The sequence below is a fragment of the Dreissena polymorpha genome, chromosome 9 (assembly GCF_020536995.1).
Source record: "Dreissena polymorpha isolate Duluth1 chromosome 9, UMN_Dpol_1.0, whole genome shotgun sequence".
Taxonomy (NCBI): Eukaryota; Metazoa; Mollusca; class Bivalvia; order Myida; family Dreissenidae; genus Dreissena; species Dreissena polymorpha.
In genome coordinates this window covers 80,097,508-80,158,455 of record NC_068363.1, presented here as the reverse complement: position 1 = coordinate 80,158,455, position 60,948 = coordinate 80,097,508, and the positions used below count along the sequence as shown (strand labels likewise).

General features: G+C 33.0%; 2 protein-coding genes across 4 annotated transcripts; both read left to right on the top strand.

Moving 5' to 3' along the window:
• Window positions 1–204: 204 nt before the first annotated feature.
• On the top strand, window positions 205–32,237 carry LOC127844663 (uncharacterized). Of its 3 annotated transcripts, none has more exons than XR_008032862.1 (8): window positions 206–313; window positions 1,211–1,255; window positions 1,576–1,658; window positions 2,228–2,296; window positions 2,894–3,026; window positions 13,684–13,854; window positions 15,878–16,008; window positions 16,897–21,564. XR_008032862.1 is itself a non-coding variant. In XM_052375063.1 (8 exons), exons 1-6 carry the CDS (start codon window positions 304–306, stop codon window positions 13,773–13,775), a joined length of 432 nt encoding a protein of 143 aa, XP_052231023.1. In that variant the 5' UTR covers window positions 206–303; the 3' UTR covers window positions 13,776–13,854; window positions 15,878–16,008; window positions 32,116–32,237. The 3 variants fall into 3 exon arrangements, 2 of the variants coding, with proteins under 2 accessions (XP_052231024.1, XP_052231023.1); XM_052375063.1 differs by lacking the exon at window positions 16,897–21,564 and adding an exon at window positions 32,116–32,237; XM_052375064.1 differs by lacking the exons at window positions 13,684–13,854; window positions 15,878–16,008; window positions 16,897–21,564 and adding an exon at window positions 5,936–6,980 and having other exon boundaries at window positions 205–313.
• On the top strand, window positions 29,863–32,898 carry LOC127846213 (ficolin-1-like). Its single transcript, XM_052377385.1, has 4 exons — window positions 29,863–29,880; window positions 30,435–30,531; window positions 32,074–32,235; window positions 32,563–32,898. Exons 1-4 carry the CDS (start codon window positions 29,863–29,865, stop codon window positions 32,841–32,843), a joined length of 558 nt encoding a protein of 185 aa, XP_052233345.1. The 3' UTR covers window positions 32,844–32,898.
• Window positions 32,899–60,948: the final 28,050 nt, after the last annotated feature.

Sequence of the window (60,948 nt, the reverse complement as noted above, 5' to 3'; positions counted from 1 at the left end):
CGTTTAATAGTATACCCAACAAACTGAAACTTCTCTTTATGTTTTATCTGCTTCAGATGTGGATCATATAACTCAACGAAACTATTTCAAATACGTCTCAACTTCAAGATGTCCTCGTTGCAATCACCATTGTGTCGCATGACTAATAAAAGTAGGTTTGGCACGTTGTCTTAATTAAGAAATAGAAATGACATTTCAAGGACAAATACTTTCGGTACTTTGGCACTTGTTTATGACTTTCTGAATATAAAACCAGCGTTGTTTTCTGCGAGCGTTAATTGTTTCAATTTGAAAAGACGAAGCATGTATCTGCGTAAGTACCAATATATAAATTTAATTCCATCTTAGTATTACTTGAACAATGCAATAGAAATATTTTAAGTTGCATTTTTTCAACTATGGCTCTCTTTGATAACCACAAAGTAAAAATAAGAACAGTTTTATGTTGTTATTGTTAGTGGGCTAGCTAGCTCAGTTGGTAAAGCGCTCGCCAGTGTCCTCTTTTTAAATTATGACACTTGTTTCTGGTGAAAGAATGTTCACATAGTACCGACAAGCTAGCTTGCATCACAGGTGCATAACGAAAAATCAACTTCTCTGAACAAAAATTCATAATCAAATATATATAGATAGTGAAAAAATTGTGTTCAGAGAAGTTTATTTTTCGTTATAATTTTATCACCTTTTTATATAAAATGATGTTTTTACTAATCAATATCATAGCCACACACTAACCACCTATGGCTTGCATATGAACAGTATAAATTAATAAAATGGACCTCGTTCGTTACGAACTTATTGACGAGTCATTCTATAACTAACCTGTAAGTGTGTACGTGTTGAAGGGAAATACATCAAACATAAATGCACATTCGGCTTACCATGTACACCTCAAAAGGGTCAACAAATGTATCAACATATATATTTACACGGATGCCTCGATACCGAAAGAATGACCTAATGAAGTTTGTACACACTAAATATGCAATGACTACCCATGACACATTGATGTGCCTAATTTTGTTGTTGAAGTTGCATACTTTTGCACACACAACACGCATTTTAAAAACCTTCTTTTTCACATTTGTGAGAATCAAACATCCAATAATGTATATTATTAAAAAAAGACCCAAAGTTTTCGCAGTGTTAGAGTTGACCTCTAAGAGACCGAACGGTACTACGTTTATAACCTAACTAACACTATTTTCAGATTGTGTGCTCACACTGCTGGCATTGTTTGATATCCCCGTATCAGGTATGTTAAATAAAAGCTATTTTATTCACACTTGTAGAGGTGGTGTTTGAAACTGCATATACACGACGCCATAAAAGGCGAGCAAACGAGCTAATATGTTGATTTAAATATTTAAGTAGCACTATTAGAAAAAGTAGTTGTTATGTGATGTTGTGCCATGCTTTGTATGCCGTAAGGTGGCGTGCCGCGCCGTGCTCTGCCGTATCATGTCGTGTCGTTCCGTGCCGCGCAATGTAATGCCAATCCATGCCGTGCTATGTAATCGCATGTTGAGTCATGTATTATCAAATTTTTATTTGTAATCACTGAATACGTTTCAGAATGCCTACAGTGTTTCACATGTCAAAATAGCAATGATCCCAAATCATGTACAGGCCAAGTGGAATGTTTATTAAACAACCAGGTAAACAAATTTTCAATAATAAAATTGTTAACAACATATGTGTGTACATCCTGTCCAGAAATAAAACAAGTTATCAACTGGATATCATTTTGTCAGGTTATTGAGATTTACACTATTTGTCATGGATCATTATTCATAATTAAATTTCAATTGATTAATATATGTTATTTTACTTCACTTATTATTTATGTTATTTCACTTCACATTCTGGTTTAACCTTCCGTCCGTTCTTGCCTTCGGTTTCGTTAATCTACATGCTGGAGTAAGGTAATTTTATAGCATGCAAACGGACGAACATTATTTTACTATGTTTAATAATATCACAGTTTTGATATGACAACAAGCCAGTAGTTATATCAAAGTAAATTAAATTGATGTAAATATTATGAAATAAACTTTGTGAATTCTGTCCTGTTTCTAAAAACACGAATGATTCAGAAGACTCAAATTGGCTGAGATACTTCACCTGACCGAGTATTTTATAAAGATTCCATGTGTAAGCATTAAAAGTGATGATAACAGGAATTAGTTGGAAGTGTGATATATATTCATGTCATTCTCTTAACCAGTCCTGCTTTGTGCAAACCGTCCATTCTGGCAATGAAGTACTTTACAACATGGGCTGTCAGAACAATCAGGTACGGTCAAAGTTATATTTATTATCGATAAGATTTAGGTTGTATTCTGTAAACACACAAATTTAGTATAAAAAACACAAGAAACCGAATGTTGAAATATAAAGTTATAATTAGATTTCAAGTTTTTATTTTGACGGTATTAATTTTAGTGCAGGTGTTTGTTGTTGTTGATTTCATTTGAAATATGTAGTCAAGTGATCACAAGTACAAGTTTAAATCAAAATCTTTTCTCCTAACTTAAATATTCGAATTTCAAAAGTGTTGTGCTAGAAAACTCTCTAAGTGTATATACGGCACTTTTCGATGACCTTATAATATATTATATTATCATGTTTTATAAACAGCTATTCTCATTTCTCTGTCCGGTTAGCGCATTAGTTAGTAGACGCGCTTTTCATATGGTTGCTCGATTATCCACTCAGAACAAGACCACACCATATTTAAATATTTCGAGAAAAACTAAAGTACGCCTATACTTTGCATGTGTCCTTACATTATAAATAGTTATGATTATTTAAAATGCCTAATGTGTTTTAGTATATAAATAAGCTATAAATAATTTTCATATCCATATTTATCTTCATGGCAAAACGGCAGTTATGCAGTTCCTTACGTGTTGACCATAGTGGAATCATTGGTCGCTCAGTACAGACAAGGCAACAGAACAGATGTCATGAATGTTGTAGTACAGATTACTGCAACGAGGAGCAACTCTGTGCTCACAGAGAAGGTTAATATATAATATATTAATTATTGTCAATGTTGAATATGTAACAAATAACCAAAACACGCATAATAGGTATTTTCCGAAGACTAAAGAATGGCCAGGATTAAACACGATGACGAAAAACAAGAATTTAGCCGTCGTGCTTCATATGTCGTCAGAAGTTAGTATGTATCAAGTTTGCATTCAATCAGCTACTAAACATCTTGTAATACTTTAATGAACCTTCATAGGAATGATCCTTGGTTAATCCTCTTTCAAAGACGCTCGAATCGTTCAAGTCAACTGAATATGTGGTTCAAACGTGCATTAAAAGCTGTATACATTTAAAAATGAAACCTCAAGAATCAGGGGTGTACTATTAAGTGTTTAACATCATATTGTGATCCTCTACTACGTTTATGCCCATAATTCCCGTTGGAATAAAACTGACCAAGCCCCAGGTCTCACGTGATTTACATACACTTATATAGTAAATAACTTAACAATGGGGTCAGTGGTTTAATATTTACTGTGTTCCATGTTTGTTCTTATCATTTCCTTGAGGTCAAAATTGGTTACTAAATTTCTTTATATGCATATATTTGAAAACGTTTTACAAACGTCTTCTATGAAACTGCATGGCCCAGAGTTTGGGTATTTGTAACACGCTGAGTTTGCCCTCTGAAACAAATATTAATGCCCTTCTGGTCGAAATTGGAAATACCCTGGGACTTCTTGTTTTTAAATTTAAGTTTTTGATGTAAACGTTATTCGATATTGTTCTCTGCAACCGCAAGCTTAAGAAGTTAGTTATTTTTCATGTAGCCTCGTGTATAGTGGTATATAGTAAATAATGCTAAAACTCTTCTCTGAAACGTTAGGGTCACAGGTGGTTAGCGTGTGGCTATGATATTAATAAGTGAAAACATCATTTTGAAAGAAAACTATTCAAATTATCACTCTCTGAAGATTTCATACTTAAATTGAGTATGATCGATGACGAGAAGGTCACGTGAGTTGCGTATCGTGTTATTTCTTAAAATAAGACCCAGTATTTGTTTAAAAAATTGCAATATAGTTGTTATAGTTTATTCAATATATACAATAGGCATACAGGACATGTGATCAGTATTGAAATACATAGGTTGTTAAAATAGTATTAATACATGAAAAGGTCTAGGACCAATTTTGTTGGATTAGAGCATTTAGAATCTATTTAATTCTAACAATTTATGCTATAACGATAACATAAACAACAACAAAGACGAACCAACAAGAGCGAGAGAGAAGTCAAGTTTGAGTAATGAATTATATATAATTAATCATTATAATATTTATACAGGTTTCTTTAATTAAATGCTTAATGTACATACATAGCTAAGTTTCTGTTGGTACTTGTAATATCCGATTGCATTAATTAAATAAATTTCATGTTTGGTCTTTTCCAATAATGTTTATTCATAAACAATTTCCTAATATCATCAAATAAGGAACATTCTAATAAAAATTATATTCATCCTCAAGAACATTGCAATTTTGACATTTTTTATCTTGAAAAGTTATAGCATCAGGTTTGTGCCATCTGCCTGATTCGATTTCTAATCTATGGGATGAAATCCTTAATCTACAAAGATCAAAGCCAAACTTATTTATACTAACATTTTTTTAAGTAAGGTTGCAATTCAAATTTACAAAACTGTCTGTAACTTGCTCTTGATGAATCAATAAGTTCTGACATCCTATTTGGATAAATGTATTATTTAATCTGGACTTTACCAAGGATAAAAAAAACTTTTCATCACATACATCTTGGTTTAGCTAGCGATGTATATTGGAAGCCTAAGGTCTGAAACAGATTACAAACAGATTTTGCACAAAAATGTGCATTTGGTTTATTTATTTAATTCACACACATGTGGTTATAAAAACACTTTACATACTTATGATCTTCTAACTGTATAATTTTCAACCAATACCGTTTTACATTAATTGCTCTTTAAGTTATCAAGGATGTTCTCCCAAGTTCCCCATATACAAAATTATTCTGTGTTTGAATTTTCACGCCTAGTAGTTTTTTGCAAAAATTTAAGTGAACTCTTTCAATTGCCATTGACTCCCCATTAAGCCCTATATTTTTATCCCATAATTTAAAATTGGTAAAACAAGTTGATCAAACAACTCCAATTTGGAACGTATTGAAATTGTTGGATAATTTATTAAATATGAGTTAAGCTTTTGAGGCTTGACCTGCAAGTGTTTCATATCTAAATTGCTAATGATGTTCGTGAATAAGTTCCCGAATATACTTAATAATGTTATCCCTCTGTTATTATTCACATTCTATTTATTCCCTTTTTTATGTAACGGAAAATAAACCCTCACACCACACTTCAGGAAAATGTCCATTTTCAAAGAATGAATCAAATAAATTACACACCACTTTTAAGAAACTTTAACTACTAATTCCAAATAATAAAAAAATCATTTAGCAGATAATCAGGTCCACCTCATTTACCATTATGTATTTGCTTACAAGCACTAATATTTTTTTTATCAGTAAATGCTACATGTAACTCACTAAACATTATATTTAATTCTCCATTTAACTACCGGTCCTGATGAAACAAAACATCTTCATCAGCTTGATAAAATCTAGAGTAAGGATCAAGAATTGATTTCAAACAGTTAAACAAAAGTCCCTGCTACTTATATCTAACTTATTGTCTTTGCGTGTATTATTCTTTAACATTTTCCAGTACATTTTTGCATTTGTAAGTCTGCCATTTTTTAATTTCATTTTTTTAATGCAATGAGGTAGATATGATAGATTTAAAGTCTTATTTAAAACCAGTCAAATTAAATCTTACATTGATATATTATCTGAAACCTTGTGTAACTAAGGCATCTAGTGGTAAAATATGTTATTTTCACAGTGCACGGCAACTGGTCAGATTGGTCCACGTGGTCCAATTGCTCAGTTACTTATTATTATATTGGTATACAGTAGTGAAGTGATACAAATATTAACGTGTGCCAAGAATGCAGGATATTGGTTAGTTTCTCGAAGTTTTGATCACGATTTTAAAAAATTTGGAGAAATTATTCTTACGAATTTATTTAATTGTTTATACGAAGTATACACAACATTTATGTATATATGGGGTGTTGCGGCAGTTTATTTAACCGAGGATATATTTATAGCAAGCCCGATGATTCTATTATCAGAACTCAATATTTGTGAAATGTCATCAGAAATGACCGAGTTGGTTCATAATACAATTGTCAGTGGTTCGATCCCAGGTGGGGTGATTTTTTTTTATTTTCTTTCTTTAATTTAATTCTTGTTTTATACTGGAGCTGTTTTGTCCTGTTGTTTACATTTATTAATTTAAAGAATTACTCACAAACTTCAAAGCATGCTGAAATCTGTGAACATGTAAGTTATTAATGATTAAGGTCGAGTTTGATACTGTATGGTATAATGTTTGTGATTAAATATTGTTTTTTCTTTATGTCTTTTGGTAAGCTGTTGTGATCCCAGATAAGATTGTAAACAATTTCTAATGTTAATGCATATTTCTAACAATCTATGTACCGGTTTTTGGGTTTTGCCTTATTACTGTATGTTATGAAATTTGACGTTTAGACGGTAGGGATAATCAAAATAAAAAATCTCTGTTAAAATTGCGATGACTCCCTTTTTAATTTGTGTTTTATGATGACAATACGTAGATGAACATATTTGAGCAGTTTCTCAGAATTTTTTTTGACAGAATTTTTTTTAATCCATTTATGTGGTTACAATAGTAAAAAATGACGTTTTTTTGGGTGACATAAAACTTAAAAAAATTAATTTATTAAAATTTAACTTGATTACTACATTTTATTTGTAGTGTGTGGTTTAATTTAATGGTATATGATGTTTCTTAGCTTATATAATATCTACATGTTGCCAATTTTATAGGTTATTAATTATTTTTACGCAATAAGAGAGTTTTCAGTTTTATTGAAAAAGTACATGTTATATAATGGTAAATAAAATCAAGACAAGGCCGGTGACTATATGTTTTTATTCCATTTTTCATATAACATTTGTATATATATATATCTTAAATATAAATTTTGGACAAAATCTATTCGATGGAAAAAATCATCTTAACTGCAGCAACACCCCTTATATATATATTAAATGCCGCGTTAATCATATAACTGTACTAAGAGATATATGTACAAGTTATTGATGAATGCTTACACAATTGCTTCTTTATGAACCATGAAGGGAGCTGGTCGCTATGCAATATACTGTTACGCCATTATGCAGATTTTTAACAAACGAAAAACCGGAACATATTAATGTACATCTTATTTAAACTCCTCGATATCACGTACATGTACAACAAACGTTAAAAAAATGTCCTCAAATAAAATCCACCATTTTACAAACTTAATCAACCGTGAATGATATTGATCTAATTTACACATGGGTAATTATTTACTTAAAACAATTACACCTCCTAACTTGTTCTTTAATGTTTGAAACATATTATGTCTTTTTATTCAGTTTTCACTTGCAAGTATCATGTTCCAATATATTTCGTGATAATTTCATTATTAATAGTGACGTTCCGAGCGGGTACTCTGTCATCTATTTGTAAAATGAGGGCTCACACGCCAAACTTAGACGTTTACATAAAAATTGTCTGAACGAAAAAATGAGCTCGAAAAATATGTATGTTAATGCGTTGTGATAAATGAACATAGGGCGCGAAGTTGTACTATTTTGAATACATTTTTATCGGTAAATAATTTGAATTATTAATATCAAATTAATAATATCAATATGTATATACATTTACATAATAATTCAAATTATTTACAGATAAAATCTTGATATCAATTAATTTGATAGCAATTAATAATAAAGAAATATAATTACATTATTTATATGAAATAGGTCGTCTTCGGCCTAAATAAGATCGTCTACAAATACCTACACATTCCTGAATCATGTCGTTTAAGTGCATATCAATAAGATAAATACGTCAATTGTGTAATACATATATATTGTATACTTAAGTCATGTTCATTTTAATGCCAACCGTTCCCATCTCTCACACCAAGTCTCTCGATGTGATAACAGTTATTCAATTTTGCGAGTAGACAACGACAGACGGATTTCTTGACCACAATTCAACCTGATAATCAGAAGGCATTGCTTTGTATTGAAAATCAGAGAAAACAACGTTTCAAGACGTAACCTGTCAACGTCACTTTTAAGGGAAGCTTATTGTTATCCAGACATGGTGTCTGATATCAAAAAATCGTTTGTTTAATATCAAGTAAATATTTTCTGATATCAATGAATTTATTGTTTGATCCAAAATATGGACAGTATTTATTGATATCAAGAATTCGAATTTGTGAAAATTGAACTATTAATATCAAATATTGTTTTATATCAAAAGTTCATTTCGTGACGCCGATAAATGTCTACAAATTAGAAAAACGGCACATAATTCAAAAACAACTCTAGTTAATTTGAAAAACGCATTCATAATTAGTCATTGAAACCGTAAACACACAAAGGAATATAGTCTTTAACATTAGTTTGATACCTAGGAAAAATTAAGAAATTATTGTACATCCTGTGAACAACGATTCCTTATATCTAGAAGATACAAAAACAAATATGCATTTTACCTCTTATAGTTAATGAAATATAATCGTAGACTGAACATTTTCATCCGGTCTACAATCAACGATGTTAAACAGAAAGCAATAGGTGAAAGTTGAAGCTGTAAGTGTAGTTGTTTTGCACACGCACGAGTGTCCTCATTATATATTTCGGCACAATGTAGCAACGTTAAATACATGTCTTACTTGCCATTGTATATCGTAAGATTCTGAATCGAAGTATTCGCAGTGGTTATCTCCCATGGCTGAACGTTAGCCACTGTATTCTGGAAAGATTGTTGTTTTGTTATTGTTTTTTTTTAAATATAAATCCGTATCATATTATGCATTATTAAACTTTGTATAGATGACATACAGTACACATTGTGAAATATTATATAAATATTCATACTTTGAAATATTAATGAAACAAATAATATGATAGTAGACCATTGCGGAAAGGAAATGAAAGAGCTATGCTCGGAATCAGTCAAACCTCTACGTCAATTTTGATTCTTATTTTTTCAAACAACTCAGAACGTCGTAAAACCTCCTGACTTAAAAAAATACTGCCGCTATATGTCGATTGTTGGTTTATGTCCCTCTTCTTCAACGACTCTTTCGTAATAATCGATGAAGGAATTTATTTAAATACGAGTGTTACCTAAAAAATTAGGAAAACTTCAGTTGAATGATTGACAAGCAAAAACAAAATCATAATTAACATTGTTATTAACGAAATACATTTTAAAAAGTAATGTCACGCTGTACTCAAACTCTAAAATTAAATGTGCCTTTAAATTACTGACATTTAGTTTTATCACTTAAAACTGACGTTATGGCACGCGATGGATTAGGCGCTGCACTTCTGAGCAACGTGGATGTTTTCTGCGTATACAATTTAAAACTTCCCGTGGGCATCCCTTTCTTCTTTTCTTCAGACCGATTACAGTTTAAAAATCTGCTACAGGCACAAATAGTATCAATTCGATTAGCTTACTAATCGTTACAACCCAACTTGAAAAAAGCTATACATAAATAGTGTTCTAACATGTTGGTATCATATAGTGGGGGAGTATCATTGAATTTGGCTTTAATGGTTTTATATTTAATAGTATTGATTACGCCTTTCGCCGTAATACAAAGATCTTAAATTAAAATCACAGTATATCATAGACGTAATAATTATAAAAGAGTGCGATCTTAAGCATTGATGTTTCAACAAAAAGAGGCAGTACGTTTTGTTCCGACATTAAGCATTACAGCTTCTACAACAAGCACCAGGAGGTTTTGCGATATTCAAACATCCTAACACACATGCAAAGAAAGTGCTGATCATCCATAATTGTACGATGTAATTACGCCCTTATCAACGTATCAATATTTGTTGAAAGCATCAAATGTATGCATGTCATATTCGATCTTAATTTCTTTAGGTACACCATATTAGGATACACAAAGTGAGGCAACACACCCTTATTTAGCGCAATTTTTCGTAATTGTCACCATATAAAATATACACATACACATTTTTATTTGGTAATTATTTGAAACATCAATTTAACGTAAATGTTATATGACTTCTTTTTTGTTTGAAATCGAAGAAACGGCTGCTCGAAAAAAGATTTGATCTACATCCGTTAATTAATGTCTAGCAACAAATTTTCAACGATGAATAGTTTGTATACATGGCTGGTGCAAATGTTATATGCTTCAAATCAAAGACACTTATATTTGCTATAATATGCAATGCAAAATATAAATCATGACACCTGTATTAAATCTCTCATAATGGTCTATGTCAAATGTTTTAATATATATATATATATATATATATATATATATATATATATATATATATATATATATATATATATATATATATATATATATATATATATTAAAATCACCTGTTTCTGTACACACGTTGTGTTTGTTTCTGGGTTGACCCACCAGGTGCCATTTGTTAAAATCGGTGTCAGAAGCGTATGCGTAAAATAAAATGATTTTATAATTATCTAATTTAGTTGGATTTCTTTAGGAGTGTACATAATTTTATATAAACATTCTAGGAAAACAGCTCTACATAGATTTCCAATCGTTAGATTTCTCGCATGATTTTAATGAATCTGATTCTAGTTTGGTGGTTTAATTTACTGTTTTCAGTTTTATTCTTAGTGTTCGCTGGCTTATTCTTCTGAAATTGAATCTGCAGCATATGTGATTTAAATATTGAGAGACTAAACATTCTCTTAGTTAATGAAGTTTACGCAACATAGAATATGATGACGTCTTTTAAAAAACTGTGAAACAACATGAAGATGACCGATGTATAAACATACGTATATATATCTTTTTTTTAAACACGATATATATATATATATATTGGGCGCTCTTGCATTTTGTGTGTTCCGTCATAACGGTTATCTCATTCTATTTGATCTGTGTTAACCGTCAACCGCATTCGGCAATGCATTGCTTATATTCACAAAATCTGGAAAGCGTGTTTCGAAAAATCCAAACAATTTTCTTCATCGCACCATAGTGTAACATAAATTTTAATACAATATATATAGGCAAACTCATATGATTCGCGTAATGTGAAAATAATTACTATGCTATAATTCGACCACGAAACTTGACGTGACTTTATACCGGACATAGCGAATGCGCATTACGAAATGGAGCTACGCTGGCCGTATATGACATAAGACCCATTTTCGCATATTATATTATCAATGCTTTTATGAATTTATTTTCTAAAATCCAATGCGTATTCGACACGGAATTATTGTCAAGGTTTTTCATTTTGTCAATATTTATCATATCAGGGGACATTGCTGACATCAATATCCATACTGTTTTCATTTTCTGTCGAGAAATGATATGAATTGTTATCAAGACTATTTGTATAGTACGGTAGCGTTCTCTACACAAGTGATATTTATTTGTACTGGTAAATTGCTGTCATACTCACCATTCGGCTCGAATAAAAAATGAATAAAAATGTTAGTCGCTTAAATGAACAAATTAATCAGATTGAGCACGATTATTTATTATTATTATTATTATTATTATGATTATTATTATGATGATTATTATTATTATTATAATTATAATTATTATTATTATTATTATTATTATTATTATTATTATTATATAGCTTTTAGAAACTTATACCTTAAAAAAATCCCATTGGAAAAAATCCCATGGAAAAAAAATCCCATTGGAAAATAATCCCATGGGGAAAAAATCCCATGGGATTTTTTTTAAACACGATTTAACGCGTTAATACCGTGAGAATTGTTCATCATTTGTTCAAATGCAGTGTTTCAGAACGTTAAATGAAAAAATCTTCAAATATCAGAATAAAATTCCATGGGATGTTTTTGTCCCAAAAAAAAAGGGATTTTTTTCTATCAAAGGAAATTTAACGAAAATAAGCACAAATGCTTTAACAAAGCTTAAAATCGATAACTAAGCATAAATGAACGTGTTTTTTTTTAAAATCCCATGGGATTTTTTCTCCCATAAAAAACTGGAGAAAAATCCCATGGGAAAAAACAAAATTCCCATGGGGGAGAGTAAAATCCCATCGGCAAATACAAAAATCCCATGGAGCCCCAAACTTTGCAAATAAAGTTCAAAGTGAAGAAAACGCATTTTTTAGCAAAAAGTAACCAATTATTAATCATAAGTTAGACTCTTATATTATACTTTATCACAAATTAGCAAACCTTCAAGAAAAAGGGTACTTAAGTTTGCGAAATTTCGGTTTCGCAAAGTTTTTCCGGTGGCCGTTTATATATGATATAAATTTTAATCATTATTACCAATTAAATTTCCATCAACTGTCGAACAGATCAGATGGTGATCGTCTTAACGAATTTGCAACTTCAATATTATATTGTTACTCTAAATTGTAAACCATAACCTTAATATAATCAAAACATTATTTAAAAAGGACCAAAAGCTACCGTTTTGTGGATGAATATATGCGCTACGCGTTAATTTATTTTGCAACTACAAACTGCTGGACACAATTATCGAATCATGTTAATCGATATGTTCTTAATACATATATCAAATGGCTCTAAGAAGTTAAATCAAAACAAAAAGTTTTGACATCAACTTAATATAAAAATACCAAACATACCGACCATTAATGAATTAAAATAATATTATCCCGCTTTAATAGTTCACTTATGCTCTGTTCACAACACTAGCCCCAGCACTGAATGCCGCTTACAATGATCATTTCGACTCTGTGTTATATTGCCTGTGCTTTTATGATAAAAACTATTCAATTACAAAATATGGCAACACTCTTGTCTATGGTACAGTTTTGGGATCATGTTCTACCAATAGAAAAACAATTGTTCATATGCTTTCTTTGGAATATGTAACTTTCTATGTTTGTTTGTACAGTTATTATTGTTTGATTTGAATTTCCATCACCATGTCGAAGTATTACCACCAATTGTCGAAATGTCCAGATTGTAATTTTGTTAGAGCATTTACATGTTAAGATAATATCTGTACTCATATATTTAACCTTATCATTTATTTTAATTAAAATACCGACCTTGACAGGAACAAAAGCTACCGTTTTGCGTTATGCTTACATTTATTTTGCAACTAGGAACTGCTGAAGACAAATATCGAATCATGTGAATCCATCTGAACTTAAAATGTATTAAAAAACAGACAAGAAGATTACTTTCAAACAAACTGTTATATCATGTAGATTATATATCAACCTGAAATGCTTACAATACTAGTCTGTATTAATAGTTTAATGATGCTCTGTCTTCAACAAAAGCCCCAGCAGTCGGCTTATATGGTCAGTGTTTCTCTTTGTTAAATTATCCGTGCTGTTCATACAACGTATTCAATGTATGAATATGGCAACATAAGTTTCAATTATAGCACAGTTTTGAGACTATTGCCCTCTTTGAAAACACAAATGTTGTATATATGCTGTCTTTGGAAACTGCTCATTTTGTAGACTGCCCTCCTTTTGAGAACAACAGCAAAGGGAACGTTACAGGAGACTCTCTGTTTGAAGGTGCAACTAGAAATTTGACTTGCGAGCCATGATACAGTCCTCGAGACATCAATGTCGTAGTCAGCCGATGTCAAAATGGTCAATGGACGAACATAACGGAATGTGTTCAAGGTATCATTAATGCATGTTATATATTTGTTCGTAAAGTAGTCAATGTTTGATTTTAATTTTCGTGACCATTGCCAATTATATTTCCACCAATTGTCGAAAAGGTCATATCATAATTTTGTAAAAGCATTTACAACTTAAAAAGTATATCTTTACTAAAAAACTTACAACTACATTCCTGAAATTAAAATACCGACTTTGACAGCAACAAAAGCTACCGTTTTGGGATTGATTAAATGTGCTAGGAGTAAATTTAATTTGCAACTAGAACTTGCTGGAGACAAATATCGCTTTAGTTTTGCTTATTACATATATCAAATAAGGCTAAGAAATTAACTTCACAACAAAAAGTTATACATATACATTATATATAAAGAATGGGAATAAATAACATTAATACTTGCCCGCTTTACTTGCTTACCGATGCTCTGTTCCAATCTCTAGCCCCGGCAGCCAATATATCGTCAATGGTCATTTTTCTCTTTATTAAAGTACCAGTGCTTTTGTGATAAAAAGTATTCCATTTTTAGCTCATCTATTTCTTGAAAAAAGAGCTATTGTCATCACCTTGGCGTCGGCGTCTGCGTCGGCGTCAGCGTCGGCGTCCGGTTAAGTTTTGTGTTTAGGTCCACTTTTCTCATAAAGTATCAAAGCTATTGCATCCAAACTTGGTACACTTACTTACTATCATGAGGGGACTGGGAAAGCAAAGTTAGATAACTCTGGCGTGCATTTTTCCAGAATTATGTGCCCTTTTTATACTTAGAAAATTGAAAATTTGGTTAAGTTTTGTGTTTAGGTCCACTTTTCTCATAAAGCATCAAACCTATTGCATTCAAACTTGGTACACTTACTTACTTTCATTAGGGGACTGTGCAGGCAAAGTTAGATAACTCTGGTGTGCATTTTGACATAATAATGTGCCCTTTTGATACTTATAAAATTGAAAATTTGGTTAAGTTTTGTGGTTAGGTCCACTTTATTCCTAAAGTATCAAAGCTATTGCTTTCATACTAGCGACACTTACTTACTATCATAAGTGGACTGTGCAGGCAAAGTTATGTACCTCTGACTGGCATTTTGACAGAATTATGGCCCCTTTATACTTAGAAAATTGAAAATTTGGTAAGGTTTTGTGTTTTGGGCTGCTTTACTCCTAAAGTACCATAACTATTGCTTTCAGACTTGGAACACTCGCAAAGCTATCATAAGGGGACTGTACAGAACAAGTTGCATAAATCTGGTTGTCATTTTGACGGAATTATGGCCCTTTTTTGACTTAGTAACTTTGAATATATGGTTAATTTTTGTGTTTACATCCACTTTACTTCTAAAGTATCATGGCAATTGCTTTCAAACTTCAAATACTTTCATACTATAATGAGGGTACTGTACCTGGCAAGTTGAATTTTACCTTGACCTTTGAATGACATTGACTCTCAAGGTCAAATAATAAAATTTTGCAAAAAATTGCCATGATTTCGTTATTTATGATCAGATTTGATTGATACTTTGACAAAACAACTCTTAGATAACATACTACAATAGACTCCACCCAAACCATCCCCCCCCCCAAAAAAAATAAATTATATGCATTTTTATTTCATATTTATCGGAAGATAATGTAATAAATGACCACACCTCCTTTTTTATTGAAGTATTGAGATAGTTCCCTTCACCCTTAAAAAGAAAAATAGATAAGCGGTCTGCACCCACAAGGCGGTGCTCTTGTATAAATATTGCAACAAACGTATCATTTATGACATAGATGTTTTATCATGTTTGTATTAATCATTAACTAATCAAAAGGTATTAATCCTACATTACAACAACTTTTATTGCAAATATAAATGCCAATTGTATAAACCATATGCTAGAACAAATTAACTTATGCTATACTTTGGTATTACAATGCAATATGGTCATGTTGATGAAGTGCTAGTAAGCTGTCTTTTAGAGATTTAAGAATAACATTTTGAATACAATGAATACAATATAATGTTATATGTTTGTTGTTGTTGCTCAGTGAAAGACTGCACCGAGCTACTAAACAGAGATTCCACAAAGCTAAGCGGTGTGTACACCATCATCACCCCTGTCACTCACACCAAGGTACAGGTGCTCTGCGACATGGAGATGGATGGGGGAGGCTGAACGGTAGTATCATTCTTATTTAAATACAATATCACCATGCTATTTATTTCACACCAAGATACGGCTGTAATGTGATGTTGAGATTTATGAAGAAAGATCGTCGACTTGTTTCATACATACAATAATTTCGATTCACGAACGATCGTAATAGTGCAGTGGCTAATTTTATGTTATATCTTCATGGCATGTTGTTGCCTTGTTGGGTTCAACATGCACACAATCCATGTTTTTCATATATAGCGCTTTTCATATGTGATGTCAATTGTCAACCCGACCGCACTACTTTAAAATCAAAGCGCCGAAGGCACTGAAGGCCTGGGGCTAAATTTAGGGTGCTTGGAAAGAAGTGTAGTGACTAAACTGAAGTAAATGCAAACGGATCCACGCTATTTTGCTGCCAGATACAGTGTACATGTATACTGATGTTATGAAGTTGAAGATTTAATATGTTACTCGTGCTTAATATGTCTATCTGGTTTTAAACACTTCGACCTTTAAGCTAAGGCAATTCAATGGTCAATTCAATGGTCAAGGTCATCATAAAGTAGGTCAGTGGGAAGGTCTTGTCCAAAAGGGAGTTATGGACAAAAATAAAGTAAATCCAATCATGAACCACAAAGTTATGGTGAATGTTAAGTTATTGGGTGCTTTGACTTTTGAGTTCAAGGGCCAAGGTCATCAAGAAATATGTCCGTGGGAAGGTGTTGATCAAAGAAGAGTTGTGTACAAATATCAAGTGAAAACAATTATTCTGTAGTATGGAAGTTATGGCAAAAGTATAATTTTTCGGACAGACAGTTCAGAAACCATATGCCTGCCTTCGGGGCTTAAAAACAATGTATGTATGAAAAAGTTTAAATTAAATATTAGATTTATGGTTGTATTTTACAGACAAACATGTTCAAGAGATGAAGAGGAAGATTCATAAGTAAGGCTAGGTTTCTTTAACTGAAGTGATGAACGGATGTCAAGCTTCTCATTTGAAAGCTTCGATAGTGTTTGAGAAATTGTAAGTCGGTAAACTAATAACTAGTAAAATATGAAGGATAAAGGTATGTGCTTTTAACAGAAGTTGCATGTCATTATAGTATGTAGACTGTCAAGTTGAAAGGTTGGACAATGTTTGAGAAAATTAAGTTTTTTGTTGAGAATTTGACAATATTTCTATGTACTAAGTCAAAACAAGGGCAGATAATTCCATAAATATAGGTCACATGGTAACCAGCCTTGTCAGTATGGACTTAACAGGCGAAATTGAGCAAGTATTGTAAGTTTGAAGAGGATATCTTTGATAGTCTTTGCGGAAATTGACATTTACAGACAACTAAACAAACGCGAACGTCGACTACCTGGCTATGACAATAGCTCTTGTTTTGTTCTAAAAGTCGAGCTAAAAAGGGAGATATTAATTAAGTTATGTGTGACTGGTAGACTATTTTCAGTCAATATAATGACAATGATGGCATTTTGAAAGGAAAGTGCTAATGATAATGAAATGTTTGAAAATGGTTTTGAGATCAATCTGAAGGCAGGGCAAAGTTACTAATACCATCACAATTGTGCTCAGGTAAGCTAAAAAAAAAAGAAACACACAAACTTGAAAATGAAGCCATAAAAGTCATTGAAGCACTTGAAAAACAGATGCATAAAAGAAACACAAATTATGCCACCTCCATTGAAGAAGGAAATTCTTACAAAACAAGGGCTGTTTGTAAAACATGCATGCCCCCCTATATGGGCTATAAGTTGTAGTAGCAGCCATTGTGTGAATACGTTTTTTGTCACTGTGAACGGTGGTGGTGGTGTAGTGGTGGTGGTGGTGGTGGTGTAGTGGTGGTGTAGTAGAAGTAGTAGTAGTAGAAGTAGTAGTAGAAGAAGTAGTAGTAGTAGTAGTAGTAGTAGTAGTAGTAGTAGTAGTAGTAGTAGTAGTAGTAGTAGTAGTAGAAGTAGTAGTAGTAGTAGTAGTAGTAGTAGTAGTAGTAGTAGTAGTAGTAGTAGTAGAGGCAGTAGTAGTAGCAGCAGCAGCAGTAGCAGCAGCATTACAATCCAATACTTAAGAATGATCAAATGGGAAAAGGTAACCTAGCACTGGCAGTAAATATGGGGCTCATTTACAGGTCAGATTTGGAATCTCTGCTGTAAAATGAGATTTTAAATGAATTAAAGAGAGGCAAATGCTGTAATAAAAAGAACATGCATAAACGGTAGTTGTTTCCCTTGTTTGAACCATGCTAAATCCTTAAAATGCCTATTTCCAGTAACTGTGACCTTCACCTGTGACCTTGACCTTTGACCTAGTGACCTCAAAATCAATAGGGGTCATCTGCGAGTCATGATCAATGTACCTATGAAGTTTCATGATCCTAGCCCCAAGCATTCTTGAGTTATCATCCGGAAACCACCTGGTGGATGGACCGACCGACCGACCGACATGAGCAAAGCAATATACCCCCTCTTCTTCGAAGGGGGGCATAAAAAAAATATAATAGAAGGAATTTATCACACACACCTCAATGGCATAATACTTCGAGCCAGGCACATCATGTTGAACACAATGAAAACAATACAAAATACTGTGCAAACATTTTCAAACGTAGAAGCAAACACAAAACTATACACAGACTAGTAGTTAATGGCAAAGACATATCAAATAAAAGTCAAATAATAGAAGAAGCCTATTTTTCGAAACACTATAAACGAAAGAATGTCGAAAATAACAACCTCTGTAAAATAATAACACATCATGCTTTAAAGGAAGAGGAATAACAAGTATGTGAAGGATTACAAACTGAATATGAATATTGTGCAAATAATAGAACAAGCCTATTTTTTGAAACCCTATAAACGAAAGAATGTTGAAAATAGCACCCTCTGTAAAAAAACACATCATGCTTTAAATGAAGAGGAAAAAGAAGTATGTGACGGATTACTAACTGAATATGAATGTGGACTAGCTCTTAAAGAAATGCAAAATAACAAAAGTTCGGGATCTGATAGCATCACTAACAAGTGTTATAAAATATTTTGGAACGATATTCAAACACATTTAACTAATTCACTAAATTATTCATTCATTTAACAATGGTGGTCTTACCACGCGGAAAGCAAAGTGTTAACAAGGGACAAAATTGTCACAAAACCAGGTTTTCATTGTGAAAAAAAATTCTGATAAAGGGAGAAAACTCAAACTGAACTTTTGAAATGAACAAACAAAATTAACCCCCTTTGTAAGTTTGTTTAAAAAAAAATCTATTTTTAGTCGTGGCGACCTTGACATTGGAGATATTGACGTGATTCTTTCGTGCGACACACCGTCCCATAATGGTGAACAAATGTGCCAAATGATTTTAAAATCTCACAATGAATGACATAGTTATGGCCAGGACAAGCTCATTTATGGCCATTTCTGACCTTTGAACTCAAAGTGTGACCTTGACCTCGGAGATATCGACGTAATTATTTCGCGCGACACACCGTCCAATGATGGTGAACAAATGTGCCAAATGATTTTAAAATCTGACAATGAACGACATAGTTATGGCCCGGACAAGCTTGTTCCGCCCGCCCGCCAGCCAGCCAGCCAGCCCGCGCGCATTCGCCAATCTAATAACCAGTTTTTTCCTTCGGAAAACCTGGTTAATGATAATGAAATGTTCAAAAAAAGGTATCGAGATCAATTTTAATGAAGGCAGGGCATAGTTACCAATACCATTGTAATAAATGAACAAGTACGTAGATCAATTTAAGGAACAGAATGTATCAACAACATGGAAGGTTATTGTTTTTAACGTCAAAGCGTAATATAATTTTGCATTATTTAGTATCAATAAATAATCTAGCTCTACAAAATGATTTTAAAATGTTAGAAACAAGAAAAGTGGCATGTATTTCTCCTCCTTTTGTATGAATATTAACATATGTACTCTAAATGTAAAAGGGCTAAATAACAAAGACAAACACACTTAAATTTTCAAATGGTTAGACGAAAAAAGTCTTTTACAGGAAAATCACATCACACGTACCTGCGCACAAACATTGAAAAGTGCATGGGACGGAGATATTTATCTTACCGGACAACATACAAATAAACAAGGCATCACTTTACTGATCAAAAGTAATACAGGAATAACAGTGGATAACTTGAAAGAAATAATAATTGTCAGACAAGCAAGTATAGATATAACAAGCAAATTTGTTGAATTGATATCCCCCGCCAATATGCTGCTGGACACAAGTGTTATATTTGACACTCAAAAAAGCATTTTTTCAAGATAAAAAGGGCCATAACTCCATTATTAACAGATAATGTACAATGCCATTTGGCGTGAATTATTATCTTATCAATATATATACTCATTCAAAGTTTCAATGAAATCCGCCAAAGCACTCCCAAGATATAGCTGCTGACACGCAAACAAATGCATTTTTTCAAGATACAAAGGGCCATAACTCCATTATTAACAGATGGTGTACAATGCCATTTGGTGTGCATCATCCTCTTATCCATATATATACTCATACCAAGTTTCAATGAAAACCGCCAAAGCACTTCCAAGATATGGCTCCGGACACAAAAGTACCTATAGTAAAAAGCATTTTTTCAAGATACAAAGGGCAATAACTCTGTTTTTAACAGATAGATGGTATACAATGCCATTTGGCCTGCATCATCCTCTTATGCATATATATACTCATACCAAGTTTCAATGAAATCCGCCGAAGCACTTCAAAGATATGGCTCCGGACACAAAAGTGCCTATAGTAAAAAGCATTTTTTCAAGATACAAAGGGCCATAACTCTGTTTTTAACAGATGGTGTACGATTCCATTTGGCGTGCATCATCCTGTTATGCATATGTATATACACACAGTTGTCGAAATTCGCACTAGTCCGACAGCAAAAAACTAGTTTTTTTAAATTCGGGCTTGTAGGAAATCCAATATTACAAACCCGACGTGCTTGTACAATTCATTTAACAAAACAAGTTCGAATTTCATTTTCAATATTTGTAAACGAAGTTTTGAGCCGCTTAAATCAACAGCTGCTTATGTTTTAACACACTGCGCGCATGTGCTTGGCAATCAGCCGATAATTGGATAACTGCGCATAAAGCGCATGGTTTTGTGGTTCCCGGATTATTATTATGTAAAATAAATCTTTTGCGTTTCGTTCGGGACACAGAGAGTAATGGCCGAACAGTTGTCATTGAAGTACGTCGTTGAGGAATGCAAATCTGAGGTAAGTGTGATTGACGCATTTGTCAACTGGCTTTTTGTAGAATAACCTAGCACTAAATTGCTTATATATTTTCTGGTGGTTCAGGTTTGCTCTCTCTTTCACATGGATATATGGGATACATTTCTGCTAATTTTTTACCTAAACTTAATGTATATATTTATAATTGTGATTAAATTGAAATCCGTGTGTGAAATTAATTTCTTCTTATTTCAGGATCCGAAAGAGGCTGGCTCAGATGAAGAGGAAGCTGACTTGGATGAGGATGAAATTAATAAGAGAGTTGTATTGTGTTCTAAAGATTGAATAAATAAATGCTTCTTTGGATGTTTTATGTTATGTTTATCTGCATTTTTAACAAAAATGTTTGGGCTAGTAAAATCTGACTCGGGCTAGTTCAAATTCCCATATTACTAGCCCCACTTGCTTGTAGATTTACATCTAAATTTCAATGACTAAACACATACCAAGTTTCAATGAAATCCGCCAAAGCACTTCAAGATATGGCTCCGGACACAAAAGTGCCTATAGTAAAAAGCATTTTTTCAAGATACAAAGGGCCATAACTCTATTTTTAACAGATGGTGTACAATGCCATTTGGTGTGCATCATCCTCTTATGCATATATATACTCATACCAAGTTTCAATGAAATCCGCCAAAGCACTTCCAAGATATGGCTCCGGACACAAAAGTGCCGGACGGACAGCTGGACGGACGGACAATGCCAAAACAACATCCCTCCGCCTCTGGCGGGGGATAATAATACACAAAACACAATTAACATCAATAAACGTTTACGGCCTGAATATAGATGAATCCAAATTTTATGAAACATTACATTCCGATAAAATAAATAACAAAGATAAAAACATTTTAGTTGGAGGTGATTTCAATTTTGTTCTTAACGCACAATTAGAGATAAAAATAATGGAAATCTTATACTCACTCCAAAAATAGGAACATTTTGAATAACATAGTTGAAAACTACAATTTGATGGCATAATACTTCGTGCACGGGCACAGCATGTTGAACACAATGAAAACAATACAAAATACTTTGCAAACAATGAAAAACTTACAAACGAAAACAAAACTATACAGAAACTTGTAGTTGATGGCAAAGACATTGTTTTATAATAATAAGCTAAAAATGGGGGTCACCAGTGAAAACGAAAAGTTCCGGCTTTACAATCAAGGCTACCCCCCTTTTCCAGAAACGCCATACTGAATTTGAGATTTTTATATGTGAGCATTAAAGGGATCTTTTCACGCTTTGGTAAATTGACAAAATTGAAAAAAGTTGTTTCAGATTCGCAAATTTTCGTTATAGTTATGATATTTGTGAGGAAACAGTATTACTGAACATTTACCATGGTCTAATATAGCCATTATATGCATCTTTTGACGATTTTAAAACCTAAAAATTATAAAGCGTTGCAACGCGAAACGATTGAATAATTTGGAGAGTTCTGTTTTTGTCGTTAAATTTTGTGAAACTACGAAGATTGCTTATATAACGTATAAAATACATCATGTATATGTACACGGCGGAATAGCTCAGTAGGCTAAAGCGTTTTTACTTCAGGACTGTGGCAGGACTGCAGGGGTCACTGGTTCGAAACCTGGTCCGGGCAATGTTCTTTTCCTATTTTAAATTCTATTCTTGATTTTTTACTGGAGCTTTTACGATCCAATGTTTACATTTATCGATATAAAGCATTTAATGAATAAGTTAAAAAATGCCAAAATCTGTGAAAAGGCCCCTTTAAGATGAGCTAAATGTTCAAAAATTATTATAAAAAGATAAAACAAGGGCTGTTTGTAAAACATGCATGCCCCCCATATGGGCTGTCCGTTGTAGTGGCAGCCATTGTGTGAATACGATTTTTGTCACTGTGACCTTGACCTTTGACCTAGTGACCTGAAAATCAATAGGGGTCATCTGCGGGTCACGATCAATGTACCTATGAAGTGTCATGATCCTAGGCAAAAGCGTTATTGAGTTATCATCCGAAAATCATTTTACTATTTCGGGTCACCATGACCTTGACCTTTGACCTTGTGACCTCAAAAGGGGTTATCTGCAAGTCATGATCAATCTACCTATGAAGTTTCATGATCCTAGGCGTATGCGTTCTTGAGTTATCATCCGAAAACCATTTTACTATTTCGGGTCACCGTGACCTTGACCTTTGACCTAGTGACCTCAAAATCAATAGGGGTCATCTGCGAGTCATGATCAATCTACCCATGAAGTTTCATGATCTTAGGCGTATGCGTTCTTGAGTTATCATCCGGAAACCATTTTACTATTTCGGGTCACCGTGACCTTGACCTAGTGACCTCAAAATCAATAGGGGTCATCTGCAAGTCATGATCAATCTACCCATGAAGTTTCATGATCCTAGGTGTATGCGTTCTTGAGTTATCATTCAAAAACCATTTTACTATTTCTGGTCACCGTGACCTTGACCTTTGACCTAGTGACCTCAAAATCAATAGGGGTCATTTGCGAGTCATGATCAATGTACCTATGAAGTTTCATGATCCTAGACCCAAGCGTTCTTGAGTTATCGTCTGACAACCACCTGGGCCCGTATTCACCAACCGATTCTTAGACTTAAGAATAAAGAATAGACTTAGAACCTAGAAAAATGTGTTCAGTGTTTGAATATATACAGGCCTCCACCGGTGATTATGTCATAAACAAAATGTTCTATATGAAGAATAATATAGATAGAGATGTTTAATGCAGAGGTTGACTCAAAATTTAAGAAATTCTTGAATATTCTAATTTAAAGAATTTTCTTTATTCTTAGACTTAAGTCTAAGAATTGTTTGGTGAATACGGGCCCTGGTGGACGGACCGACCGACAGACTGACCGACAGACCGACACGAGCAAAGCAATATACCCCCTCTTCTTCGAAGGGGGGCATAAAAAAGAGGAAAAGCCTATAATAAACCCATAAACATAAAAACATACATACATCTCATATATCATGTGTGAGACGGAACCTACTCAGTGCAGTAAGATTTGCTAACCTTGTTTGAAATTGCATGTGAAATGCGTTCTTCTATGAATAAGACTTGAAAATGTTACAGGGAAATAAGAACATTAATAATTAAGTAACAAGGCACATATAATCATTCAATCAAACACGTTTAAAGGAAAATAGATTTATCAATGTATCAATGACTAGTGATACTAGTGATATTAAACATTAAACTTATTATGACAAACAAAACAAATACACGATTGTCATGGTAGTTCTTTGAAGAACTTTGACAGGTTGGAATAAGTGTCTCCAAAAGACGCTTGGCATTGGTGACCCTGGGCTGACCGTCAAAGTTATTTATTATAAAAATGTTCTTGAGACAATCGCGTTCAAAGATCATTTTAAGATGCATATGGTCGAGTTCAGAGCCAGCTATAATATTTATGTTGTGGCAGCATTAAACACATGACTGTAAACAAGAACACTCAGTGACTGCAAGTTCCTAGCTTTTTTACGGGTTGAATTTGAGTCCATAATCTGTCTGGTTTCATTTTCCTCCTGCACAGGTAATCAGCATACAATGTATCACTGAAATGTTGAAGTTGATATTTGACTAGTACATGTAGTTATATTCAGACAGGTTCATAAGATCATCAATTACCGTAATTACTCTATGTTTTCGGACACTTAAAAATAATTATTTGTATTCGTGTCCGAAAACTTAGATACGAAAATTATTCTCAAAATACAGGTATCCGAAAACTTAGTCAGAAATTGAAGTGTCCGAAAATAGCGTCCATTGTATCAACGACTACCGGTGATAGCACGCGCTTGTAAAATATCATTTAGAATAAATTACAGTTATGTTTGCATTAATGCCTAAATTATTTGACAGAAAGTTACTACTAGGTTGTACTTTGGCCAACGAGTTCACAGAAAAGCATGTGATGTACCGATACTCGCTATTATGAACCTGTAATTAACGCAATAAAAAAGCAAACTATGAATTCTTTGTTTGTTCGTTTCCGAAAGTTGTTGTCTTACACCTTCCATTAATCGTAAAACTTGCAATAGGGTGCATCACACTTTGAAGCTTTTATTATTTGTTACAGCTATTTTACTGAGAATCGGTAATACCATTGCGCTAGATAATTGAACTTGTTAATTGGCACTACCCCTGATAATTGGCATAACGCTTATGCTATCGGGCGAAACCAATGTTTAATACCGGTTTACAGGGTTATTTACCCAATAATGCAAATGTAATGGTCCGTTGCCCTCAGGCATGCACCTGCCACGTTTTATGACGTTAATCCGGTTGTAAAACCCCATAATCGAAGTGTCATTATATATCAAAAACAGGACCAACATTTGGTAAAACAGCGCTGTAATAAATACTGTCCGAAAACTTAGAGATATTAATTATTGACAAAAACTCGAGTGTCCGAAAATTAAGAGTCACGAAAAATAATTATTTTTGCTAAAAAAAGGGGTGTCCGAAAACTTAGAGCAGAGCTCCAGATAAGGGTCGTATTTTCGTAATTACGAATTATTTTCAAGTCCGTTACGTATTTATTTTAAAATCTTGTCATACCATTAAGAATTTCAAAATCCAGTAACGAATATTATTTTTACATCGGATCGTATCGATTTTTATTGAGTTCTTTTTGCGTATTAAAGATCTTTGCGGTGCTTATATAGAATGGATATCAGGTTTGTATAACAAAGCGCATTTTTTCCAATAAAAGCGGCGTATACAGTCTATCTGGCAAAAAAATGGCGGCGCCCAGAGAACGTCCTAAAAAAATGCAAAGCGTCCAAAAACACGCTTTTAACATATTGTACGCAAAGTAAGCCGAAGTTAAATGTTAAGAAAGACATTATAGAAAAGATCTTATACGATGTTGTTTGTTCAGTTGCCGACACAGTCAGAAAAGCTAAACAAAAACGCAACACGACGGGTCCAAACTTAAACACAAAAAAAACATTGAACGAGTGGAAGGGACAAGTCCCGTGGCTAATCGTTGAAAAGATTGAAGGGGAGATCCGTTCTAATTGTGAAATATGTAAAAATTCATCTAAGGCATACAATCTAAGCACAGTTTGGGCATATGAAGGTATTTGAAAAATAACATTGTATAATACTGAAAAGACACTGTTGAACTTGCATAAATAAAGTTGCTAGTATGTTTATTTTGATTTTTTTTTGCATGAAAATAACCATTATTATTTATTTTTAGGTCTTTTAGAAAAAATAAGAATTATTTTCCAAAACTTAGTAGTAACGTTAAGAATAAAATTTCAGAGTTAAGAATTCTTTTTGAAAATCTGGTAGTAATTTAAAAATTTCACAAAACCTTATCTGGAGCTCTGCTTACAGTGTCCGAAAACATAGAGTAATTACGGTAGTTTCAGTCAACAAAATTATGCACAATTGCAAATTGTGTATGAATAATTTTAACTATTTGTATTTATTAAAATAGAAATATTTGGTCTTTTCTTATTAATTTGGCTTCAATAAGCCTTCTCAAAGTTGTTTCTATAAATTGACAACATTTTCTTCAAGTTCTTTAACAAAATAATTATATACAGATGTCAAATACACAAGCACTTGTATAGGAGTAAGAACTGATATTAGTGTTTCATGAGAAGTGTGAAATGATCCATTATGATATGCGTCATCGTTTTTATTTATTCAGACATTCACGACATAGCATGTCATTACTCAGTATTTTATATGATAAACCCCTTTTAACTGGATTAATAAGTAAGTGTAAACACCACATATCCAGTAGGGATAATACATGTATTTGGTATTAACAGTTGGATGAAGAATGTATATATATAGATGATCACACAAAAAGTATATCATTTTCAGAATAGTAATTTTTGTATTTGGGACATAATATACTTTTTTGTTGTTTGTTTGAGGAAAACATCAATACTCGGTCATAAAATTCAAATATGCTGTCCTTGATTTCCATGCATTTACAACGCAACTTTTTTGGCTAGATTGAACTTTACCGGTACGCAGTTGTTTACCACTATCAACAAAGCGGGGGTTTGGGGGCGGTAGCCCCCGATACTAAGGAAATATATAGGATAAATAGGATTATAAGGTGTTGCGTTAGTTGTTATATGTTAGGTGTTAAGGGTTAGGGTACGCTGTTTGATGTTAAGTGTTGCGTACCGGTAAAGTTCAATCATTCCACTTTTTCCTTACATGGCACGTATTCTTTTTCAAAATAAAAGCAAATATGACCCCGATTATGTGGTAAAAATCACTGACAGGGTGCACTTTTCCTACAAAATTTACTTTACTCCAATTATGAATAATGAAACTGTTATACTATGTACCTTCCTGTTCCGAGCTTTGTGTTGATAGCAAAACAATGCATTCCTTTCTTGAAAAGTTGAAGACTCTTCTTTACGTGATGGGTTTTGCCGTACGATAACCCGTTCACATGGCTACAGTCATCACACAAGCATAAATCCACTTTATCCCCTTTTACTTCTCACCAACAATATAAAATGTTGTAAGTGACACGGGTTCTAAACGTTATTCTTCACAGTGGTCAAAATTTTCAACCGTTTCACATCGTATTTCCAGGAATCGTTTTTTTTTCATAAATATCAAAACTGCCATGCATTAGTTGACGTTTATCATTAACTCCAGTCACAGTAATATGAACAATAATAACACTTTTTTAAATCGTTCTCTTTCAATATAGCAAATTGCTTTTTCTTTAAACGACCAATCTGGTACAATGTCGGCCGCCATATTTGTTGCCTTTGTATTTAGCGGATCCTACATTTAGTATTTCTAGCGTATTTATAGAATATTCGTAGTTTTCTGCACATTCCCGGATAACGTTCGGATTGACGGATATGTACGAAGGAAGGAGCACGAAGTTCATTAGAGATCTAATACCTTTAAAAAATGTATCAGAACAAATTCTTCTTACTGTCTCCGTAGACACTCGTATATTTTCGGCCTAGACCGTCAAGTGAGGAACTTATTCTCGCATGAATATGCACACAATAATAAAAACTATGCCGTACCCAATGCTTAGGAATTTTACTTCAATAAAATATTTTTTACGCGTTTTATGACACTGTCATGTTATATAGTGATGTTCTGTATTCACAATGCGGGTTATTGAGAACTTCTTTGCAGGGACCTATTTGTTTGTATAGGTCCCTCTTCTTTGATAGCGCACGAATGACCGCCAAGTGGTAAATCGGAGTTTTCCAAATTCATTCATTCGTGGTTGTTTTGGCAGCCAGCCAAGTCAGCTCATCTAAAAAAAACGTGTTGAATTCTATGGCCTAGGGGCTTCGCCCCAGGCCAAAAAACAATACCTTACATGTATGAAAAGATAACGTTGTTTGTAAAACATAACATGTTTAGAAATCTTGACTATTCAACTAAACATATTCACCTTTAAAATCACACAAGGAGAGTTTACTGGTAGGGGATGGAGCAGGCATTGATATTATGAAAAATAAGTCAACTCATTCAAAAACATCTATTTTCGTTTTGTCATGTCGGCGTGTTGGCGACCTTCGAAAGCGCAAACGCTCAAAAACGACATAGTGAGAGAGCCAGTCGTCCACTACACGTACGTTTTAGTCACAAGGTCAAAACAGATGCATGTACATTCCTTTGCCCATTATTTTGCGCTGTTGACCTTCGAGTATTTTGTTATAGCAAATTTTTTATAACGACAAAAAGTACGCCGATAAAAGTCATTAAGTATTTAATTTTCTTAAGTTATAGCTTGTTGGCACAAACCGCAATCATGCGACTTCACGAAAGGACTCCATTTATCTGTATTTAGTATTTGAGAACTCAAACAAAATCCATCCCTATAACTGTAGGTTTGATTAAACTTTACATTCACAATAATCACATGAATGTCTGCGTCTTGCGATTTTTTAAAATTTTAGGATTTTGAAACCGAAGCGGAATGTTGGGGCATCTGTGTCCTCAGCTCACATGTGCACATGATACAAAGTATATTTGCTCATTAATATAACATTAATCAATTGAATCGCTGCTATTGATAATTGTTTGAGGCTTAAATGAGGCTTAAATTTAGTTTGATGAACACTCACTTTTTTATGTGTAAACAATGTGTTATGCTGTGGTATATGTATAACCTTATTTCCAGAAGAATTGGGATTGATTAAAAAATGTCAGTCATTTATCCCGTAGTCGTATTTTGATGCCACGCGAAACTTGAAAATTATTACTTCTTTATTTATGAATTGTTTCAAATCATTTACAAACGTGTGATCAGATGCACCTGCATTTTTTAATTATGTTATTTCGTTTACAAACATGAGATATTGGGCTTTTAAAAGGGACATTGTTTAGCTCGTGTCTCGTGCTTTTCTTAAAAAAAATAAACTGCTCTTAAAAGAAATAAAACCTGTACACACATTTTAACCAGCATGGTAATTGGTTTTAGTTTTCGAATATTTTAATCTTTGCAAATTGTGTCTTTATAGTTTTGGCTGTCTATCAGCTTTAACGTTGTTGTGTATTGCGTGGCAGACCTGTCTCTATGTAGCGCATATATATAAGTAACATTTAGAGGTTAAAGGTCTCATTTTGGCATGATAGAGTTAATGGACGTAAATAATCACCCATCATGCCTTCAAAGTCTAACTTATAGGTTAAACAATACACCGCCTTCCGGTCTTAAACTTCGTCGTATATCAAGTAATTTTGTCGAGCATGCCATCGTATAGCTCAATATCCACGGCTTATGTGGGTGCATGAGTTATTACAATAAAATATAATACTCATCAATAGACACAATATAAACAACAACAAATACTTCTACTACTACCACTACGACTACTACTACTACTACTAATACTATTGCTACTGCTACTGCTGCTGCTGCTGCTGCTGCTGCTGCTGCTACTACTACTACTACTACTACTACTACTACTACTTCTACTACTACTACTAATACTACTACTACTACTACTACTACTACTACTACTACTACTACTACTACGACTACTACGACTACTACTACTACTACTACTACTACTACTACTACAACTACTACTACTACTACTACTACAACTACTACAACTACTACTACTACTATTATTATTATTATTATTATTATTATTATTATTATTATTATTATTATTATCATAATTTCTTATTTTAGGTATTTCAACGACGTGTTAACGGATCCGTGGATTTCTATAACAATTTTGCCTCATATGAAAATGGCTTCGGAAACTTACATGGGGAATTCTGGCTTGGTAAGCGAACATCTTATGGTTATTAATCAATTATTTGAAATTTATCAGACGATTTATTGATTCATGTTTGCAACAAAAACATTTTACGCCATTTAATACTTTTACTTTATGTAAAGAAATTGATACCGTACCTTATACATTACTCGGTAAATATAATATGCAAGGTATATTTAAATTTGCTTTATGTGTATATCAATTATTTAATCATGTGACGATTGTATTTTTATTGCTATGTTTAAATTAATAAGAAATAATAATAAAAACACCTATACGAGATGCGCGCAGATTATATTTGAACAAACCCTGTATAAACGTTTTCACAGTACCGCGTAAAAAAATTCCTGCCTATTGTATATAATTCACAAGGTTAAAAAAAGGGTTAAAAAACGACTTATAAAAACACACAATGCTTTTTACAAGATTTAATGTGTGTGTAAAAAGGACTAAATGCTCAATGAATGGAAACAACATTGTAGCGGAACATAATTTCTAAATAGAAGGAATGGGGCATTCACACTCGCAAGAAAGGAGGATTTCCCTTTTCGTCGTGAGTCAAATGCTAAGGTCAAACATATCAATCTTTGGCTAAGACTCGATATGTTTGCTACACAGACATTTGTTGCATTTTCTTCACATTTGAAATGCGCAGTTTGTTTCGATAATGAAAAGACTTTATTTAAGTTTCTTGGGTCAAATGTCAGTAATAAAGGGACATAAAAAACACATAATAGAAAATACTTTTAATCTGTAATCTCATGTCCTAATTATAATTTTATGGAAACTTTACTGTGCATGTACACACTTTACTGTGAGCATGTACACATTAAATTCTATTTTGCAATATTGTCAACTCCCATTTTACTGTACATCCAAATACAAATTAACTAATTTATATGGCAAGAGGAAATAAAAAATACATTGTATTTTTAAAAAGAACATACACAATTACTAGTGACGTCGTATTTTTTACTTTAAACAAACGTGAAAAAAAGTTACTTAGTTTAAGCACGATTTATTTAATTAAAAATAATGTATATGTTAAGTAACTGGCGTCTGTCATTAGGCACATTGCCACACACACACACACACAAATAACAAGTCAAGTGTGTGCTGTATATTTCGCGTTATCTTGTCAGTTATGTGTCATATAATTGAGAATATAATGACATTTTTTCATAAAACTTACTCAACCTTCTTCGTGTATATAGTGAAGGTTCGAATAGAAAATTAATTGTGTTTTACACATGGCCCTCGAATTATGATGTCCGTCGAGTCAATCTCTTCACGGCGTCTGTCGTTAACAACATAACCATTTATACAACTAACACAAATCTTCAGTATGCATCGTGCGGTCATTGTTCGCATTGATTTGGCAGCCATTTGTCATACTATTGAGAACAAAAAGAGTTGATTTAATTTGCTTAAGTTTAACGCTGTTCAGCGTTCGAATACAAATCTAACTGTATTTCTTATATTTCTCATTTTAACGCATGGCGTAAGTCTAGCAATATTAATATTATAGCATAATTTTTTTTTTTGCAGGTTTAAAGAACATACATGATTTGACATCAAACACAAATTCAGAACTTCGGATTGACCTGATGGCGGCAAATGGATCCACGGCGTATGAAGTGTTTCAGAACTTCACGTTGTCCGCAGCACCCTATTACAAACTCCAAATAAACCAAGGAAAAGGATCTGCGGGTAAGTATATTTATAGGCTTATTGTATTTCTAATGTATATAGCACCGAAAACCACAAGCTGATTATTAAATAACTTAAAGAACGCTCAGCGGGGCTAATATTTATGTAATTAGGTTATATACATGTAGAAACAAGTATTTGCTTTGAATGTCCGACATTGTTTTTTTGTTCTTTACGTGTTACAATTAAAAGTGCCCCAGTCACAAATATTGAACACATTTGACGATAAGGTTTCTTTAAAATGTATACTGCTTATAGAGTAAAACCTGTATAAAACCGGAACTTGCCTGATGTGATTCGATGTTTGACCTATAAATCATTCTATAGGTGATTCAGGCAATGGATTGTCCTTTCACCAAGGATATAGCTTCTCCACGTTTGACAACGATGATGCGCACAGTTGTTCCAAGAAAAATCATGGAGCCTGGTGGTATCACCAATGTTCGCACGTTAATCTCAATGGTAGATATGTTACGCCTGGAACAGTATCGCCCGGCGGATTCAGCCGTGGAGAGGATGGGATTATTTACGACAATTTTATATTTCGTGAGTCATTAAAGGAAACGAAAATGATGTTCAGGAGAGTTAAGACCCTTAAAATGGAATAATACATATTTATCCCATCATCAGACGTGCATTGTCGAAATAAACCACTGTGGAATATTTTTTTCTCTATTTCGGTAGTGCTGAAATATAGCTGTCACGCGCGGCGGAGAATGGTCATATTACTCGGAATCAACTATAAAGTAATCATTTTTAGTAAAATCGAATCAGATTCAACAAAACAAACAATTTGATACCAATTTGTAATATATTTTTAACACATAATGCAACTCAAAAAGCAAATAAACATTATTTACAAATATTAAGTGCGCGTATTCGTGACTTCATTATTAACATGTCATACGACACAATGCATGTTCATTCACGCTAAGGCTGCAGTTGTTTAGTGTTTTTTTTTCATTATTTCTTAAAAATCGGGGACGTAGAGGTATGATAAACAGAAAAACAGGTTAGTTACTGATCTTTTTGTAATGTATTAGGCTCGGCACGATTAAAATAATGAAACAATGTTTGCTTAAAATAACTTTGGTATGTTCCGTGTAGTTCGATTTTCTTATTCTATTTTTAAAGAAATAATTTACGACTAAGAAAATTGATGGGATATATCGAATACTAGGTCGGTGCCGAATAAGCAAAGTTTATTTTGCGAGGCTTAGAATATCTGAACCACGAGCCTATGTATCTAATATACTGGATAACGCGCAATAAAATGTGGTAATCATGCGAAGCTGCAATCATTAGTTATAAAGCATACGGCTAATTAACTGATTGTGCTTGATAAACAACATTTGTATACGGCGATATTTCGAAACCAACACGGCATTTTTTAGCGAAACATCACAGGCCTCACCGATGGGACACCCTCTTTTAAAGTTGTGCACATTATTTATGTTATTATATTAATATATATTCAAATGTCTTTAATGAATTGTAAGATCAAATACTTCCCAAATTTTTGTCTTACACAAAATGGCTCAGAAGGTAACTATTTTTTATGAATCAGCGATTTGTTGTCTTCTTCCATTTTTTTTTCAAATCATGTCTCTTTGGTCAAAATAATCCACGCCCTTTTTATTAACCAAATAACTTTGAAAAGTTTTTTTGCTGAACTAAGAAAATCATGAGGACCCCTTTGCTTGTCAATTACTTATTGATTCATATGGTGTAATAAGATTAAAGACTCTTTAATCTTTGAAACTTCCAAGCAAAGTGGTTGTGTATTTTGAGTGCAACTTGTGTGTAGGTAATGCATTTTGTGTCAATACTGGCTATACCCCTGAAACACATTGCATGTACAGCATAATAACTTTGTTTGAAAAAAAATCACAGGTTAGCAATCCGTGAATATCTTTGTGTTTTGTAGGTGGGTATAGAAAACTGACTAAATATGGCTGATTCCATGGCTATTGTGTTTGTTTTTGACCGGGTTGAATTAGGCTGCAATTGCTATTGAGAAGTTGAAGTAGTTTTGATTCAAAACAAATTGTTGAAGTAAAGACAGCCAACAAATAGGCAAATGATTGAATAACCAACAAACATTATCTAACATCTCTATGCAACATGTTTTTCAATCGTAAAGTAAATTTAACGAATTCGATTGCATTGATGCAAACAATAGAAAACAAGGAATGCCAAAAACGGGTTGGGGTTCGCACAATAAAGTTGGATACTTGTTTATTACCTGATAGTGTACTCTAAAACGTAGAACCCTGTTGGCGTTCCGAGGGCATAATTTTTCGGAATTTACAAAGCATAATAAATGGTTGTTGGGTGCGATAGCAACTTGCTTAGTCATTTGGTTGAAAATGGGATGAAATCTATGTCAGGGAATAACAGAAGTATTGACTTCAAATATGTCTAGATATATTTAAGGAAATGAAGAAGTCAACCATATTTTATAATCACATCCTTCATCAGTGTTTAGATCATTCGTTCTACGTATCTTGAAAACTAAAATTACAAAACAAACACCAAAGAGAAGCATACCATGAAAAATCAACTTCCAAAGAGTCAATATTTTTAAAACAATATCAGACACGAGAACGAAATAACTATGTTATGTTATATATATCCAAATGCTTGCATTTTTTGTAAGGCAACAACAACTCAGATAAGTTTTTGACGTTGAATTAGTATGAACCGTAATGATGCATCAAATTCAAATCATCGTATTTATGCTCTACTACTAACAATACTACTACCATTACGACTACTACTACTACTACCACTACTACTACTACTACTACTACTACTACTACTACTACTGCCGCTGCTGCTGCTGCTGCTGCTACTACTATTTTTACTACTACTACTTCTACTACTACTACTACTACTACTACTACTACTACTACTACTTCTACTACTACTACTACTAATGCTACTACTACTACTACTACTACTACTTCTACTACTACTGCTACTACTACTACTACTACTACTACTACTACTACTACTACTACTACTACTACTACTACTACTACTACTTCTACTACTACTACTAATACTACTACTAATACTACTACTATCACTACCACAGCTACTACTACTACACTACTACTACTACTACTACTACTGCTACTACTACTACTACTACTACTACTACTTCTACTACTACTACTACTACTACTACTACTAATACTACTACTACTACTACTACTTCTACTGCTTATACTACTACTACTACTACTACTACTACTACTACTACTACTAAACTACTACTACTACTACTACTACTACTAATACTACTTCTTCTTCTACTTCTACTACTAATTCTACTACTAATACTACTACTATCACTACCAATAGAGAATACTAGGTCGGTGCCGAATAAAGCAAAGTTTATTTTGCAAGGCTTATAAAATCTGAACCACGAGCCTTGGCGAGTGGTTCAGATTTTCGTGCCGAGCAAAATAAAACTTTGCTTTATTCGGCACCGACCTAGTATTCGATTTATCCCATCAATTTTCTTACTCGTAAATTATTTCTTTAAAAATAGAATAGGAAAATCGAACTAGACGGAAATTCCCAAAGATATTTTAAGCAAACATTGTTTAATTATTTTAATCGTGTCGAGCCTAATACATTACAAAAAGATCAGTAACTAACCTGTTGTTCTGTTTATCAAACCTCTAAGTCCCCGATTTTTAAGACATAATGAAAAAATAAGACACTAAACAACTGCATCTTTAGCGTGAAACAAGATGCATTGTGTCGTATAACGTGTTAATAATGACGTCACGAGTACGCGCACTTAATATTTGTAAATAATGTTTATTTGCTTTTTGAGTTGCATAATGTGCTAAAAATATATTACATCTTGGTATCAAATTGTTTGTTTTGTTGAATCTGATTCGATTTTACTAAAAATGATAACTTTATATTTGATTCCGAGTAATATGAACATTCTTCGCCGCGCGTGACAGCTTTATTTCAGCACTGCTGAAATAGAGAAAAATTTATTCCACAGCGGTTTATTTCGAGAATGCACGTCTGATGATGGGATAAAAGCTACTACTACTTCATTAGTTTCCCTGCTTCTGCTTCTCCTTTTTCTTAAAGTACTTCTACTGTGTCTACCATAAATGTAAATAAATATATGATGATAATCATTGCAATAATAATCATGTTACAATAAAAAAAAATTATAATAAATAATAAAACGTGTAATAATTGTTATTAAATTAATTAATAATATATGTCTAAAGCAATTTATTAAATACGTTTTAATGTATACAAATCACGGAAGTCAGTTTACATTTTGAATTATAGTAATAGTAACATAATTCATGGATTTTTAATGGTAGTATTACCATTTATGCAAATGTTATATCCACTTATTACCATAAATGATACAAATACAACGATCATATGTTTATGGTGTTAAAACATAACATTGTCGTCGATTTATACCATTAATATTCCAGTAAATTGGTCGATACACAACTTAAGTAACACACTTAACAACAATAGAAATAAACGTTCGCTTGTTACCAGGTTTATTTAGATATTTAATCAAACACCGCCTTGCCAATGTCGAAATAACTGAAACTGCATCGCGTTTGCTAGTTTTACGTGTCCGGTCATGTTCGTAAACCACTTTTAGATATAACTATTCCAAACTGCATATATGCCTGCCTGCATTAATATTCAGAAAATGAGAGCAAATGTTCCCGTTAACATCGCCAAATAATAACTGTTTACGGGTTGGCTGTACTTGTTTTGTATACCTCTTAACGTTTTTAACGCTGCCCCACTTTAATACGATTATGCAATAACATGCAGACATGCTCTAAATTTATATTTTATATCCGTTAATAAGTTTTTTTCTTTATTTAAAGTTAATTTAGCAAAGATGATCTCATGTATCAAATGTAATAGAACACCTAACACCTACAAGTTATTGTATTGTTTAAGCTCGAACTTTGCAAAAAGTTTTGAATCTCAACCTGCTACATGTTAACAATATAAGGGGTCGGAACTCAACAAATTAAGGTGGATCGGCTAAGTGAAACAATATACATTTCACATAACAGTTATTACACGTATTTATTATTGTTCCTTATTGTTTCAGGTACCGACTTCGCACTTCATATACGTATTTATTACTGCCCGACAGTTTATTCCGAATATTTATAACTTAATTTCCCGTGTGTGAATTTGCGATGTCTAGTTTATTATTTTCTTAATTTATTTAAAATATACGCATTCCTTTACTCATGTTTTGTGAACAAAAAGCAGGTCAAATTCAAGGAATATGTGTTTTCAAACTATTAATTGGTTCAATGGCTAAACGAAACAACTAAATAGCAACTATTGTTTACGTCTCTTTCAAATGCGGTTGCAATACTTTTATATCATTGCCTGGACAATGTTATACACCACATGTGGATTACGGTAACAAAACACGTTGAATAACACTGACTAAAAAAAAATACATAAATTCCATAAAAAATTAAAAAGTCATTGCATACGACAAATACACTCGCAAATGCTCATTTCAATCAGGGTCAACATCATTCTTTAAATTGTGTAGTTTTCTTACTTTACCTTGATCACACGCACAGAAATATCAAAATTGCTAAATAGGATCAATTGCCTGAGTTGAAGGACACAACATAGCGATAATGTTTCATATGTTTTTGTCAGAAAACGGAGACACTAGTTCGCGACAAAAAGTACATACTGCACCGAAATAAATAGAGTGCACGCATTTAATTTGAGCGCAAACACTCTCAGCCCGCAATTATCGCATATTGTATGCGTTAGTCTATATCCCAACCGGTACTCCCAATAACATTGTATTCTAAGTATATGAGTAGAATATATTAAAGCGTGGTAAGAAATTCAAGTCAACACGTAACTGTCCTTGTTTGACTTATGATAAAGCTGAATGACAACAGCACTAGACCCGGGCATACGCACGTGAAGTTTGGCGATTTATTTCATATTGAGTGCATTATTCGTTATTGTATGAACCCTACATTGGATCCATAACCTACCTTTTTATTCAATTATTGGAGTTAATTTGTTTGAGTTTTACATAAAATGTATATATTGAAAAGTTATCATTACATGCGCAGTGTTGTACTTGCATCGAATATTAACTCGCAAATAACGTTCCAAATCTTAACCTTTGATTCGCGCATTCTTTAAAAAGAGTCCGTCTTATTATGCGGCCCTTGAGTTGCGGCCCTTGAGTTTTCTATGAATAATGATTGGATACATGTTATTTAAAGTTTGATTCTTTTTTTCAAGTTAAGATTAACCCTTTGCATGCTGGGAAATTTGTCGTCTGCTAAAATGTCGTCTGCTGAATTTCTAAAATTAGCATTTTCTTCGAATTTTTTTAACGAAGATTAAACTCCCATACCTTATTCAACGTTATATACAACTGTAAAATAGATGTTTGAAAAACAAGTATGCCCGCCTCCAAAGATATACTAATTGTAAATGGGTTTCATCATCCACAATTAGAAATACTATATGGATAATCAATCTTGCTGAAATAGGTTGTTTTGCGTTTTTTGTGTGTTTGTTTTGTTAATACAATGACAGACAGAATTTCATTTTTTGTGTGCATTTTACGGCTGCCAGTAGAAAATCTATCCAATAATGTTTGAATTCAGTGCTCAACTTGTAGATGGTATTTTACATATTTAATTGTATGTTACACCAGTCTTCGAATTAGCCTATAAGCCCGAAGCCCGAGTCGATTCTTGGGCCGGTCGGTCGATCCTAAATGCTTATAAAATAGCCCGACCGGTCGATTAAATATTTGAGCGTAAAAATTGTAAACAAACTGAAAAACTGAAACTACTATGATCAATAACCTGATTTATACGCGTTTTTAAGAGGCACGATTAAATTCGCTATTTAAATGCCTAAAATGACGTTATACGTGTAAAAGAATGAACACATGCGGCCGCCATTTTTCTAAACTGTCGTGTAAACATCCGGGTATGTTGCTATTTAAAGTAATGATGCAATTGACGCCCAATCGAGATGAAGTTATTCAAACTGAACATGCGTAGACCACGTTCCGGGAAGTTCGCGCATCGGGCACTTCGTAATGTTTAAAAATAATGACCAATCTAGAAGCGTATTTAATTTTAGAAGCGTTTTCCAAAAATGTATTTATAATTCATGAAAAATGGACGAAGTAATTTTTCAATAAAAATAAAAGAGTATGTAAGGGATATTGTACGCATTGGGTTAAAAACAAATTGATTCTTATTACAGTTAGATTTCCATTTGTTTTAATAATTTATTCTTGCGTATTAGAAGAAGTTTTTTCAACAAATTATTAAAAATTGTAGTACTTTCGTTTATTCTGTAATCTCGTTCTGCTACGTGACCTACTTTGCTACTTATAATCTGTTAACGAATATACAATACTTTTCACGGTTGACACATGCTTATCAAAACATCGGGGAGTAAATTAAAGAAGCAGACGTTGTCACTTGGTAGATTGGGCAATTAAAACACCCAGTGGCATTTTGTTCTGAAGCCACATGCCGAGAGTCAGAAATTCACCGGCGATTTTCCTAGTAACAATACGATAATAATCTGTTATTTTAATAGGTTGATGTATTTTTCAAGTTCTTCGGATATTTTTTAAACATGATAATAATTTAATTTGCTTTAAAATAAAACCAAACACCGGTCAAACTGATAATGGAATAATTGGATGAGAACATGTGTAATAATAGAGTTACAATAAACATCATAATTATCCACAGGCAGCAGTATCATAAATTTGCTCCCCCCCCCGGGACCCTACCACCCCCCCCCCCCGAGTTAACCCCAGGGGTTCCAGATTGTTAAATGTATACCTATTGTGTATGGTTTGACTTTTCAACAACGAATATTGACAAAAATACATAGTTTGAAAAAATAACCCTCTTATAGGTATTATATATACACAAGGTATGAAACGCACTATATGCCTATTGCTGAAAGATTGTGACCTTTTTCATCGAAAACACACATGTTCCCATGCAGTTGCCGACAAAATGCATACGAGGGTTATTTTTTCAAACTGTGTATTTTTGTCAATATTCGTTGTTGAAAAGTCAAACCATACACAATAGATGTACATTTAACAATCAGGAACCCCCGGGATAAGCTCGGGGGGAGGGGGAAGGTCCCGGGGGGGGGGCAAATTTATGATACTGCTGCTGTGTAATTATCTGGTGCATTTTGTATAAAATGCATTTTAAAAGGAAACAGAATACCCTTTAATACTGTAATCACATGTATCTGTTTTTACTAATGGAAGTAGATTTTCTGATTGTCAATAACTATTTTGGTGTTCCTGGCCAAAAAATTCATAACATTTATATTGACCTCTTCGGGCTATTGAACATGTCTTCGGGCTATTCAAAATTCCATCTGATTAGCCCGAAGGGCTATTTGGCTAAAATATTTAGTGTGAAGACTGTGTTACACGCCCATTTTACCTGCATCTTTTATCCGTTAACTTAAAATACAAAGTCGTTTTCTTTTCCTCGACGTTAATCATCATTAAAAGGCCTCAGAAAGTTGTGATTATGAGGATTTGGTGCTCTGACGCATACTAAACAATCGACTAACAAAATTGTAATTAAATTGAAGTTTAAATTTAAATTTTCGTTCAATACCTTTTAACTGGATTCGCTCAGTCTAGTTAGAAGCTACGCTGTTTGATATAAAGTCACGCAAGGTTTCGTGTTCTCATTACATGACAGGGTAGCTCCCGACCAGACTGTTCGGATGTTCAGGCTGGTCTTGAGCTACAATGACATTAACTCCAGTTTCGCACGACGCGGGTCAATTATCTCGATTTCCAGTCATTCCGCTTTGTACTTAAGTATTGAAATGCTGGAAATTGTAGCAATGGAACGTAGGTCTTTTCATTTCGTGCCACATATCTGTAAAGAACGCCTAGTCAATAATTACAACATGCTAGTTTGAAGGTTTAACGGTGTAAGCTTTTGATCCAGGGGAAAATGTCGATAATATTTCGACGTTGTGCAGTATAATTTGCATTTCATATCATCAAGTAAGAGGCAATAATGAGAGATCAAATGGGCATATGTACATGTCAACTGTACCGTTGAGCCCGGACTAGTCAAGGAACATATCATGTTTTCTGAACAACTGGATGTATATGTGTTGTCGCGTTAAGACAGGCGCAATATTATAAATTTGCGTTACATACCGAAACGTTTTACCAAACACAAAATATATCATTTCTGGCGTTTCATATATTAAAAACGTCAACAATAATGCCTAATATAATGACTAACTAATGAAGTTCAATTGGTTTTATAACGAAAATATGTGTCTGTGTGTTTTGTGTTGTCATGTTTTGCACTTAGTTCACGTTAAAATGTTCATGTTTAACTTAGCTCACTTAGCATTGTTCATGATTTGCGTTGCTCACTATTAATTGTTCATGTTTCACTGAGCTCACTATAAAATGCACATGTGTCACTTAGTTTACTATACATTGTTCATATTTTACTTAGCTCGCTATAATTTGTACATGATTCGCTGAGATCACTATAAATTGTTCTTCGTTGACAATACTTTTTGATCACCAAACATACGAAAGTATAGCAGAAACTTGATAACGAGTTCCACTTTTTTCTCCCTCTATATTCCAAGTATAAAATTATAACAGTACGAATAATGCATTACAAGTGCGGATGTCATTAACGAGCTGATGACTAGCAGATTATAAATACTGAAGTGGAAACTGGATGTTAATGAGAAAGAAATATATTTTCTCAAAGGAAAATCTAAACACTAAGGCACTTCCTAAGGCACTAAGGCACTTCGAAATGCTTAAATTGATAATCATATAATCGATTATTATAATCAACTGATTTCGTTAAAATTAGGAGTATTGAATCGTACTTTAATATTTTCAATAAATTGTATATTAATTGATTACATATGCGATGAAACATTTACTTTCAGTGACAGTCTTCAAGCACTTAATCTTAATAGAACATGCACTAAATTACTATACATTTCTAGTTGCTCGGTACCATTCATTTTAACTTTAAGATCAAATTACAGATTGACATATTTTTCTCATCGGAACCCATTAAATCTACTGAAGACTGATGGAGTGTTCTGCATTCCATAATACGGATTAATTCGAGTTCCCGTCGGCGACAACGTTTTTAAGGGCTTCACTCTACGAACATGTTGAATTCGTCACATAAGTGTTTTATAAATTGTGGATGATGTAATTGTAAAATTCTACTTAAAGGGATCTTTTCACGTTTTGGTAAATTGACAAAATTGAAAAAAGTTGTTTTATATTCGCAAATTTTCGATTTAGTTATGATATTTGTGAGGAAACAGTAATACTGAACATTTACCGTGGTCTAATATAGCCATTATATGCATCTTTTGACGATTTAAAAAACTGAAAATTATAAAGCGTTGCAACGCGAAACGATTGAATAATTTGGAGAGTTCTGTTGTTGTCGTTTAATTTTGTAAAACTACAAAGATTGATTATATAAACTATAAAATACATCTTTCATACATACTTGGCAGGATGGCCGAGCGGTTTAATTGGTTTTTACTTCAGGACTCCAGGGGTAACTGGTTCGAGCCCTGCTGCGGGCCACTTTTTTTGCCTTTTTTAATTTTATTCTTGATGTTTTACTGGAGCTTTTTCGATACAATGTTTACATTTATCAATATAAAGCATTTAATGACAAACTTCAAAACATGCTCAAATCTGTGAAAAGGCCCCTTTAAGGCAATGCGTACTTCAATAAACGCACAAAAACGTTCATGTTTGAACGGAATTCCCTATGAAATTCAAATGTAATTGAACCTTAGGTTGAAAATTTAAATTTTTAGAACTAATGAATGAATCTTACTTTAAATGGAATTTTTTGCATTTCTAACATGTTCAAATCGATGTCGCATCCGGCTGAGTGGCAGGCTAGCTCCGTGAAGTCCCATCGTGGAACACCGGAAGTCTTGTTGACCGGGTACTTCAGCAGCTCAATCATACTTTAAATCTCGCTCTGGGAAATCTTGGCTTAGTACGTCTGCGTAGAATATCGCCCCAAAGAAGCCTGTGCAGTTCACACAGGCTAATAAGGAACGACGCTTGTTTGCATAGGCTGAGTTTTTCGTTTGAAGGAAGTATATTATAAACGAAAATCCAGTTAAGGCGAAAAGTGTCGACCCTTACTAGCATGTGTGGACTTCACAGACTTAGATGTCTCTTTACGTATATGCAATTTGCCCCGATCTCTGAAAGCGCACCGCTTATTTTTAATACTCAACATTTGAAAAGGACCGCATTAGTAAATGTAGTCGTTCTTTTTCATCTCAGAACAAAGGTTTGATTGTTGTTAATAAATTTATGAAAACGTGAAAATGCGGACAGAAATATGCCAAACAAACCACAACAACAACAATATACTGGTTCAATTCTATATACGGATCATAGTTTTGTTTTGGACGTATTGGGCCTTATTGAAATAAACAAACATGTGCTGGACTACATACATTTCATTTATGAATGATGAGTTTGGCAAATTTATATACATACTGACGTATATATCGCATTAAAAACGTTTTGTATGCAACTCCCCCGCCCCCCCCCCCCACAAAAAAAAATTATGTGTAAAGTTAATGACCAACGGTTAATCATTTATCTCACATGATAATTGATTAAATCATTAATGGAACCGTACACAATTTAGTTCCTCTAAATATACGTCCAAATCCCCTCCTTCAGCGTCCAATAGAGGATAACCATAGTCTTTACAAAGCACGTAAAACCCGTGCTTTGCCGCTTTCGACAGCACGATGCTATAAGCTTTAGCAGGCACGTAAGCGCTAAGACCTTCGATGAAATATATCACGGGGAATTTCCCTTGGACCGAGTTGGAAGTAAACTATAATACCCACCGGGAATTCCCCTGGACCGAGTCGGAATTAAACTATAATACACAGTACAAGTGGTGACTTGGTAAACTTGATACATTTTACACACTGGAAACTGTTTCGTAAAATAGTTAAGTACGAGGAACTACATACAATTTAGCAATTGAATGTTAAATACCAATGGTTTCAAGTTTGTTAGACATAGACACACATGAAAATGTGCTCGTTTATATGTTATGCATTTGCTGTTATCCGAATTAAAAGGTTCATTATCTAGCTTTAAGTGCCTTTATTAAACACCGATCAAAACTTTTCCAGATTTAGATAACGTATTTTGTAGGTCACGAATAATATGCAATACATGTCCTTCTGCGAGATAAACGAACGGGCTAATAACGTTCATCTTAGTTTGACGCTTAAAAAACTGCAATGATTTGAAAGTTACCTTTAACATGTTTTGGACTGGCTTCAGTAGTGACTTCAACGGTAGAATCTGCTGATGACAACGACAAGGGATACATTTGTCAACGTAAATGACGCCACCTTCAGACAAGCATTAAAATTCATTAAAACTATGTTGATTTAACAACGTGTTTAGACCATTAAATATACATATTTGAAAAGGATCTCTTAGTGTGACCTAAACATTTTTATATATTACAGCATGCCATCATCACATCTTCAAATGCTGTACATTTGAGGGAAGTTAAATCTATCTGCTGAATGGTACTTTATAGTCCAAACCAACAGTATCACAACACATTTGACTTGAGACCTGTAAATGTGACATGGACCATCGAGACAATAGTAAAACACGCGACACGACATTCCCAAATGGTGAACATCCGTTGTAAGTTATTTTAAAATCTCATATATAAATGATGAAATTACAGTCAGGAATAACATGTTGTATGCCCAAAGTGTACTATTTATCTGTAAGAGTGACCCAGCACTTGAGCTATAGTGAAGGGTCTTATTTACGACAGGCCAAGTCAATATTGTGAAACGTTATGGTAAGTAACTTTAAATTTGCATGATGAATTCTGAAGTTACATTCTGGACGCCCATGCAAGGGCGCACTAACACAATAACACACGCACGAACAAACACTCAACCATGATGTCATCTATATCGAGCTTTTCGCAAACGGACTCGGGGAAAACGTCGATTACATATAGTTGTATTTACCATATCAAGGGAAACGGTGTTTTATTCCGAAATTTCTTTAGATTACATGTAAGAACGTTACTTAGAGGACATAGACGCATATGCAAGTTATGACTTTGATAATGGGCTCATATACGTGTTTCAATACTATGATAATGGGCTAATAAACCTGTTGTCAATACTATGATAATGGGCACATATACCTGCTGTCAATACTATGATAATGGGCTCATATACCTGTTGTCAATACTATGATAATAGACTCATATACCTGTTTTCAATACTATGATAATGGGTGAATATACCTGTTTTCAATAGTATGATAATGGGAGCATATACCTGTTTTCAATACTATGATAATGGGCCCATATACCTGTTGTCAATATATTGATTATGGGCTTATATACCTGTTGTCAATACTATGATAATGGGCTCATATACCTGTTGTCAATACTATGATAATGGGCTCATATACCTGTTTTCAATATTATGATAATGGGCTCATATACCTGTTTTCAATACTATGATAATCGGAGCATATACCTGTTTTCAATTCTATGATAATGGGCTCATATACCTGCTTTCAATACTTTGATAATGGGCTCATATACCTGTTGTCAATACTATGATAATAGACTCATATACCTGTTTTCAATACTATGAAAATGGGAGCATAAACCTGTTTTCAATACTATGATAATGGGAGCATATACCTGTTTTCAATACTATGAAAATGGGCTCATATAACTGCTTTCAATACTTTGATAATGGGCTCATATACCTGTTGTCAATACTATGATAATGGGCTCATATACCTGTTGTCAACACTATGATAATGGGCTTATATACCTGTTTTCAATATTATGATAATGGGCTCATATACCTGTTTTCAATACTATGATAATGGGAGCATATACCTGTTTTCAATACTATGATAATGGGCTCATATACCTGCTTTCAATACTTTGATAATGGGCTCATATACCTGTTGTCAATACTATGATAATAGACTCATATACCTGTTTTTAATACTATGATAATTAGCTCATATACCTGTTGTCAATACTATGATAATGGGCTCATATACCTGTTCTCAATACCATGATAATGGACTCATAAACCTGATGTCAATATTATGATAATGGGCTAATATACCTGTTTTCAATACTATGATAATGGGCTCATATACCTGTTTTCAATACTATGATAATGGACTCATATACCTGTTGTCAATACTATGATAATGGGCTCATATACCTGTTGTCGATACTATGATAATGGACTCATATACCTGCTTTCAACTCTATGATATTGGGCTCATATACCTGTTTTCAATACTATGATAATGGGCTCATATACCTCTTGTCAATACTATTATAATAGGCTCATATACCTGTTGTCAATAATATGATAATGGGCTCATATACCTGCTTTTAATACTATGATAATGGGCTCATATACATGTAATCAATACTATGATAATGGGCTCATATACCTGTTTTCAATACTATGATAATGGTATCATATACCTGTTGTCAATACTATGATAATTGGCTCATATACCTGCTTTCAGTACTATGATAATGGGCTCATATACATATTATCAATACTATGATAATGGGCTCATATACCTGTTGTCAATAATATGATAATGGGCTCATATACCTGTTGTCAATACTATGATAATGGGCTCATATACCTGTTGTCAGTACTATGATAATGGGCTCATATACCTGTTTTCAATACTATGATAATGGGCTCATATACATGTTATCAATACTATGATAATGGGCTCATAGACCTGTTTTCAATACTATGATAAAGGAATCATATACCTGTTTTCAATACTATGATAATGGGCTCATATACCTGTTGTCATTACTATGATAATGGGTTCGTATACCTGTTGTTAATACTATGATTATGGGCTCATATACATGTTATCAATACTATGATAATGGGCTCATATACCTGTTATCAATACTATGATAATGGGCTCATATACCTGTTGTCAGTACTATGATAATGGGCTCATAAATCTGTTGTCTGTTCTATGATAATGGGCTCATATACCTGCTTTCAATACTATGATAATGGGCTCATATACATGCTTTCAATACTTTGATAATGGGCTCATATACCTGTTTCAATACTATGATAATGGGCTCATATACCTGTCTTCAATACTATGATAATGGGCTCATATACATGTTATAAATACTATGATAATGGGTTCATATAACTGTTTTTAATACTATGATAATGGGCTCATATACCTGCTTTCAATACTATGATAATGGGCTCATATACATATTATCAATACTATGATAATGGGCTCATATACCTGTTGTCAATAATATGATAATGGGCTCATATACCTGTTGTCAATACTATGATAATGGGCTTATATACCTGTTGTCAGTACTTTGATAATGGGCTCATATACCTGTTTTCAATACTATGATAATAAGCTCATATACCTGTTTTCAATACTATGATAATGGGCTCATATACCTGTTGTCAGTACTATGATAATGGGCTCATATACCTGTTTTCAATACTATGATAATGGGATCATATACCTGTTTTCAATACTATGATAATGGGCTCATATACATGTTATCAATACTATGATAATGGGCTCATAGACCTGTTTTCAATACTATGATAATGGGCTCATATACTTGTTTTCAATACTATGATAATGGGCTCATATACCTGTTGCCAATGCTATGATAATGGGCTCATATACCTGTTGTTAATACTATGATTATGGGCTCATATACCTGATGTCAATATTATGATAATGGGCTCATATACATGTTGTCAATACTATGATAATGGGCTCATATACATGTTATCAATACTATGATAATGGGCTCATATACCTGTTTTCAATAGTATGATAATGGGCTCATATACCTGTTGTCAATACTATGATAATGGGCTCATATACCTGTTGTTAGTACTATGATAATGGGCTCATATACCTGATGTCAATATTATTATAATGGGCTCATATACCTGTTTTCAATACTATGATAATGGGCTCATATACCTGTTGTCAATACTATGATAATGGGCTCATATACCTGTTGTCAATACTATGATAATGGGCTCATATACCTGATGTCAATATTATGATAATGGGCTCATATACCTGTTGTCAATACTATGATTATGGGCTCATATACATGTTTTCAATACTATGGTAATGGGCTCATATACCTGTTTTCAATACTATGATAATGGGCTCATATACCTGCTTTCAATACTATGATAATGGGCTCATATACATGTTATCAATACTATGATAATGGGTTCATATACCTGTTGTCAATACTATGATAATTGGCTCATATACCTGCTTTCAATACTATGATAATGGGCTCATATACATGTTATCAAAACTATGATAATGGGTTCATATATCTGTTGTCAATAATATGATAATGGGCTCATATACCTGTTTTCAATACTATGATAATGGGCTCATATACCTGTTGTCAGTACTATGATAATGGGCTCATATACATGTTTTCAATAATATGATAATGGGCTCATATACCTGTTTTCAATACTATGATAATGGGCTCATATACCTGTTGTCAGTACTATGATAATAGACTCATATACCTGTTGTCAATACTATGATAATGGGCTCATATACCTGTTGTCAGTACTATGATAATAGACTCATATACCTGTTTTCAATATTATGATAATGGGCTCATATACCTGTTTTCAATACTATGATAATGGGCTCATATATCTGTTGTCAGTACTATGATAATGGGCTCATATACTTGTTGTCAGTACTATGATAATGGGCTCATATACCTGTTGTCAGTACTATGATAATGGGCTCATATACCTGTTGTCAGTACTATGATAATGGGCTCATATATCTGTTGTCAGTTCTATGATAATGTGCTCATATACCTGCTTTCAATACTATGATAATGGGCTCATATACATGTTATCAATACTATGATAATGGGCTCATATACCTGTTGTCAGTACTATGACCATTGGCTCATATACCTGTTGTCAATACTATGATAATGGGCTCATATACCTGTTGTCAGTACTATGATAATGGGATCATATACATGTTATCAATACTATGATAATGGCCTCATATACCTGTTGTAAATACTATGATAATGGGTTCATATACCTGTTGTCAATACTATGATAATGGGCTCATATACATGTTTTTAATTCAATTAATGCTCAAAGTATTCTATATTTACGTTATGTGCTTCGGAAGACCTAAAGTGCTGGTTTTAACATAACAATATTGAGTCGAATGTCTTAATTAACCTTGTGCTTTCGTACGACATTTGCCTAAAGCAATCCCACTGAGTTATTTTGCCGCTTGATTGACGAAAGCAGGCAACAAAATTAATTATTCTTTGTTAACAGATTTGATACTGACTTGATAAGTACCTTTGATGACTGCTATCAAGTAACGCACAACTAATAATCCATGTACGAACATTGTTGAACCGGCAGTTTATCTATTGTGACTTGATGCAGATTAAAGAATTTGAATTGTTTATAAACGCAGTTTTGTTTGTAAACTTATCAAGTTATCGTGGTTAACTTACTATAATCTATTTCGTTACCGTGTATGGGTCAGTTTACAGTTGTCCGTGTACAGGCGTACGGTAGTTTAATATATTGTGTCTCCCCTAACTTTAACATTGTGATTTTTTTTAAACATACGTTCGTCTATTATAGAGATAGTAATGGAGTAGATTTCATATCGTGTTATTTTGATGCAGCCAAACATAAAACGTTTGCAATATAGCATGTAATTTAAAATCTAGAAATAAAAAATGGCCGCTGATGAAGACCGTGAGGTTGAAAGCTTCGGCATAACATAAATACAGCGTTTTTGTTTATATAATACAAGGCTTATAAAGACTCTGTTATATATATAACAGATTAAGCATATTAAGCGCCTAGTTTTGAGGCTATGATATACGGGGAAGATCGACCGCATGTGCCTGTCTGTTTGCGATTGAACGTTTTTCAACGAGGTGGCATACTTAAGCATCAACACGATACAAAATGTTTTTTTTCTGTAAAGAATACGCATGTTATTCCACAAAAGTAACATCATTTACTTTGGCTTTCATGCAAAGGATGTAGCGATAATCTTGCGTATACATTGTTCCAACCACGCGTCAGCTGTGAGAATGCCTTCGGAGCGTTTAGCGATCCCACGATATATGCACTAGAGCCTTGCGACCGTATTGCGTGTAACGTATCATACGAAGACCCCCTACAGTATAAATATTTTTATCAAATACATGTGTTTGCCTTGCGAACATTAACTCGTTGAATTGGTCTGCGGTCTGCGTCAGACGCAGTGGTTTGTGAAAAAGGCTTAACCAGATCTGTTCATTATCAAACAAACGACATGTAAACACGAGGCAGTGACTGGCGGTGTATGCATATCTATGTACAATTGCGTTGTTTATACAGCGTGAATTGGTGCACGTTCAGAATAGCAATGCAATACAAATCCAATGCTGGATGGAACACAGTTTGCCCAATACGGTAACCTAGGAATACTAATATTAACCATCATGGGATCATATTGCAAATATCACTGAGGTTAAGATCGCTAATCGGTGTTTGTATGGCATTTTTGTTGACAAACGTAGCACATCTTGTTGATAGTGTGTTTGTTTAATACAAAATATATCTGTGACTTTTTGTGCTCAATCGTGCTTACCGAGACTTTCTCATATAGCATTGAACCTCTTATTGCTTTCTTTCGAAATAAGTTCATGTCTCCGACACTAGCATGCAATACGCCCGGTGTTTTTTGTATATGCGTATCAATGCTCCGTTTAAGATCCACAATTATTTAACGCCTCAATATTTCCAAACATTAACACCGGATTACTGCTCGCCGACATATAAAGCCTATATGAGAAATCTAAAGATCTCTCCCATAGTGGGGATCGAACCTGTAATATCCCGATCGCTAGGCAAACACCATATCCACTACACCATATTTCTCCAAGTGTTAATAAAGTAATAATTAATTATTAAGTGATAACGCACAGGCTTATCTGTCACGACAGGCTAATCATATAAATATATCATATGTATATATGTATCAAAAACGCAACATTAAATAACGAAATTATTAGTTTTACTGCATGTATGTATGTTTATACATAATATATACATTATTTGCGGACTGCACTACACCTTATTTATCCCAGTGTAATGACAGTACTAATTAATTAATACAATTAAACATTATAAAGTGGTAATGAAAACGGCATGCAGTATATATTGTGGGCCTTAACTTATAATTATTATTGTTTTAAGATTCCAAGTCACGCACCCACGCATCACAAGCATGGCCACTATGACACCAGACCAGTGCACAGTACACAGACTGTAGCACTCAGACATCGTGTAGTTCCCAATATGGCGGCCCAACATTCGGCTGCCAATGCCGCAAGACTTACTCTTAATGGACGAGCACCTAGTAAAGTATTACAAACATCATATACGATCAGGATTAAGATGGTGATCATGTCGATAATTTATCTATGAAAATAGCGGCAATTCATTTTAATCAACATAACCAAATATGTATGTATTTACATATTGTTTATTATGAAATTAACTTTTCAAATAAGTGTACGAGACTATGAATTTCTGTAAACATTAAATTAAACTGCCGAGTAAATAATGTCTTTGAGTTTTCATCAGTGATTCATTTAGAAATACATATACGTTAAAATGTAATTATTTTATTCAAGGCAAAGAATTGTATTTCAAATCTCAACTAGAAAACCTTGCATCATATTGTTCTGCGATGCGACGGCAGTACCCATTCGACGATGTTATTTTAAAACTGTTCACATATTAAAACATAAGATGTGTGGTATTCGTTTGCTAAGTAACAAATGGTTGTGCAACATTAAGTTTCTTTGAGTTTTCGATTTGCGAATCAATACATAATTATTAATATCCTAACAAAACTACATAATGTTCATTGAGTCAAGGATGCATGAAAGAAAAAAGTGTCATTTATTATTTGTTAATGCAAAATGTGAGTCTAATTGTTATGACATCGATGTCATTATTTTCATAAATGACGAAAGAAAACTACAAAAATGAAATGATATAGTAATATACAACGATTTATTTGTAAAATATCCTTTCTGCTAATCTGCGTAAACAAAATTAACAATTTAACAAAAAAAACATAGAAGCATGCTCAGATTCCAATGTAATTCATTAGCCTTAAACAAATTCATGACCGTTCAACGATTCGTTTTATAAGCCCTTCACCCACTGTAATAGGTGTGATTGTGTTGATTGGGCTGAATCGACAGTCAGTGGGTGTTCCTACGAACTAAAATCGTTATAAAAAATAATAGTTTTGACCTAAGTATTACCAATATGACTTGGTCCTCATTATTTAACTAGTGAGGACCTCGAATCATATCTTAAGTAATTTTGTTCTGTACCAACTGGACAGTTTTACGGATGGTTATTTTATCATTGTATTTAAAACAATAAATTATGTACACGGGGACCGATAATTATTTATAGAGAAAACATGTTTCAGCCCAAAGGAAAAGACGAGAGGGGTATGAGTTAAACAAACTTTAAAAAGTACCACTTTACGATGTTGAATTTCCAATAGCAAACATCAAGTCCAATGTATATAGTTTGAATTACTCTGAGAGGATGCCACCCACTGAAATGCAGCACATTGTCAAGATTAACTTTCGACGACATATTCAAAGCAAGCTATTCTTATGATAAATATCTTGAAAGTGTTTAGCTTCAAATCACTACGAATGAACTTCATTTCAATGTGCGACAGTCATAGTTACAGTCGTATCGGTAACAAACTCATGGCATAGTTAACAAAAACTTAATAAAAACAGAAATCATTATATTCGTAAATTAATACTCTTAAAGGGGCCTTTTCACAGATTTTTGGCATATTTTGAAGTTTGTCATCATTAAATGCTTTATATTGATAAATGTAAACATTGGATCTTAAAAGCTCCAGTAAAGAATCAAGAATAAAATTAAAAAAAGGAAAAAAAAGGAGCCGGTACTAGGGCCTGAACCAGTGACCCCCGGGGTCCTGGAGTTAGTCTGAAGTAAAAACGTATTAGCCCTCTCGGCTATTCCGCCGGGTATACATAGTGTAAGTATTTTATACCTTATATAAGCAATCTTCGTAGTTTCGTAAATTTAAACGACAACAACAGAACTCTCCAAATTATTCAATCGTTTCGCGTTGCAACGCTTTATAATTTTTAGGTTTTCAAATCGTCAAAAGATACATATATTGGCTATATTGGGCTATGGTAAATGTTCAGTAATACTGTTTCATCACAAATATCATAACTAAAACGAAAATTTGCGAATCTGAAACAACTTTTTTCAATTTTGTCAATTTACCAAACCGTGAAAAGATCCCTTTAAATAATGTGTAAAAAGTTAAATGGACCGTCAACCACGAATCACGAAAAAAGAAAAATTAGTTCTAAAATACCGTATTTTTTTACAAGTATAAGTTTTTAATGGTTAAATTATCACGACTGGTATATAACATTACTTGAAAAAAAGTTGTTAAGTTTTCACATTTTCATATATTCGGTAATACAATTTTACTGGGTATGTGTACCAGGTAACTACCAGTTAACTATAAATAACGCAAGTAGATTGATCATCATCGTTACGTGGTAAACCCAGGAATGCAAATTGTGCGTGTGTAGTGATTGTATATATTTTATATATAAAATGATCAATCTACTTGCGTTATTTATAGTGTGTATATCGTTATGTCACCTATTTTCGCGATGAAATTTTGATTTCGCATCGTGAAATTTTATTTCCGAATGTACTGAAAATATGAACTTTTTTTAAGTAATTTAATATACCAGTGGTTCGTCACGAATTTTCGTCATTCCCTTTAAACTATTTAGACATAATACACTATTCAATATTTTGGAATATCGTTTTATGTGTAAGTAAACCAGTTAAGATTTAGAAAAGTGTATAATATATAAAACATTTACTATGCAGATATACACAATTATACAAGTTGTAACACAATTAACAGTACCAGCAATTTAATAACTATTCTTTTTTACAATATTTGTCAACACAAGTAAATGTAATTAATCTGTTTATGTGTTTCAAAGCTTTGCAATTGACAACACGGTCTAGTTTATATACTTGAGTGAATATTTGCATTCAGACCACCAATAAGCAAACATTTTGTTAAAGTGTAAACTGTACAAACCAAAGGTTTAGAAGATGAATGAGCACAATAACAAAAGTTCCATTTTTAAAAGTCAAACTGAATTCACGTAATTTGTTTCTTACTCCTAATACTGATTATCTCTTGATAGAGGTATCCGACAGTTGTAAGGCCAACGTTTTTGAGTTATTTGTTTTATGGGACGTGTTTGAAACAAAATCTATGTGAATTAACTGTTTTCGCAAATTTTCGCTGTATATTCATGTACAAACTAACGAAGATAAATGTGTTTTACAAAAAGATTCCACCGATTTCAACGATTTTTTTCTAAATGTAAGATAAATTTGTATTTTTCAATAACTGCATAGTCTAATTTGAAGCAACTTCACAGTCCATGCATTGTATAAGTCATGATGTTGCGTCCAAAATTATAAATGAAGCATTTTATCGCGAGACATACAATGTTAGACTTTTCAGATTGTTTGATAACAATATAGAGGTTTTTAAATCAAAACTGAAATTGTTATCAATGTTTTTAAATAACTGTCGGGCGAGAATTACATTGTTTTGGACATCAAGATATACAAAAACACTAAGCTAAAGATTGAATACATATATAGAATATGGCATAGTTGTATGATAACATCTTATCATGTGGTATTTTATTGGATATATATATATTTATTTATGTATTTATTTATTATAATATGTCCAATAAAATACCACATGATAATAAGATGTATTTAATGATAATAAGATATGTATAATATATGTGTATATATATATATATATATCAGCAATATATATATATATATATATATAGTATATGATATATAGATAGTATATATAGATATATATATATATATATATATATTATATATATATATATTATATATATATATATATATATATATATATATATATATATGTGTATATATATATATATAATCAATAATATATATATATATATATATATATTATATATAATCAAATATATATTATTATATATACTATATATATATATTAATATATATATTATATATATATATAATTTATTTATTTATTTATGTGTGTTTATTGCGTTGTTTCTATTTGTGATTATATGAATTGGTTTTGTTAAACCACATCTTTTAAACCTCGAAGAAACGAAAACATTTTTAAGAATAGACTTGCAGTTGTAAATCAAAGGTCAGGTAGCTAGTGGCCAATTGTTGGGATATCTGTTTCGATTATAACGACATTTATTGACTTCGATGACCATCTTGAGAACTTCAATTAATGAAACAGTTGACCAGTTGATTGAAGATGAACAATGTTAGACGATACCGGCGATAATCTAGCACTTCATGTACTCATCTAAAATGTCTATTTGTGTTAAGGGACTTGTTCACAACCTTTCGTATTTTTGGAAAATGATCAATTAATGCATTTTATAATACAACAGTTATATAAAGAATAGGTTAACATGATAACATTGACAAAAAACATTTTTAGATCTGGTATTTGGCTAAACTACCGATTAACATGCATGCATTTAATTTACAAAAATGAATGGCTTGCTTTAAGTATTTATTGGTTAGCTTTCCGAAATATCAAACTCGTACTCGCTATTCTTATAACATATTGACCGCAAGGGGGTTGGTATTGTTTAACCTTTGTCTAACGTTGCTTTTAAAACTGATGAAAGTACATTTAAATAAAAATAAAAAAGAAGCTTGTGCATTTTTTATAAGTCCCACTTTGGTTATTTAACATAATATGTTATTTAAGTGTCAGTTATAGTTTTCAACAGGCTAAAAATTAACATAAGTGATCTATTTACCAGTGCATTTGAGATATATTCAACATCTTTTCAAAATGAAACCGGCTCGCAGTGCCCATCGATTTATATTTTACGCTTGGAGAACCGGAATCGATAATAATATTAAAGGCAGAAAGGTAGGATTTAATGTTGTAATATCCTTATAGTCTAATGATTCATCCATGTATGGGTAAAATATATCGAATTTTATCAACAAATCATTGAAGATGGAAATCCAATTCCAGTTCTACTAAAAGCTCTCAACCAAACATGATTATACAATCGTTTACAATTCTTACAATTAAATCATATGCATTTGTTTGCATAGGTGCATTGTAGTTCTAAATCGTGAGTTTTACATTTGACCACGTGTTTTTCTTCGTATAAAAATGAATGATTTGTTATGGCCTTGAAATAAACGTTTGATTGAGTGACTCGATTGTGCATTTTTCCATCGTCCCGATATATTTAATCAGACACAGCTTCTAAATACAAATCATCTTTGACATAACAAGTGGTTGTTGTTTTTTCTTGCCACGGATTAATGTAAATAATGTTCGAGTTAAATTATAAGCAATGTATACATCAATAGGTAAACGTGTATGGCATTCGCTATCAAAAATATAATTTATTTAATTTAAAATACGTTGTCATCTTATAAATATTATTTAGTTTGTGTGTAAGCAGTAATAAAATCTTAAATCCCCCCCCCTAAAGCGAAAATGAAATATTCCTTTAGAGCATCTTTGTAACAAAACAAACAACACCAACGCGCATTGATGCAATTGAAACGAACCAAGTATACGTTTCAATTGGGAGTGAAAACTTCATTGAACACATTTGTAAAGCCAAATACTGTACATAAAAATGCTTATTTAAACATTTCACTGGTGCGTGTTAAGGTAGACACTGAGTATGATGTGTTGTATTGATAACTGTAAAAATAGAGAAACAAAATAAATTTAATGTTTTAAATAAAGTACTGCAGCTATTTGTCTTAGAATTAACTGAAGTTTAGAAGAAAAAAATACGTAAATGTTCAACGTGTGAATTTTAGACAACCAATCGTGTTAAATCGAAGGATATAAGGTATGTGACACTGTTTGCTTACATGTATCAACTGTAAATTAACAGACTCATATTGACCGACGATAGATCGACAATACATTAATAAATGCTCATAATAATAACATAACAAATCTTCACAGATGACCGTACATTATCACGTCTGGTCTTGGAGTGAAACCATTCACATAAAATTAAATGGCACCAGTAAAATATATATCTTATTTTAGAGAGTGCTTTCCAAAGGCAATCATTCCAAACACAGCCGCGTCAGAAAAAAGAAGTCACAAAAGTAGGTCATGGGTGTTGGCGCTGGCGAAGGTCAAGGTCGCGGTCGCGGAGGGCTGTGCCCCGGTATTCTCTGGGGGATACTTTGGTTCCTGATCCTTTGGTTCATTGGCTGGCCCGTTGCGTTCTTCGTCGCTGGGTGGTACGTGTTCCTGTTGCCTTTCTCCGCCTGCTGCGACTGCATGAAGACCGTATGCGAATTCCTGCTTAAGGTCGTCCAGCTTCCATTGACCTGCGCGGAGAATATGATTGCAATGAAGCCACTCTGCGGCGGCTAGACGCTCTGTTTGGGGAGGGGTAGAAGCTCAGTGGATGTTAGACGCTCTGCGGAGGTTAAACTTTCTGCGGAGCTTAGACGCTCTGTAAAGGTTAGACGCTCTGCGGAGATTATACTTCCAATGAAGGAATACCTGGATTGACAATTGCCTTAACCATTTAACGGAAATGAATACTTGCAACGAGCTAATTTATTTGAACAACTACTCGGGCATTATGTGTATTTTATTTATTTAATACATTAAACATTTTGATAAAACTGCGATTCACGTATTTTGTTTTAGATGCCTTCATTTTAAAAAACTGTGCGAAATTACTATTCCAATGACTTCATTACAGATGTCTCCAGCAATATACGGTGATTCAAATACAGCATGCTCCTTTTATGGATAAATATTACACGCGTCATGAGGAAATTTGTTTAAAAGTTTTGAGCTTCGCTGGCTTCATATTGCATAATACCCATTTTGCATGACTCGGGCCATATATAATTATAATCAGAACTGCCTAAATATTCAAACTTTTTTAAACCGTGTATCGTTATAAAGAATACGAGTTATTCCATTGCCAGTTTGTATAAGAATATAATATGATTATAGGTGCTACCTAATTTACGGGCAAAAGCTTAATTATTTTTAAGCTATTTAAAAATTACAGTGTGATTGTAATAACATTAAAAATTATACTCACAACTCATCTTGCAGGCTGCGCATGAAAACTGGTTGTGAGCCCTGGTCTATGGTGAGGCTGAAATTGGAAACACACAAATTAGAACATTAAGGATAAAACAAAAGTTTGGTTCAATAAAAAATAAATAGTAAGACGTTTTCAAGTATTATAAAAGAACAATAGTCAATCACTTGTTATTAAATTTTTTGAAAAACATTTTTTAATAAGTTTTGTACCTACCTTTGATTGGTTCTGTTTTAGTCATCTGGTACTTTTTTACTGTTGAGAGCATCCTGTTTCCATGTTGGTCTTGGCGAGTATCTGTGTTTTATTTGTTTTGGTTAGTGACTGACATGTCACCCACCAGCATTAATTTCGCATGGGCATAATTTTGATACTTGATTAATACTTTTAATGTATTTTGGTTATCATTAAAAAAAAGATAATGCATCGGAAAAGTATATATGTGTGTACAGTTAGAGTTTGTTGTTGGAGTATTATTTGATTGTTATGTTTTAATTGGATCCGGTTAGTGACTCACATGTCACCCACCAGAAATGTAAACTTAAATGTTAATGTGACATTTGATATTTCTCCTATGTAGACAGACAGACGGTATTGTTATGCAAATCAAACAATTATTGAAATATTATTAAATAATATTTTGTGTATCATACGAAACACACATCAATAGCAACACTAACCCAAGTTATCAAATAATGAAAAAGCAACAACGCAAGAATATGCTGATAAAATTAAAAAGTATGTAAGTTTATACTGTTTGTGATATTAACAAGGGTATTGTATGATCCAGAAAAAGAATGGGATTTAGGTTATGTCAAACGTGCATCATTTTACTGCATATCGTTTGGGTAAGTAAATGTTGTTTATGTGTAATAAACGAAATGCATTTTTAAGCCAAAAAATGTAGATCAATCCAATTATTATAGATATCATGATCTGGGATATAAATTGAAAGAAAAGACAATTACTGATCAAGTGAAGTAGTTGCAAACTGCATGTTATATATTCATTTCTAGACATAATAAGGCAAAAAATAATCATGCCAATAAAAATTAGATTAAATGTGTAAGTTAAGCATTAACAAAGTAATGTCCTTTTAAGAATGAGAAAAAAAAATACTGTCAATAAAACAGACTGGTTTAATTGTTATTATTGGAACACAAAGTTTTGTATTTAATGCTTATTTGTTGTTTATTTTACCCTACCGGTTTTACCGGTGGGGACTTATGGTTTGCGCTCTGTCCGTCGGTCCGTTCGTCTGTCACACTTTTCTGGATCCTGCGATAACTTTGAAAGTTCTTTATATTTTTTTCATGAAACTTGAAACATGGACAGATGGCAATATGGAGATTATGCACGTCATTTCATTTTGTTCCTACGTCAAAAATTCTGGTTGCTATGGCAAAAAATATATTAAAAAAAATAAGCTACTTAATGGTACACATACATGTATGGGGACATCATTGCTTGGCAATAGCTTGTTTAAAATTAAAACATTTCCCATTCAAATATTAATAAAAAAAGTAAATGAACCATAGATTATTCTGCCATAATTATTTGCGGAGCTAACACATTTTAAGCATGCGCTAGTTACAAATAGTTGATTATCCATTTTTACAAATACATAAATATAGAAAATAAATTTAGTCTCTTGTGGCTGCTCCACTGTTTAAAATATTAATTTCTATGATCACTTGTGAAATAAAATTGATAATCTTTCTATGTCAACAAATATTTTCTAATCTTCTTTCATTCTACTTCTTAATGTTCTTATTGTAATTTCAAGCGCTTAAAATCCCAAGTATCATTCTCTTCAGAGCTATCTGACTCGTAAGCAGGATTCAAGTCTTTTACAACTGATTCACACATGTATGTGTACCATTTAGTAGCTAAGCTAGACTGTGGATGTACACCATCGTAAAACAAACTGTATGAAAATTTCTTTATTTTGTGCTTATTCTGGCCATTCTTGCCTCGTTTTTTAGTTTTGCAAATTAAAAGGTCTCTATCCCAACGAACTGAATGTTTTGAAAAGCGTTCATTTAGTGAGCTTATTAGTGAATTTATTTCATTGATGTCATTTTCCAAGTCAATTTGTTGTTGTGAAATTTGATCATAAGTATACATTGATTTGGTCAGTGTTCTTTTTGACATATTAAACTGTGATGAGGAAATCAATGAAACA

Bases quoted from the DNA above. Each gene is read 5' to 3' on its own strand.
- LOC127844663 (XM_052375063.1), top strand. The intron at 1,256-1,575 runs GTATGTTAAATA...AATACGTTTCAG, and splicing joins GTTTGATATCCCCGTATCAG to AATGCCTACAGTGTTTCACA. The intron at 3,027-13,683 runs GTTAATATATAA...CTCATTTTGTAG, and splicing joins ACTCTGTGCTCACAGAGAAG to ACTGCCCTCCTTTTGAGAAC.
- LOC127846213 (XM_052377385.1), top strand. The intron at 30,532-32,073 runs GTAAGCGAACAT...TTTTTTTTGCAG, and splicing joins ACATGGGGAATTCTGGCTTG to GTTTAAAGAACATACATGAT. The intron at 32,236-32,562 runs GTAAGTATATTT...ATCATTCTATAG, and splicing joins CCAAGGAAAAGGATCTGCGG to GTGATTCAGGCAATGGATTG.